This window comes from Haliotis asinina, chromosome 5, assembly GCF_037392515.1.
Source record: "Haliotis asinina isolate JCU_RB_2024 chromosome 5, JCU_Hal_asi_v2, whole genome shotgun sequence".
Taxonomy (NCBI): Eukaryota; Metazoa; Mollusca; class Gastropoda; order Lepetellida; family Haliotidae; genus Haliotis; species Haliotis asinina.
In genome coordinates, this window is record NC_090284.1 from 23,267,483 (window position 1) to 23,339,571 (window position 72,089).

The 72,089-nt window shown below is 39.3% G+C and overlaps 1 pseudogene; it reads right to left on the bottom strand.

Annotated features, from left to right (window-relative positions):
- Positions 1–23,722: 23,722 nt before the first annotated feature.
- LOC137283218 (uncharacterized) lies at positions 23,723–28,315 on the bottom strand (annotated as a pseudogene).
- Between the last annotated feature and the right edge of the window lie 43,774 nt (positions 28,316–72,089).

A 72,089-nucleotide genomic window follows, 5' to 3' on the forward strand; every position in this document is an offset into this window, starting at 1 on the left:
AATAATTGTTTCAAAGGAAGAGCTAAAACAATAACCTGCATTTAATAAAGTCGGAATCAGTCATAATTGTTTTTCAATTCTCAGTGCAATTCGCAAGTCAGTCTTGTTAATTCTCCATTGTAACAGAGGTTTGGTAATATCGATGACCTAATATAACGAAACTGCCAATTTGCTTTCATTGATTCACCAGTCGGAGAAAGAAATAAGAGAGGCCATAGAAACCAAGCACCTATCATATATGTATATACTGAAGGTCCACAACACTGTGTTACAAGAGGGTGATGTCAACTCTTCAAATTTTGTCGAGCCTATTTCAGGGACGTTTTTAAAGTCGGTGTTTCCTGAGTTTAGGTACAGTCGAGGGCGCTGTTCTGTTTTTTGTTGTTGTCAAAGTATAACATTTAAGGCTTCAGGAAATCTTCTAAAGGATTTACGATTTACATGTGGAGGACCTCTCCGACTCTGATGCATCCACAGACCGAAAGACACAAATGTCAGGGAAGGAATATTAATACACACCAGTCGACAGGTTTAGAGTTGTACCACGTCGATTCGTAATTATATGATGTATAAGTCTAGACGGGATTGATATTGATTTACGCCACAAAGAGTTCTTTACCAATCCACTCATACTGTGGACTCTTAACGATGTTTAGTTGGTTGGGTTTTTGTTTAACGCCACACCTAGCAATATTCCGGCGATGTGACAGAGGTCTGTGAATAATCGAGTCCATATAATCCAGTGATAGTGAGTGAGTGAGTGAGTTTAGTTTTACGCCCCACTCAGCAATATTACAGCTATATGGCGGCGGTCTGTAAATAATCGAGTCTGGACCAGACAATACAGTGATCAACAACATGAGCATCGATCTGCGCAATTGGGAACCGATGACACGCGTCAACCAAGTCAGCGAGCCTGACCACCCGATACCGTTAGTCGCCTCTTACGACAAGCTGAGTCGCCTTTTATGTAATCCAGTGATAATCAACACGATCGACACAATGTGATACGATGACATGTGTCCACTACGTCTGCAGGACTGACCACTCAATCCCGCTGAGAGACTGACCACCCAGTCCCGCCTTTTACGACCAACATTGGTTGCTGAATAGTAATTCTAATCAGGATCATCTCGTGTCTCACACAGATGGGCATTCGTACGTTCATAATAGTAGATATTTATAATGCGCACACATCCACGCTCGAAGACTTGTTACTTTCGAACTGTCGTATAACGGCAATACGTTAACGATATATTTAAGTCAGTTTTGTGTGAAGTCTTGAAATGTAGTTAAAACAGACAGTATATTGTCTGGGGGTTTCATGACGTAGTGCTGTAACAACGTCAGTGAACGTCGCTACGATCTTCTTACAACAAATGTACCTTTACTATTATAAATGGCAATGTTTGTGATCCTTTTATCGATGTGGTTTTTCATCCCATCTGACCATAGTACGTAAATGTCGAGAAAGGATTTGTAAGCGCTGTGCAAGTACAGTTTGACAATCAATTGCCTTGTTGCAGCTTTGTTTACATGAACCGAACGTCAAAAATAGGTATTGTTAGCTGCATATATATACCATACGTTAACAATTACACACTTGTGAAAGGTTTCAGTGACTTCTTCTATGCAAACGAGATTCAGTTCTTTCCCGTTGCTCGAACGTGTCGTGACGCTGACGTCATGTTGTGTGCTTATAGTTGACCTGTCAAAATGCGCTGAAAATGTGAAACGTAATGTTTCACACTATGCTGAAGCATCAGTGAGAGCAAATAATGCTACTGATTCATATTGATGTCCACGATGCAGTATCACAACGTGGGAGACCAGGAATGGTCTTCACACATTTTATCCATGTAGGGAAACAGACCCAGGTCTTAGGGTGACAAGAGAACACTCTAAACCGCCGCCCCTGAAACAAGCGATATCGCAATCTTTCAACCCATACACATTGACAGGAAGTGGAATATCACTTCATTAGGTATCTCTTCAACTTTTCTGTAACTTCAGTGATTACGCGTGTCTGAAGGCGACCAAGAGCCACTTTCATGCAATCTGTTCAGTACCATGCAAAATACTACTTGACTTGATAATTTCAAATTTCCAAAGCGTACGATGTAATTGTTTGTAGAAGATAGTGGCTCACACAATGGATTCATCTTCGTTTCATCTAATACGTTGGCATTTGAGTGATTTGTTGATTCCTTTGATCATGTCATGTTAAAGGATGTTCACATCTACTCATAACGTGGCCTAGAAGCAAGCAATTTAATGAATTACAACTTCAAAGCTGAAGCTTTGAAATGCTTTTTGTAAGAGATGTGTTACTGCTTCAACATACCTTTTGCCTTTGAAAGGAGGATTCGTAACACATTGGTTTTGATACCCAGTGAACAATTATACTTCTTGTAAACCAGAATGATTAATATTTTATCAAACCGGAACAGAGAACTTCTTTCACGAGTGAGTGAGTGAGTGAGTGAGTGAGTTAAAATTTATCGTCACATCGGCAATATTGCAGCCATATCGTGGCGAGAACAAGTGATAATGGCATTGTAGAATGAATGAATATAAGAAACTAAACCCCTCTTGACAAAGAACAGTAAAACCACTAGTATATCTTCCACGAGGGAATCAAGTTTAATGTGAAAATGTAAGTATTTCTTTGTATTTCGTGCTTTCTTTTGATTATTATTGTTTGACAGTTTCCCCAGCTCTAACGTTAATCTTATCACTTACTTTGATTAAAGGAATAGCAAGGATCGTCTGTGCGTGTGCGTGTGCGTGTGCGTGTGCGTGTGCGTGTGCGTGTGTGGTGTATGTGCGCGTACAGAGTTTTTGCTCCGAGGCGGAAAGAACTGGAAGGGTCATAGAGCACTGACACTTAGGTGGGTTCATTCCAACGTTTGGACTGATGAGGACTGATGAAGACAGGTAAGCGACCGGTACATCCTCATGGGACCATAACAACGTGAATGCGAATCAAGGGGACTGTTTTAAATCAGAATGAAATCCAGGATAACGTACAGGTTTAATCTCATAAACTAGGCACAATGTACATAACAGCAGTATATCTATGTCAAACAGAGATGATACAAACAGTTCGAAAAGGGTCAGCGTTCCCTCGCTCCACGAGACGCACCCGTAGGAATCTATGCTTGCTTGTCGAAAGAAGATCTGATCAAGGTGACTGATCACCTCGTTTGTCTTGCTTTAGTGCATGGGTCAACGGACGACGCGAATATTTTTCAGCTGGCATTGTATCAAGGAAACGAGTCACTGTACTGGACACTTTGATTACATCGTAATCATTCCTACATCACATAGATTGATGCGGATGGGGCTAGTCGCTTCCCCATGATAAGTCTTCACCAGATGGTCTGTATGTACTTCGCTCATTGACCATCGTTGGTTGAATGATTACATTTTTTTCGTACTCTCATGGAGTATAACACCCAAAAGGTCGTAAAGCACAGAAGGTAATGTAAACTGTAGACATGGATGAGTTTCAGCAGTATCAGTTTAGCGCAACTTCCTGTTTGAGTATCCCCCCAAACTTTAAATGAATCGACAAAGGCCTTTCGACAACAAACAATATAAACAACCTTAAAAACAATCCACTTTTATAGTGGAAAATAAATTTTCAGTGCCGAAATAATCGATTTGTTCAGCTTTGCGGTATGCTAGGTATTTTATGAACAGTTAAATTGTCATAATTTCTGATAGTTTGTCCTGTTTGCTGGTGATAAATGATCAGGATTCGGATCGTCCATCCTGGCTGAGATTTTATATTGACACCTGAAGTTATCATTAGCCAATGATGTTAGCATCTTCTGTTTGCTTATAAGCCAGCAGTGTTTGCATAAAAGTAATAACAAAGCCAATACAAGCATCGTCATCCACCCAGCTCTCTTACAATATTACGGAAACTAGTTACTTGGCAATGCATCAGTCATTGATGGCAGTTAAATTGGGACAAGCAAACCACGAACAAACTGCATAATGTTCAGTCGATCATAATTCATAACAATATAATGTGTTAGCTGTCGCAAATTCGTTTTTAGGTCGATGCCATTTAGATTAACATAGATTTCATTCTTCTCTTCAAAGGGGGATGCTCCTACATCAATGTTAGTTTACCTTGAAGCCCCACTGACTGTTTGAGGTTTAGGTTCACTGCCATGAGTATATCAACATTATCAAGGAAATCCATCTTTATGATAAAAGATCGATCTTTTTGTTGCAAGTTACATTTTTTTCTTTTCTAGCACGTTCTGATGTTGATTCATACAGGGCAATCTCCAATATAACTTATAACTCCCATGATTATACACAATTTACGGGTATGTTGAGTGATCATGCTGAATTGTGTGATACGATATTAAATTTCAATTTTGGTTACCTAAACATTTAACCTGTTTTCAAGTATAATCGTTATAAATTATTCCATGTATTGGCTGCTCTGTTTCATTGACAAGATATGCTACTGGACCCTAGTTAAAGTTAGAGTGGCTTATATATGTAAGCTTGGGTAAACAATGGTGAAAATTGAGAATAAGGGATATTTTGTAAATGAAGGATCAAACGATTGCATCCTTAAGCATAGTTTTCACATGATATGAAAATGATAGGATAACATAGATTGTGATTTTCTGTCTTGTGTTCTTACGGCAAAAACAAGAGCTTACTGAATCAAATTGGATTAAAGACTGATCAGAAGGCTTAGCGGAAGAACACATCAGGTCCGTTTTCACACATATTTCTCATCAGTTGAAGGATATCATGAGAATAGAGAGCTTGGAGATAAACCAGATATCTTTATGTCAGCATAAATCATAAATGTTTGTGAGGGATGTTGGGGATCTTGTCACTGGATTACTGTTGGTATTCTGGGTGACCAGTGTCTTGTTATGATCAGTAACGGGGGTTTACACCAGTGTTGACTTCTGTAGAGGATCCAACAGATGTCAGATTATACAAAAGTACGTTACAGATGCACTGACGTTCTGACTAAGATAGGCAGTCCGCGTGTAGGCCAATGTCTTTGTAAAGTACAAAGAAGGTTTGACCTTCCTTCCTTACCGAAACTCTGTATCATGACCCCATGGACGTCCATCAGTTTCCGTAACTTCAATACTTGTATTATCGTTCGTACTGGTGTTGTATGTGCTGCTGGGACATGCCAGTCCAGGCTTTGCAGTTTCGGATATAGAGTATGATGCTTGTGTGAGTGAGTTAAAATTTATCGTCACATCGGCAATATTTCAGCCATATCGTGGCGAGAACGATTAATTGCAAAAACACATATTTATTAATGGCACATTGTAAAAACATGTCCACGAACGACAGTAAAACTAAACTAACTAAACTGGTACTTAGAGCTAAAACAGTTTAACTATAGAGGACAATACAATATGAAAATGGGAATGGGGTATAGGTTGCCAACAACTGAAGGTAGATCACCTCACTAGGGGACTTACATTACTTTTGTTACCTGTATGGGCCCTAGCTGGATTTACACCATCTCCTCAGCTAATGGCTTTTATGCACAGAACCAGCAATACATTAACATGACCCCCTCAGGAAGACAATAATTATACGTCACTTCAACCCCCTTTGAGGGTACAGCCACTAACAATTCTAGTTGTTAATCTAAACTACCGACCATTAAAATACGGCTATCTACAGAACATATTATTCATAACTCAGCAATGAAATCAATTTCTTTTACCAAACCAATAATTAAATGAGGATACACTGTATTAAAAAGATCATTAAGCGTTTTAACAGTGAAATATTTATCCCTTATGATGGAGAATTCAACACAGTCAAGCCGGAAATGCCTGACTGTTACTCTCTCGTCACAAGGGATACAAAACGGAGGATCTTTACCTTTCAACAAGTACTTGTGAGTATATCTCGTATGGCCAATACGACATCGCCTCATGACGACCTCTTCAAATCTGGACCGACAACCTAAGTACGTGTAACCAATATAGGGTTTTATAGCATGTAATTTATTAATACCTATTTGAGTTTCCCACTTCTTCTGCATCAGATCACGGATATAGGATCTAATGACGCCTATATAATCAGAGCATGGTATAACAAGTGGTGTCACAGATTTGTTGAGTGCTGCCTTGACAGCAAGATCGGCCATTGTGTTACCAGAGATTCCAACGTGACTGGGTAACCAACAAAAGACGATGTCGTATTGGCCTGTAGCAAGATCATTATACAATTCAATAATATTCATTACAAGTCGATGTTTGCAACAAATATTTTTAATTGTCTGTAGGCAAGAAAGAGAGTCCGAAGAGATGATATACTGTTCATGTTTAGGGTGTCTTTGAATATATTTAAGAGTCGTTAATATGGCGTTAGCTTCAGCTGTGAAAATAGAGCTGTTATCTGGCAATCTCGAAGATATTGTTCTGGATCCAGTGACAGTGGCACAAGCCATTACGCCACCGTCCTTGGATCCATCTGTAAATAAGGATAAATTGCTATATTTATGTTTTAACTGATTATATTCTTGTTTATACTGTAAGTCATTAGATTGTTTAAATGTAGTCAATGTTAGGTGAACTTGTGGCCTAACCAATTGCCAAGGGGGAGAAGAAAGAAGAAGGAAAGGAGCTATATTTTCCAGCTAAATGCTGGCAGCAGAAATAAATGGTTTAATTCTGTGTCCGAGAGGTGGAACAAGAGAAGATTTCTTGTATAAATCCACATGAAGGTTATTGAACACACAGTTATAGGCAGGGTTAGATTCATTAGCGTATAATTTGGTATTGTAAAGACAATGTTATACGACATTCTGTAAGAGATGGTTCATCGACCTCAATATAGAGACTGGCAACAGGTGAGGTTCTGAAGGACCCAAGACAAAGTATTAGTCCTTGGTGGTGGACAGAATCAAGAAGTTTAAGGTTGCTTTTGCAGGATCCACCATATACGATTGAGCTGTAATCGAGTTTCGAGCGGACCAGTGATCGATATAGGTGAAAGAGGATAGTTTGATCCCCTCCCCAGTTGGAAACAACGTTTAACAAATCTAGTGCCTTCAGGCATTTAGCTTTAAGATATTTAATATGCGGTAAGAAGGTTAAATGAGAATCGAAAATTATACCCAAGAATTTGGCCTCCTTTACAACTTTGATGGGAGTGCCATTTAAAGATAGTTCAGGGCTATACGGCTTATATTTTCTACAAAAATGTATAAAATTTGTTCTAGATTTAGAAAATTTAAACCGTTTTTAAGACACAATTTATTTATTTTATTTAAACACAACTGTAATTGTCGTTCAATAGTACGCATATTTTTACCACGACGTGAAATATTTAAAATCATCCACAAAAAGTGATCCATCGATTGAATCATTTAAAACCTTGGATACACTCTTGATCTTAATACCAAATAAAGTGACGGCCAGAGTACTGCCCTGAGGGACACCCTGATCCTGATTGTAATGATCAGACAGGGTTGAACCCACTCTGACTTGGAATTGCCTGCCTTTTAAAAACTCTGATATAAAAAGAGGCAAACGGCGTCTCAACCCAAAATCACGTAAATCCTTCAAAATGCCATGACACTTCAAAGTGTCATAAGCTTTCTCGAGATCAAAGAAAATCGATACTGCATGTTGCTTATTTACTATAGCATTTTTAACGAAGGATTCTAGACGTACCAAATGATCAATGGTACGATTTTTCCTGAAACCACACTGACTATTTGTGATCAAGTTATTGGTTTCAAGATACCAAGTTAATCTGTTGTTCACCATACGTTCCATGGTTTTACAGACACAGCTGGTGAGAGATATCGGCCTGTAATTCGACGGATCTGTATGATCCGGGCCAGGTTTTGGTATTAGGACTACAATGGCATTACTCCTAGAAGGAGGAAATTCCCCAGACGTCCATGTTTGGTCAAATATATCTAAAAGTGCCATAAGAAATGGTTTAGGCAAGTGTTTCAGTAGCTGATAATGCATGTTGACATCACCCGCTGCAGTGTCATGAGCTTGCTCAAGAGCTGTATATAGCTCATGTAATGAAAACACGTTATTTGAATCTAAATTGTTTTTCCCTGCTGATTCTGATACCTCTGAAACTCAGGAACAAAATTTGTTGATGATGAGATTTCGCCAATTTTATTTGCAATTTTAGATGTGTCTGTTATTAAATTATCACCATCATTAGGATGGTCAACGGCCGATTTTGAACCTAGGCCTTTTATTCTCTGAATCATGTTCCACACCTTAGACACAGGCGTGCGTGAATTTATTTTGGAAATATAGTTTCTCCAAGATAGCAGCTTGTTTTGCTTGAAGGTACGACGTGCCTTCGCATTTAATATTTTAAGTTTATTTAAATTGTGGACAGTTGGGTGATGACGGAAATATTTCTCTGCCATTTCTCTTGCTTTATTAGCATTTTTGCAGTCTGCATTAAACCATGACTTCCGTACATGTGGAGCTTTAGAGGACCTTGGTATGCACTCATCAGCAATTTCAGTTAAAACGTCGGAAAACACGTGAGTAGGATCAACCATATCCAAGAAACATTCTGGTCTTAGTTTAGATGTGCCTTGAGTTTGATATAAGGTCCAATCTGCTTTGGAAAAATTCCATCTTGTGTAAGATGGAGAGTCAGTTGGAAATATTTTCTGATAGTATCGTTGGAAAGTGATCACCTCCACAAAGGTCATTGTGGACTGACCATTCAAACTCATTGAGTGCAGTAGTCTGCAAGATCCAGAGAAAAGTATGTACCGGTTGCAGGATGCAGATACGTGCATCATTGTATATACACAAATCATTATTGGAAATAAAATCTTCCAGTGTTTCACCCTTAGTGTTAGTATTTGTACCACCCCAGAGTGGATTATGGCCGTTAAGATCACCCATTATAAAGCAGGGTTTCGGAAATTGATCATAGAGAGCTTGAAGATTAGACAGGTGAAGTGTGAAAGAAGGCAGAATATACAGCGAACATATTGTAAATGCAATATGAAGAGTGAGTCTCACTGCAACGGCTTGAAGATTAGTTTTAAGTGTTAGCGGGCTATGAATCACATTTTGCTTAAGAATGACAGGCATCGAAGTGACGTAGATTAAAATTATTTGTCTGTTTCCTGCAGACAAAATACTGATGGTGCCAAGTCTTGAACTAAAAGATGCAACTCATTAAAATTTGTGATCATTGTTTTTATATATTTAATTGTATAAATGGTATCTTTTTATTCACGCAGTTGAAGGTAACTCAGTGAGCTTTCACCATGTTTTCAGTTTACATTTTTCCTGTTCAATGACATTCTGGTCTGAGGAGAACAGCTCCGTGGCAGTGTGATATCATTACTGAAAATAGGATTTAGTAACTGTTCTTTGAAGGAGTCATATGTTGATATAAGTAAGTACGCCTTTTATGGCATTTTTCTCTTCCACTTGAGTTAAATAGAATAAAGTGAATGTATTTCACGCCGCACTCAGCAATATTCCAGCGGCGGGCTGTAAATAGTCTTGTCTGGACCGAGATCCGGGCTAGATTTGGTCTTCAGCAACCAATACTTGTCGAAGGACGGGACTGGATGGCCAGACTCACTGAAACATGTCATCGCATCCAAATTAAGTAGATCGATGTTCATGCTGTTGATCACTGGATTGTCTGTTCCAGGCTCGATTATTTGCAAACCGCAGCCATATTGCTGGGATACCAGATACGAGTGTGGCTTTACGTTTTATCCCCACAAAGAATAGAGGTACCATTATTATTTTTGGTTATTTAAAAAGTCACGCAAATGCAGTTACATGCCCAATAAACATTATCAAAACTAATAATGAAAGATAATGTAAAGGAAATTCAAATGTTAGTAGTACTTCTGACTGCATCACGAAAATTACCGATCATGGTCACGGAATTGGCCGACCGTATCGGGTGAACTAAAGTAATGGGTAAAAGAAAGTGAACACTTTCTATTTTGAATTTTTGGCAAAGTCAGGCCGAAACGGTTCGCCTACACACTGAATAATCATGCGCCCAAACGCAGCATGTTGGCCGTGTACAAGCATGTGAATTTGCGAAAACTAGCAAAACATGCATTCTGGAGATTTTGCAAAAAGCTTGTCGAGAACTGGTATTAAAAAGGCAGCCAATTGGTTGGTGGCCATAGGTATTATCTGACAGGAAAACATTGAAATTGTGGTCATCACATCGGGGCATCACTCCAACAGAAACGGCGGCAACTTCTCTAGAATGTGTCATCAGTCGACGTTCCGACCTATGACGTCCACGTGCTGAAGGTATCAGAGCTCGATGTCCCCTGCATGGAAACCAGGAACATCGTGGTCAGCCAGGAACATCGTCGTGTGGGTAACAGTCTAAGTAAACTTAGTCCTAGTGTATTTCGTTACACTCACCACTGAGTCTAACAAACCCTAGTAGAAGGTCGCTTCAGGTCGCTATGACCGTCCAATCAATAGCAAGACGATTAAATGGATTTAACCAATCAGACAAACTCTACTACTTAGGGATCGGAGGGACTTACAAAATATTCAGGTCACTGACACCGACCTCTCCACAAACAAAAATCCGCATATAACACAGTTTTTAAAATATTTCCGCAACATGACATTCTTGAATATTGCCAGAAACACTATTTTCAGCGACTGTTTACTCACCGTTGTCATGGTTGTAACGTGCGCTGTACGCATCACCGTACGCTAAATAGGATTCGGAATCGTTCGGGTACGAAGCTTTTCGAGATGAAAAGTTCAAAAGGTATGTGCGAATGTCCACTTTCGCGATTTGGTAAGCTGTGTTCTGATTGGTTACCTGACGCGACCTTCCATAAGGTTTTGTTAGACTCAGTAGTGGAGTGTAACGAAAAGTACTGAGGCTAGGTTTCCTTAGACTGAATGGGTAATGACTATACGAAAATTGGCAGCGAGTGCTTTTTAAAGTCATTTTTTCAAAATGTGTTCCATAATGACTGTATGTTTTACTTTGATTTTATCGATCATTATAAGGGTATTCACTTTCTTTTGCTCACTTGTTTAATTCGTTAAAAGTGTACCGCAATATATAGCATTGTGAAGTTCGAATTCGGTTTACTAGTATTACTGCCCAAACTTATAGGATAGGATATTTACGTCATATCCAAGCAACTAGTGTATGGCTCAAAGTATTTTCACCTCCATCTCGAACTAGGCTGTAACGACTATAAGTCTAACTCACCATCCCAAGATCTAAACTGAGTTTTTGTAAACAAAGCAATTGCCTTGTTAAGATCATTTCTCGGAAGTCATATTATTAATTTCCACGATCAATACCATGAAAACATGTCAATAACACTGAAGTTGTTTTTGTTTTTGTTAATATTGATGATGCCTCTTCTGCGAAGATTGAACTTAAAACGCAGTCAAGAATCAACTATTCTCATGCAACGGACGTTGCTGCCCGTGGCAGCCCTATAATCACAGGTTTAGGAGCAATATTAGGTTTTTGATTTGTTTCAGCTCTGATCACGAAAGACCTTGAGATGTGTCATCGCTATTATATTACCTAACAGGATACATATTCCTATTTTCTTGACCCGTCTAATCATATATCAGACATTGATTTAAATCTGTTTGTGTGCTTCTCTGTTAGAAACACGCTTGTTTTCGACTTTCTGCACCCAATAATTTATCGAGACAGCTTTCAAGGTTACAATTTTTATGTTTGCTGCACACACTCCTTTTCCTTTTGCCAGTCAGTGTTGGAATGTATTTTTGTGCGACACCACAAAACTACTGTACAACAAATATGTGAAACAGTAGAAAAATATGATACTTTCACAAGAAATATTGATATGTGGCCATTGATCCAAAGGGAGATAACTAACTAGATAAGTATAGGTTATACGACGAGTATGTGCAGTTTAATCCACGAACTGGTTAGTTACACTACGAGCAAGGTTGCATAATTGTAATTTCCGAAATAAAGGTAATTTTTGCATGTCCGTGTCTCTTTAAGAAGCAGACGAACAGAAGAAAGCAGTCCCCGTAGTATAACCAATATTTTGGTTGGTTATACTACACCCGAGAACAAAGCAGTCATAGTGCAATGAAGATTGGACACTAAGGAATCTAATAGTTATATAATCTATAACATTATTTGCCTTACTTGCAGCACAGCCGTTACTAAAATTATTTTGGTAGTATTGGGAAGTCTCACAGCAAGCAGTACTATTGCCATGCGACGGTGACCTGTCGCCTGTGCACTAAATCACAAAAAAACTATTTCCGAGAAAATCGACCTTGAACTGTCGGAGAACCATATCTTCTAAACTATTCAATCGAATTCTTTGGAATTTTGCACATATATATGAGAGTATTGCAAACTAGTATGTGCTCAATGTGTTAACACAAATCAGAAATTCTCGAATAATGATTGGAGATAGAACACTTTAAGAAAGAAATCGTGATTTTCCTCCAAACCAAAGTGTTCTAAGTGTCGAAAACAGAGTGCACTTGGATGAGCTGTCTATAAACAATCCACTGGTGAATAGGACTTGCATACGAAGACGTGTCAACCAAGTCGGCGAACCATCCGATCCCTTTAGTTGCCTCCTACGACACGGGTTGTTTGTGATTCAATACTACGTGTCATCGTGCTGTTGGTTGAGAGGGTGAACAGGCATTCGGTGGTGTTTGGTGCTTAACGTCCCAGAGTCCCTGCTTCATGAGTGTAATTAAACAAGTCTGGACCAGACAATTTACTGACTGACAATACGAGCGTCAATCTACGCAAACGGGATATCGATGATATGGTCAACCAGTTCAGCGAGCCTGATCCTGTAAATTTCCTCTTATGACAGACATTTTTAATCCGGATCCGATGAACTCAGCAAAGCTAATTAGAACTAACTTCGGGCAAGGGTCAAGTAACTCCTTGACCGATCAATTTTTGTAATAGCCATACAGCCACACCATTTAGTAATCACGCTTTGAAGATGAGTAGCCAAGTGGTTAAAGCGTTCGTTCGTCATGCAAGACCCGGGTTCGATTCCCCACATGCAGTACAATGTATGAAGCCTACTTCTGGCGCCCCGTAGTGATATTGCTAAAAGTGTACAACTAAACTCATTCACTGGTAATAATGCTAATGTTACCTCTCACCAACAAATTAATGACCGGGGTCATATTCTCTTTCAGTTCATGTTACAAAACATTTACACTGAGCCACTTCATACAGATCCTACTCACGAAAGTGATGATCTAGTGATCAAGCTCGGTCACTTGGATGCTATGTGTGTGTCTTTGTTGCTACGTGTGGCTCTTCATTGCTCATGATATCAAACTCAAGATTGCGAAGTTCTCCGTTAGTTCCATGTCGGTTATGACATCGTTAACTGTATGTAAAACAGTTTTCAATTGTTTCTAGGTACCACACTGCATTATACATAATTGAATGAGTTTAGTTTTACTCCGCATTCAGCAATATTCCAGATATATGACGACGGTCTGTAACTAATCGAGTCTGGACCAGACAACCCAGTGATCAACAACATCGATCTGCGCAATTGGGAACAGATGACATGTGTCAACCAAGTCTTCGAGCCTGACCACCCAATCCCGTTAGTTGCAGAGGAGCATTGGTTGCTAAAGGCCTGTTCTACCCAGGGGACGACACGGGTCAATACATAATTAAGCCGAACTGCAGTTGTAACTATAGTATTATACACCTGTGACAATGAAGGACATTCGTAACGTAATACGACTTAAAGGTATTACAAAAGAAGAATGCACTTCAGCAATGGAAGATACGTCTAAGTATGCCTGTTTGATAACTAAATTTAAAGTGTTAGATCGTATTCATTTGTCACCATATTACTTTGATGACTAGGTTTAGCTATACAGTGAAAGTGATTTCTTGGATACATGGGGATTCCACTTAATTGTGTCTCATTTGGGTGGATGTAGGCCTGGCTGGTTAAGGTAAGACCTAATTCTACCTTAAATTTGGAACTTGGTGTTTGGTCTGTCAGAAATATCAGGACACAGATAAAGATCTCTCACAGAAACACCATCGCGGAAGATGGTATTGAGAAACATGTACTTCATTCTCAGCTGAGTCATAAATGGTCAGTCGTGTTGAAACGAGTAAATTCTCTGTGCGGAGTTGCGAGCCTTAGTCACGCCTGGATCGTATGATTGGGGGTTTGCATCCGATCGCCAACAAAGTAGTGAACATAACACCTGCATCTTTTACGGGTTCTGCAAATCCCCATTGACATACAACAAAGACGTACATAACATGGCATGCTGTAAATCCATTTGTGTCAAAATCTCCCCTTTTAATTGCAAAAATTATCGTAAATGTCTCAAACTAAAGCCAATGTAAATAGGGAAAGCACACCAATTCTGCGGAATTTTGTTATACTTTTTGCCAACAAACAAACCATCATTATTTTCATTCGATACTGCAAGATTTGTGACAAGGGTGTGATTAATCCGTCTCCTTACATCAGTGAAGCCGCTGGGATTCCACCATACTACATCCCAAGTTTACATCTTGCATGGTCCATGGCATATGGCCCCGACGACTTATGTATTCAGATGCCTCACCAGCCTGGACATGTCCGTCCCACCCGACAGTGCCTGTCATCGGCCTGTAAGATTACACGAGGATTAAACATTGCGTATAGAATACATACATTATATACAGATAGTATACATATACACTGTCACAGATATCACAGCAGCTGAGAATGACCTAATTCAAATTTCCCTCCCTTTCACACTTGTCAGAACGCCCTCAGTCGAATAGCGTTGCAGCTTCCGACGTTAGAAGAAAGACGTCTCTAAAACGGAAGAAATTATTTTCCTCCGACATAAAGCTAACACGTCATGATATCACTACAAACATGCTTGTTCTTCATGATATGTTTAAATGGACAGATTTTTATGCGACGTTTATCATTTCAGTAACAGTGATCGAAAATGATGAATGGTAAGAGATGATAATAGGGCTCCACTCATTACAATGTTTGCTGGCTGAAATGTTGTGATATTGGATGAATTTAACATTTCGAACAATTTTAGAACATTCAATGTAAACACAACAAACACCAACGTTTTGTATTATACACCTACTCCTTACAGAGATGAAGGAGTAAGCTTATTACTCAGGGCGTGTTCCTCATAGTTGACATCCATAACATTAATTTCTTATGTGTATCATTTCTAAATTACTTTCAAAGACTTCATGAGAAACAGGTTCCACAAAGAACACAAACACATGGCATGCATCACAGAACCTCGTATTTTTATGAGGATTAAATATTAAAAAAAATACTGTGTTTAGATGACCATGATGTATTGTCCTGTGAAGCATGTCGGATCGGTTCATCTCAAATTTATATATAGAATTCATATATCTTTTAAAAATCTTTAATCCTTGCAAAGACACGAAAACCTGTGGCCCACATTTCAAGAAGATTTAATCAGACAAATATCCTTTGAGAAGCATATTATAAAATACATTATGTTTGACAGTGTGTTTTGATGGTTTATTGGAGGCATTGGAACACTAATCCGCGAGCAAAAACATGTCGACCTTTTAATACCATCACCAAACTGAACAGTTATGAATGACGTTGACATAACTGGGTTGAATAGGTCCATCACAACATGACAAAGTTCGTAGGAGGAGATGTTTGACATTCCAGTTAACGTCAGGAGTATTTCAGGCATATCGCGGCGTTTCAGCCTAATTGAGACAAGAAAAGCTCACTTTGAAACCCATACGCGCGGGCGTGCAGCTAATATGCCCAGAAATCGAAATCATTCGAGCCATCGGTTATAGTGTCTGCAAAGCAAACGGCACCGTCCTTGTTGACGGAGCCAAAGGCCATCACTCAAATCAGATCCTCAGAAGCCGATTTCCCCTTTGGCAACACAGGGGTGGTCCAGTGAATACTTCCAGTAATAAGACCATGGAGAGGTTATAAAGCTCCACGTACTATATGGTTCCTTCAAATTGGAGACATTTGCCACGTTAGCTGCCTGTGTTCTATCGTTAAAGTTACGTACAATTATAATCGATTAGCATTTGGATAACCTTCTATTGGTTATTAAATCCCTTGGATGTTGACTGCGACAAAGGGCGAATCTTTCTTGATCACATCGGTAATATGACATATCTTGCTTGGTTAATAGTCATTAATTAAGTGAGTCCTGGTATTTCTGATGAATCGAAAGAAGAATCGATCTGAGTAATAGGCCAATCCGTGCAATTACCAATCCAGATTTGATGTTTGTTGAAAACGAATATTGCTTTCCCTGTGCAGATTACCATCTATGATTAAAGTCTAAAATGTAAGAAAGTGTTTGATAATGGTACGGAAAAGTCATATCCAGTGTCCTACCTAAGCTTTACATGATTTTTGTCATACACAAAATAGAATATCCAAAATGTAGGGAGCTGTCAAAACCGGCATCTGTGCAATCCGGCAAGTTGTATACACTGGCGTAAAATCTCAGGTCCGTTCGTAGCTTATACATTTATCATCTACAATCCGGCAAATTGCCTAAACCGGATTCACAATGAGTGCCGGTTTATAATGGTTAGGTGTAATAATTTTATGTTGTATTAATACAGTGAGAAGCATGGTGTGGTCGCGGTGTTTTTTTTAAATTTGAAATTTCAGCATCGACGAAAATGGCAAGAACAAGGCAAAATATAAGCTTCAATCTAGGATTCCGACTACATTTTACACAGCTATCAATGGTTCACTCTCAGATCGTGATGATACTTGTCCTGGCCAAAGTCAAATGCATCCAGCACAACAACAGGCAAGGTCACAAAGACACGCAAGGCAAGTCAATTGTTCAACAGCAATAGCATCGGAAATATATTTGTCACTGTTGCGTCACATTTGTCCTGGTCCTCCCTGAGCCAGCCTTGATTTTTTAAAGTCTCCACTGAAGCCTTGAATGTTTGAAATACCTTCGATGTAAGGCGCCCTTGGAAATCGTCAAAGCTCGAGTTTACCTCGAGAGTTACGAAATATAGACACCAACGGAAAGCGTTGCTTGACGAATAGCTGAAAGCTGTTAAAAAGGCTCTATTCAAAGTGAGAATAAATCATTCATTTGAGAAAATGTTTAATTCTTATTTGAATTGATTAGATGGCATAACATTTAAGGATTCGTCTCCACATTAGCATATCTCTATCAATATTGCATTCAGAATAACGAATTCGAAATGTAGAAATAATGCTGACATCTGTTTCAGTATAAATGAATGGGTCATGGTTTCAAATTCTTTTGGACATTCAAAATATTCGACTGAAAATGTTTCGATTGTATAACATCTATGAAATGTTCATTTTAAAATGTAAATTGTCTTTGAGGAGATTTTCATGGAAAGCATGTGAAAATCTTGAGTAATGTCTTCCCAACTGGTTCTTTGATAGAGTGGAGAAGGCCAGAAGCTGAAAATTACTGGAACATTTTCCTGGATATTGACCCCATACCACGAGGAGTGCCTCATACTCTCAGATGGACACGCGAAGGTGACGCCACTAGTGTAATTACAATAACACCATTTCTCAAGTCGTCAACGCCGTGAACGACAAAACAATCACCATTACTCCAGACCGGTATTCATTCTGTTTGCTTAATTACATTTCTTTTTCTGTTTTCCCTGGATATGTCGAGGAGTCAAACTCATTGGATCACTGTAACTGGTTTCTCTGTCGTGGTAAATCACAAGTGGCAATTTACGAAGCACGGTTCCCAAAGTCTCAATGTACTGTTAATCAGTACTTTCGAGGCAATTAACACATTAATGTATCCAATGTACTCTTAGAACGAACCCATATACAAAATCAACGGTAATGAATAAAGGAATTGGTGACGTTAATTTGTGATGTTGGTTCAGCGCTTGTTGTTTCTTCAAGTAAAATACCCGCATTACTTCCATGGTGCACTTGATCAAGACATTGTCCAAGGAAATGCTTCATGCTTTCCAGTTAGATTGATGTTCATGCGGTTGATCCCTGGCTACCAGGATTGTCTGGTCCAAACTCGTTTATTGTCATACCACCGTTGTCATATACCTGGGAAATTGCTGATTAAACAACAACCAAACCAAATAAAATCACATGTCTTTGATAAATACGGTATATTATTGTTTTGTGAATTCAGAGAGAGAGAGAGAGTTGAACAAGATACAACACAGACCCTGGGTGAAAGTACCATTAGCACGCTAACGGTAGAGTCGCTGCTCTCTTATGCACCATGATTAATTTCGGTTGATTGAATAACGTGAAGTATCAGTATTATACTATTTAATAACAAACACAAGAGAAATGAAAGTGAGAGCAGTTTCACATTTCTCTGTCCTTCATCAGTTCCCTACTATCGAGTGGCTGTATCCTCAAAGGGGGTTGAAGCACTGTAAAATTATTGTCCTCCTGAGAGGGTACGTAAGTCCCAAGTCTATCAGGTTTTTAATCGTAGTATTCATGTTATTTTAATTTTGGCTAGCATTCTGTACACTCTCCAGCGGCTGAAGGGATGGTGTAAATCCAACTATGGTCCATGCAGGTAGCAAAGGCACTGTAAGTCCCCATGGTCCCTAGTATGGTGATCTACCTTCGGTTGTTGGAGATCTATAGCCTGTTTTTATATTGTATTGTCTAAATAGTGTTATTAGTTTTAACTCTTCATGCTAGCTTTAATTCAAATTGTGATATTCTAGGTGTTTCACTGTCCTTTGTTGACAGATTGTTTATAATATGCATGTATTTCATTTAAGTGTTAAATGTTATCGTCACGGTATGGCTGAGATATTGCCGATGTGACGTTAAATGTTCACTCACTCACCCCTACCAAGAAAGATGGCCTCACACATTGCAGCATCAAGGTATTTTTAATACAAAGAATAAAGAATAAGAATATGAGAATAAAACACAAATAGGTCTTCTCTGAATATGAACCCATAACATATTGTGTCGCGTTAGAGCCGACGGAAGTTGGGGTCGATTGGCCAGGTTCTCACTCCTGACGTGGATCGGTACGAATGGGGTAGCTTAGTGGTTAAAGCGTTCGCTTGTCACACCGGAGGTGTCCCCACATGGGTGCAATGTGTGAAGCCCGTTTCTGGTGTTCACCGCCGTGATATTGCTAACAGTGGTGCAGTTTAAGAAGCTTCATGCTATTTCACAGAAGAAATGTGAGTGAATGTGGTTTTACGCCGCTTACATCACTATTCCAACGATATCAATGTAGGGAAAACAAATTTGGCCTCGTAGATCCGATCCCGGATCTTTGGAAGGAGGCACTAGGCTACCCCAACGTATCGTGATAATATGATATTTACCACGTACACGGATAAGCAGTCATGATATAGGCCACCCGTATTGTTCAATAAATAACGTGCTGTTGGTCACTGGATATTGTCTGGTCCAGACTCGACTATTTACAGACCGACGATATGTTGCGGGAATATTGCTGTAAACGGCGTCAAACAACTAAAATCACATATATGATAATGATGGCATGAGGTACAGGATCAGCCATGAGTGACTAACAGTATGATTTTACGCCTCATGTATCACTATTCCAGCAATATCACGGCTGGGGGACACCAGAAATGGACTTCGTACATTGTATCCATGTGGGGAATCGAACCCGGGCCTTCGGCGAGACTAGCCAACGCTTTAACCGCTAGGCTAGGCATCCCCACAGCCCCTTTCGTAACGATCTACGTCATGAGTGAGAACTACGAATCATTACAAAAAGATCGGTAATTCTGCAAAGCTTCAGAATCATCATGTCCACTGCTGATGACATCCCATGACTGTCACAGTTAATGAACGCTGACAGTAAACAGCTTGGATACGACAACAGTGTCGGATTGTGCCCATATCTGAGTGCGGCGTTAGAACAAACCAACCAAATGATTAACGACTAAAAGGCACGTCATCTTAGCTGGACGGTGTTGTTCATAATAATCATACTTTGTCAAAAAGCCTTGCCAATTATTCATTGACAGTCCTTATGCTCGATGAAACACAAACGGAAAAAAAGAAGCAAAAAGTCCAACCATCAACTCAGTAGCGGTTTATAATACTGTATTCAAGGGGACAGAAACCAGCACGTTCGAGGGGCGTGCAATAATGATTTCCCCTGATCCACTTCTGGTTTTAACATGTGACTGAAACTTCATCTGAGTAATGCTACATATGTCCTTGGGTCATCTGGTAATTTTCAGCATTGAACTATGAAAGGTATTTCTGTGACAAGCATTATATGGAAGTAAAGTGAGACAAGGGAGCCAGTGAAAAGTCGCACACCAAAACAGACATCTGATGAAATGAAAGCAACTCATGGTAGGTTGCCCCCATCTTTTGACGTAGTTTACACTGGTAGTTCAAATGTGTTGAATCTTTAGAATCTGCTCTCATTCCTGGTCGACCTCATTCAGCCATTGATGAAGACACTGTTCGTCAGGCGGAGACTGCCAGTTTGGATGATCGCTGTATCGCTGTATGACTGTATGACTGTTTGACTGTATGACTGTTTGACTGTATGACTGTATGACTGTTTGCCAGCTAGCCTATGATGATGGTTGCGTAAAGCGATGGGGAATGTGTAATTTTGCTGGCTGCTATGTAGCGAAGGACTAATACTGGGCCAAGCTTAGTTCCACTACGTCCGCGGCAAGTGGGTCAGGGGGAATCTTTGATGGACTCCCCCAGTATGATGCCATGCAACGCTGAACCCATGTATATATCATGTGGACGCCAGTGCTGCTCATTCAACCAAGGGTGATCAGAAAGTACATATTGTTAACATCAATCATGAGAATGTCACTGTATTGAACACATGACTGGTCCATATACATCAAGGTAGGCAACAAGGCTCCATCAAGCTAAATCAAAATGTTGGCATTAAGTCGAATCTGGGTTTTCGGACAGGATCAACGCCTTGACCTTTCTGCTGTCTTGTCACCCCTAATTGAAAGTCGAAATTGGGTTCTGTACATGTTTCTGCTGAAAAAAATACTAGCTATGCTTAAACATTTTAGCTATGTTTTAAAAACGTTCCACCATATGGAGAGAGCTGCAGGGAATGCTTTCACATAATTCGTGTGCCCTCATTTTAGTAATCGAATTCAAATCCTAGGCGAAAACGCTTTAACCGCTATGTACTGCTGTAACAAATCCCCAGTCATTACAGCTATAATTGGAGATGCTGGAATATTTGTGAATTTTTGCGGAAAAGGCTTTACAGGAACTTGTGGTTCGAAAACAGTTGTGCTCTTCTAATGGTGGTGTTCATGTATTGATGTACCGAGGCAGCACACATGGTGTCGGTGTCTCATTGTTAAATTGGTTTATCGCGTCTTTTTGGGGTAATTTACAGTGGATATAGAAGTTAAATTTATCGTTCAAATAGACCCGTCGGCATCTCTCGAACGCTGGCATAATATGATGCGTAAAATTCATGATACTTTATGGCTACCGTTGTGAATGTCGCCGTCGTATGTAATTTTGTCTGTATTTTTATGATCGTATGATAAAACACCAAAAACATATCTTATACATGGCATAGTATAGTATTTAGATGCCAGAATCTCATTTAAGTCACTTCTTTCGGGGACTCAATATATACTGAGAAAAGGAAATAAAGGAACAATGAAATTTCAAGTGTTCCTTTAATCAAAAGTTTTTAACACCTGCTTTGAATAGAGCACTAGATGGAGATCTGAGAACGTATAGTAAAGGAACACTGCCATGAAGTGGTGTCGCTGTATTTGTTTACCTCAGTATAGATTCAGAAACTATATCAACTCTACTAGAAAGCATACAAGACCTAAATTTGTAATGATATTCGATGGTAAGCCAGTTGACAGGACACTAACCCGAAACTTCGCCCAAGCTGAATGACAAGAACGATAAGACAATAACAATAATCCCCGCCTCCGAATTACGCAACGTTACCCAGAAAGTAAACCTTAATGACAGCGACATTTTACCAAACGAACATGCTCCTCCAGTAACAATATGTGCTGTATTCATAGTGGTTAATTAGCACGACATCTCGATGGTATGCGTAGAGTGGGTATTTTATCTGCGACAAAAGCTGGCGGATTATACAGATGGGACCTTATCCACAAAGCGTTCGCAGCGCTTCGACAATCGTACGTAGTGACATAATAAAGACTTACAATAGGTCGTAACGTTACGAACACTTTGTGGATCAGAGTGTACAAAACAACCTTAGCCTATGACTACCTTAAGCCTATGTTATGGTATGGGAGTTAAGGTCACCTTATCGCTAAGATCGCGTTGAACAAGGGCACCCAGGTCAACGATGAAGTATCACCGTGTTTCTCCCAGCCTGTGTTAGCGGGACTCTGCACTGGTGCCATTTGCCTCCACGTTGTTTTGTACTGTCATGTTGGTAAATAAGGACTCCTGCGTGAGACTAAACTACCACACCGTCCCATTCCCCGTGTATGTATCGGTTTATTGGTTCGAGGCTTGTTGAGATGGGATACACTCCGAAACGTCGTGTTATTCACAAATGAAGAACTTGACATCCATTGACATCTCGCTTTTCCTATGCATTTTACTTTTAAATGCCCTTCAAAGATTTGAGAATTTGTTTGCTTTTCTTGATAATGCTATTAACAAATGCAGGTATTAAAATTTCATACACCCAAAGGCACTAACTATCTTTACTATCACGTGAATGTTTTTCATGTTTTTTCCTATGATTGATAGTTTGGATTTGAATCGGAGAACGAGTGTATTAAGATGGCTGAAGAAGAGCAATCTATCAGTTGTCAGGTGGCATGTTAGATGAAAATTGCTAGCAATGATCATTTTAAAGGGACAGACAACCAGAGCTTCCATTTTCATGCCAATGTAGTGTTATAATAAGCGCAGACGTCGGTACAAAACACCTAATTTCATCGTCTTGGAACATGTACAAGATGATAGATGGAGAACTATAGATATGGTTCAGTCTGGTACCTCGTCGAGTGACATTGCTTGTAGATTCAATGCCCATATAAACACCACTAGGCCCTAACTTGTGGCGACATTTTGGCACTGACTTGTAGCAAGTTATAGACCTTCTCCGCAGTCGCCGCCTACCATTACTATCCTGTCAAGAGCGATGGATTCCAACATCGCATAGGTTCCAGGATTTAGAGGTGTGTATCTGTGAGAACAGGTCGACGACACCTGCGGCATCTTGCAAGACGCCCACATAGGCCGACGGCAAATTCTGACGCCATACGTCGATACCTCTTGTAAATCTGACTACACGTGTCATGGGGAACACGTGAGTTGAGGAGTGTTCCCTTCACTGATGAGTCAAGTTTTCATCACGTTTTACCCAGATTTCCAAAAGCATTATAAAACTATTACACTGAAGTTGTTTGATGAAGGTCATACAATACATGACCAGAGTAAAGCTTTCAAAACCTTGTAAAGTATACATGTGGAGGACATTTCCAAAAGGAGTTTACAGTGAGTTTAGTTATATTATCAGCTATATAGCGGAACATGAAGATCGATCATGCCATTCCTTATTTTGACATCACTTTCCCATTTTCCAGGTGAACTAGCCTTTGCACGTGTTTATGAAGAGAGGGGCAGGATAGGAATTTCTCTTACCGAACGCCTGGTATCATCAACAGTTGATACTGATTAATAACCACGTGCTCTCTCATCATATCTCACAGCCTCAGTCACTGGATTGTCTGGTCCAGACTCGATTGTTAACAGACTAGACATGACTGACATCACTAGCATCGCTTCTCCCAGCTGGTACACAATGATCTGAAGACAGAAATTTCCCCTGAACTGAAACTCTTTTTCGTTCAAGGTCCCCGGTATGTCAGACAATAGTCTCTAACTCTTCTCCAAACCGGTGAATCCATTATCAATATGAGTGAGTGAGTGAGTTTAGTTTTACGCCACACTCAGCAATATTACAGCTATATGGCGGCGGTCTGTAAATAATCGAGTCTGGACCAGACAATCCAGTGATCAACAACATGAGCATCGATCTGCGCAATTGGGAACCAATGATATGTGTCAACCAAGTCAGCGAGCCTGACCACCCGATCCCGTTAGTCGCCTCTTACGACAAGCTGAGTCGCCTTTTATGGCAAGCATGGGTTGCTGAAGGCCTATTCTCCCCCGGGACATTCACGGATCACTTTTCCTAATGTTTTATATGATGTATCACATCATGTTGAAAAGGTATGTTGAAATTATGTACACTAAAGTATACAACTGCTCATTGTAACTCATAGCTGACGGTTAAAATGGTTTAATAAGGGATTGAAAACACTTCTGTCACTGAACAAACTGTGTGTTTACTCTGCATCAGCATTATGGCCCTATCTGCTATGACGTAGGACGCGAGAGCAAGTAAAATATAAAACCCGACCTAACTGAACCCGGGAACCTAGAAACCAACCAACTAATCTACCAGTCAGTCAGTTACAAAAAAACCCCATAACAACTTACAATCTGTAGTTCCCGATGAGTTCATCGCGGTGGCTAGTGCCATGATAACCTGATCCAGAGCCGTATCACCAACGTCAGGAATTGACCTGAACTCTGAATCAAATATACAACTATTCAGTTTAAACGAGACAGATCAAGCATTTTCTGACGATCTGGATATTGGCTTAAACGAAATCGTTTTTGGTTGGCTGCTCATGTAACACATTACTGCCGAGGAAGAAGCTGAGAAATCACCGATGATACCACTTCTACTTCCTTACAGCGATCATATATTAACATCATGAATCTCAATTTTCGAAAGAGAATGGAATCTCATAAATGCAAGCGTTCATGTTTCTGTCTTGACAAAAAGCGGAGTTGCGTTTCTTTTGCTGTCTGGTATATTATAATTAGTTTTTGCACCAAAGATAATTCAACAGAAGTGGGCAACCTAATTTGATATTGTCAACTTTTGATATTAACAAATTGTCTGAAATTAAGTAACATGTTGTTACATTTTGGCTGGGACTCAATATCTGGAGAGTAAGTCAGTAAAAAAATGAATTTAGCAACAGACCTATGCCAACGTACAATATTTGAAGAGGTCATAACACGACAATGCCGATTTGGCCACAGTTGATGCACAAATTAACAATTATTGAAAGATAATCATCATTCATTCTGTATTCCAAATGAAAAATAATCACAATCAAACAAGTCAATAATTCTTTTCTTGATTTTATTCATTTACCTCATGCCATGGGAGTCCTGGATGGGAAGCCATTTGAAAGTCACCGCCAAACGGAAACCTGTACCATAACTACGAGGGTTGTTTTCCATCGTTCTTTGGCACTGGTATCTCGGGAAGTCACACTCCAGACGAAGCCTTACGGGATATCCAAAGCACACAGAGTCGTTGAGAATGCCTTTGAAATTTTGGCCAACCGCTGGCAATGTGTTCTATCAACACGGCACCAAGGACCAGGCGTCGTGAGAAGTATGGTTGACGCGGCTGTCGGCTTTCACAACATCATGATTCAATTTAATTCTTTATTGTATGAAAGGCCACATGCCGATATACAAAAGAGATACATCTTAACAATGACATATATGATCAACTTTCTAACTAATCAGTTCTTTTACTAATAAAAAAGCATTGTAAATAAATTGGGCCACACTGTGTTGTTTTGCCGGGTCTTTACAGGAAAGTAAGGAAGCCAATGGTTGAGCATTGATTTGAGAGAGACAGTTGTGGCAGATACTTGTTTCTTAGATTTTCATACACAGGACAAATAAACATAAAATGGAATTAGTCTTCCATAATGTAACAGAATGGACATAATCTTTGGGTTTTGTACACAGACACATATCTTTTATGGTTAATTCATAAATCATTAAGGCCTTATCTTAAAACGTATAAAAACATTGCGAACATCTCTGTAGCGAAGGCGAGCAAGATAACGCTCTGGCTCAAGCAAACGACTTAAACTGACGATATGAATCATATCTAGATTTTTCTTTAAGAGCTGAATGCCAGTCCTGCTTAACATATCAATAGCCCGTATACGAAACAGTCTAAAAAACAAAGTCAAAACATGTTCACGGAAAACAATTCCGTCGGTGTTCCGCGGGGTCGAATGAACTTTGACAACTTCGGCCAGGACCAATAAGGTTCTTTCACCAATGATTTAAGTATGTCTGCAAAATAATTAAATTGAAATATTGAAATATTGAAATTTAATCTCCAATTAGATGTGAACCTACAAAATCTTTGCTCTTTGGGGGTATTTTACCGCATCCTAGTTTCTGCAGGAAGGTTATAGTTGCATGTTGCAAAGTTCAGGATCGATTTAGAATCGATCATCGATCGATCATCTGAGAAGAGTAGGCATAGTGCAAGTGTGAGAGATTGCTTCATTACTTTATAAGTTCTTTTAGAATAATTTTGCATGCCGTTCGTCCGTGACCGTGAAAATCAGTCTTTAGTAATATATTGATAAATATAAACCTCAGGTGCCTTATTAGTGTCGTTTCAGAGGTTATTCTTTTGTCGTGTAAACATCCTTTCAGGGTCATTTACAATATCCCAGGGACATTCTATACAATATCCCTGGGATGTTTAGAATACTATTTGGCCCTGAAAGATTTTCACGAGACAATGTTTACGTTCAGATTCTTAAAAAGTCAAGCAGAGATAGTGATTTTATTTCTTGAAACTACATTTCACGAGATGTTGAAATTGAACACGACTGTCTGTTTAGATTCCCTGGAGATTCTTTGTCTGGAGATACCGTACATGTAGCTGTGATTCCCTTCTGGCGTTTTGGCGCTAACGTAAGGATGTCGGACAAGGCAGACTTTTGATCAGCAGAGGTCCGTTTGTATGAACGAACAGCTTCACTCTTGTGACCTAGAAAGAAAGAGGCAAAAGCATAGATAAAGTGTTCGTAAGATCACATATCTGAAAGCACCTGAAGTAGCTTTGTCTTAATAAAAGGTTGTGAAATAATGGCGACTGATCTTAGAAATTAGGTTAATTCAAACGTAATTAATCTTGAGTGCTATTTACATTGGCTACAATGTGTGTTACGTGAATGAGATAACTGTTACAATGTAAACATTAAAATATTGTCTAGCAATGTCGAATGTATTCTTACCAGTCATTTCACAAATCAATTGCTCGTCGACGTTGGCCTGATAAAGCCTTGCGGCAGCTGAAGCTCTCAATGAATGATTTGTTTTGTTACCCTGTAAACCACCTTGACAAAGCCGTTTGACTGTAGTTTCGAGGGTGTTGTGGCTAACCGGGGTTTTCAGAAACCAACTTCCATCCTTGGGCCTGGCGCGATGAGTGAAGTAGAAGTAAACGGTCGTTTTGCCATCCACACTGTATTAAAAACATTTTTAAAACCAAGGAATGATTTCTGAAATACTTTATCCACTTAACTGAAAGAAAATCTTAATATTTTCATCTTATAGATGTTAAATTTGTTATTTTTTTTATATTCTTTATTGTTTTTAAATTTTGATTCATTGATAGAAAATATACTCACCACAATGATCTGTACTTCTGGAAAATACTGACGTAACATTGGTCCTTGTTGTCTATGTTTTCATATGCCTGTACTTTCTTCGGATCTTGTTTCCTCTGCTTCAACCCGCCAAGGTTTGTTTTTGACACATCTTCGGTGTACAGAAGGAACTTTCGGCCGTTGCCATCCGTACGAGGTCGCGTTATTTGTGGTTTGGCAAACATCCTCAAGGTCCTATGTTCCTTACCCCCTCGAAGAGCGAAGTGCAATCCTACAAAAGGACCAAAATAACTACATTATCATTTATATCTGAGCATTTCTTCTTCAGTCAAAGAATAGAAACGCTTACGATAACTATAATCAATATGTACACGAAGAGAGTATTTAGTAAGACTAACCTGTAAGATACAGCACTGGATCTAGAAATTTTCTTGGGGTGTCGTCTCCCAGCGCTCCACACTGCCCAAGCTGCTCTTCCTCAGTGAGGGATATCGTTTCTGTTGGCTTCCGGCTTCCGGCTCCCGGCTCCTAGACACTCAGCAGAACGTTTGCGCAGAACTGCGTCCAGACATCGACGACTGTCTTCAAACTCCTTCTCTTCAAACATGTTCACTGTGCATCCCTTTGCTCTGATGGCGCTTTGTAACGAGGTGTATATACCATACAATGTATGAGATGGATACAACCCTCCGTCTTGTTTCCGGTCTTCGAACAAGAAAACTTTCAGGACGACATTAAGGTCCTCAGCACCCATTTCGAATAAACTTTCTGACAAACACACCTTCGGCAAATCCAAATTGTATTTCATGGCTCCCTGACGTCTTTCCTCCTGCCATCTAGTAAACACAGCAACAGCCCAATCATTCGTGTATTTTGTAGACTTATGAACACAAATTTCAAGTTCTTTATCAATGGCGTTATTATCAAGGGGTTCGATGAATGTTAACTCAAATTCCCGATCACTGTCACTGCTTTCGCTATCCAGACACGTGTAGTCGCTACAGTTACAACGTGCAGATCGTGCTGTTTACAGCTGGCGAGTGAGTGGCTGTGTTTGGGCGATAGTTTTAGTGTAAACGGTTACTCGCTTATCGTCCATCTCTGTTCGTCATAATAAACTTCGATTTTGATATATTTATCGCCTTTTCCTTTGGTTTATATGAGAAATATAACTCTCTCCCTCGGTTTTGGTTGGACATGTAAGCATTCGGTGTCGGGAGAACCCGCGGGCCGAAGGCTCATGCTTACATGTCCAACCAAAACCGAGGGAGAGTGTTATATCCTTTACATAAAAGCTACTAATTTGTTATTTAGAAGTGAGTATGTCAATTTACACTAATACATAATTAGGCCCATAGTCTCCAGGATTATATAATCATATAATTATATACGGCTTGGCGATAATTGAATAATCATTACGTCGAGAATTGGTTTGGCTTTGTCTTGGTTGGACTGTAAATGTAGCATAATGGAACTGGCAATAACTGTTGATACGGAATAGATGAAAGGACACCGTACAACATGAAACAAGGGTTTGCTGTACACGGTATGAGCTACGCGAACACACATAACACTTAGTCTGGAGAATGCTATACGAAGGATGAAATTTGAGGAATATTAGACATCAATATGATAGACAAAAAACTAGCCATGATTACATATTGTGAGTATTAATCCAGAGAAATGGACACCACGGCAACATTCCTGATGATAAGATCTAAAATGGTTCTCTAGACATGTTTTCGACAGTGTGAAACACTTAACGATAACACAGAAAGTAGCTGACATGATCTGTTATGAGATAACGCCGTTGAAGGAATGGCCTGGGACCTAAAATAACTGAAAGGAACTGATATAAATAATGACAATAATGATATACATATTTGTGACAACTGGATAATTTTTTGGATGACGTTCTCAATGAATGGGGCTTGTGTTTAAAATTAAGTTGGTTGGTTGTTGTTTAACGCACTATTTCACTTATTTGGCTCGCGGTCTATAAATAATCGAGTCTGGACCAGACAATCCATACGATACGATGACATATGGCAACCAAGTCAGGAAGCCTGACCACCTATCTTATATATTCTCCCTTCAGGTCGTTGACTGCCTTCAAGTATACATGAAATATATAGGAAAAGGGATTGCGTGTAATCTTCGAGATTTGCTGTTCTTTTGATGCTGTTGTTGTGTATAGATGTTTTTTTATGTTCCATGAAAAATGTCCAATGAAAAATTCCACTATAAGGACAATAAAGCAATAAAGTATTATCTTATCTTATGTCGCTTAATACGACAAGAATGGGTTAATGGAGACCTATTATAACAATGATCTTCACAGGTCGTTTAGAATTGAGCATGGACTGGAGACGTGCTGAGACCATCGTAAATGAGTGCTATTTGACCACATGCATTGAAGGTTTGCTCACTTGGCTGACACATGTCAACGTATCTCAAATGAGTAGGTCGATGCTCATGCTCTTGATCACTGGATTGTCTCGATTATTTAGAGTCCGCTGCCATATAGCTGGAATATTGCCGAGTGTGGCCTTAAACAGGGAGCCAACCAAATCTATTCTTGGTTATTATCTACTGATTTTGTCTTGACTGCATCCCTAGAACTGGTGGAGAGGTATTTCAAGAATAGCATCTGCGTTCCACGCATGAATCAAATGACTGTAACTGGCCAGGTGAATCCAGGTCATACCCAGTCATTGTAACGTATTTAATGGATATTTATAGCAGATAACAGCTGTTCATATTGAGATATATCAATACAGGTCATACCCACACATTGTGGCGTTTTAAATGGAAAGCTGTTCATACTGAGGTAGCATGACAAATACTGAGATAGGATGATCACTTGTCAAATCGATAGGCAATGCCATAGGTACGGTTGTGATTATATGTTTTAACATAATCTAGGTGTAAATGAAGGAAAAATGAATCTCTACAATCTACATACATGTATTGTCTCAGACAGATAATATCTAAACGATTTGGAGTAACTTACCATTCTACAGGCAACTTGATCTGAACTTTTTATCTCGATATTGTAGTGTAATGACCTCTAGTGTATTTGACCCAGTTTGTAGAGACTATTGTGAATGTACGTTGTTGAGCAACCTACCAAGACAAATACATTGTCCAGTCATGGTAGAGCCATGGGAGTGTAGTGTATTTTACACGTATCCAGACCCAACAAACTGAATTTTATCCAGTGAAATTCTACAATCATCATACTGATATTTGTCTATCACTGGATTATTGGATGTTAATCCTAACGGCACATCCTATTCATGTAGCCACCATCGGGTCATTTACCAAGGGATTCGTGCGTTCTTTTATGTGCACAGGGTTATGTACTGTATACGAGGCGTTGAAAGACACTGAAAGAGAATTTCACCCGAAAATTTGTACTCCTGGTCACGGGTGGGCTCGATCCTGGGCAATAGTTAAAACAATCATGAATGTATAGATTTGTGTCATTCATGAAGTCTTCATCTTCAGTATCAGTTATCCAAGAATCGTCAGTTGAAGACTGTTGGTTGACTGTCGAGGAATAGCGTTATGAGGGGCCCGGACCTCTGACCGTTACACATCAGTCATGTTGTGTTGTACGACAGGTACTGTATGTGACACGTGGGGGCTGTTGTCCTGTCCCTCATACAGCACTCATGATCATATTCATCATGCTCAGTTGGTGCTGTCTCTCTTCAAAATGCTGCCTTTCATCTGATTCGACCTAGGCTTTCTCGACACCAAGTTGTTATCGTTCAAGTTCTTTTTTCTGGCGTTCAAGGCGAAAACTCTTATCATCAGCTCTCTCGTTTGCTGCACCAAATCCATCCATCACAGATTTCAGAGCTGCTTCCATCCTCGTCTTCCGGGCTCTTTTTCCTCTCGCTCTTCATCTTCCCCAGCAATGGATTCCTTTCTTCTATTCTTTCTGCTTCACGTGTCAGAAGCATCCTTTCCATCCCTTTCAGTTTCATCAGCAAGACGTGTAATGTTAACACAACTGTCACCAACAGCCTCTGTGGTTGCGTGTGCTGTATCATCAGGTTCACAAGGATCCACTCCTTCATCCTCGAGCCTCTTGGTCAACGTATCTATAGCCTTCAAAGGCGTCCACGCTGGTATGGTATCAAGAATGGCGAAAGTTCTCACAGAAAACTGACTAAGTTTCCTTCCCTTTTCTCTTTTTTCTTAAGGTTTGATTTACACTTTCAGTATGTCCTCTGTCATCTCTGAGGTATGGATTTTCCCTTTCCATTGGTCAAATATCCTGTTGAATCCTTCTGCAGGCCATTTATATATTGTAAACCGAAACGTTGCTTTGAAAGTGTTCCTCCATACCGTTCTCTTCCCATGTTGCCAATGGGCATTTCGTTTCCTTGTCATTCCAAGCGGAACCGCGTCTTTAGGCAACAAGAAGTTCTTTCCGGTTCGCCATTATCGTTTGTCCGTTCTTAATGGAAGCTAGACATCAACTGATAGATATCTCATCAATAAAGCACGTAAAATGTAGGCAGGAAACTACCAAATTAATCATTATGAAATCGAGCGGGAAGAAATACTCTGAGTAAATTTGTCCTCCGTTTATACAAGTGTGCAAATATCACCGTATGAACAGGGCTGTAAAATACTACTTATGCTGCTGTTTGTCCTACTACATTTACTACAACTATGCCATAATAACATATAATATTCGTGCGAAAGTATGACTTATATATACTAGCGGAAAATGTACTTGTGCCATAATGTTGTGTATAATTATAGTAAGAACATAAAACTTGGTAAACAGTAAAATCAATGTTTCATTAGTGAATGTCCTTAGCGTGAGTGAGACTTGAGGAATATTGTTCCGAATGTTCACCAAAGACTGCCCCCTTCTTAAAGAGTCAATGGCTGGTTTGGTTGTTGACGTCGGCGTCATCCCGTTCATGTTCTGTGGGCGAAAGGTCTGCCCAAACTGATGGCCATGGCAGAACATCAATGTTCTGTTGCCTTAAATGGTCTGTGACATCACGTGTATTGCCATGCTGAAAGGTAAGGGGTCCACGATTTTGGATGAAGGGCACATCGTGATGTTCAATAATTTCGTTTCGGTAACGTAAACTCCCCCCCCCCAAAAAAAAACAAACCCAAAACAAAACAAAACAAAACAAAAAAAACGAACAAACCCCCCAAAAAAAACCAAAACAAAGACCAAAACAAACAAACAATAAACAAAACAAAACAAAACAAAAAACAAAACAAAACAAAACAAAACAAAACAAAACAAAAAAAAACATTACATGCCTACCACCAGATAAACGACGTTTGCTTAATGCACACGTCGGCGTGATGTTCCCCATCACGTTTGTACACCGTAGCTCACCCATCTGAACTGTCAAGGTAAAATCGATACTCATCTGTAAACAGGACACAGTTCCAGTCTCTTTATGTGAACAGATGTTGCTTGCACTATGCTAGACGTGCGTGACGGTGACGTTGAAGCGAAACGGGACGTATGACAGGTCGTTGACGTCAAATACTGTGCTGTCTTTGACAGTTTCCTACAGTCCTCTCTCTGATAAGTCTCAACCCAGGAATCGTTCGAACTATCAAGGTTGCAGGTTGAAACTGATTTCTTAGATGGTCGAGGCGGTTATGACTGTCCTGCCGACACACGTGGACGACCGGCTCGACTTAAGTCGCGGGTGTTGCCATTTTGCTGACAACGTCTCCAAAGAGACGATATGGCGTTCCGACGAACGTTAAAATGTCTAGCAACTTCAGTCTGGACATTCCAGTCTGCAGCATATCGACGGCACGTAGACGTTCATTTTCTGATAGACGGGGCATAATGTGTTGTAGTGTAAACACAACCAGTAGTGTGTTTTTCCTATCACCAGGCATCTATACAAACGATATGTACTTTTGTGGGCTAAAAACACGTTTGACGAAATCATAATTGAGTTTAACATGAAACGAATGTACAGCAGAAATAGAGACAATGACTAAAGTGCGTTTGGTACCATTCTTCCGCGATAAGTTTTCAAAAATGTTTTGAAATGGATATTTCATGATATTTTATATAAATCAGAGTTACTTTTTCCCGTTACTATATATTCTAGTATATAATAGAGGCATGACCCCTTGTAAATTACATTTACCATTATCTGAGTGCAAAGTAATCACCAAACAAAGCGAATCATACGACATTGTCTCATACATATGCAGTGTGTCGAGCTCACTGAATTCTCTACTCACCTACCATATGGATCTCCTGCTTTGTTACACAGCTCATTAAGAGGGAAATAAAACACATATGCAGCGAGTAATGGATTCGAAGTGGTTCTGACTGTGTCCTACAGAGGGAAAAGGGTTTATGTTTTAGTATGTTTGGGTCATCTTGATAACCCTAACCCTTTGATAGCTCGTCAAGATGATGGTAAGAGTGAGTGATTGAGTTTACTTTAAGGTCACTATTAGCAATATTCCAGCAATAGCATAGGGACACCATAAATAAGCTCCACAAATTGTATGTTATTAAATTATGCTATTCACCGCTCCTGATAGATAGCAACCTGCTCAAGGTACTCCTGTTTACACCCGAATGTTCTGATCGATATTCAACTCCATGGCGATACTTTCATCTGTCTGAACGAGGAAGTTGCATGTCGGTTTAAACAACGGGGCTTCTCAATTATATTGTACCAGTAGGAATGACGTTTGGAGCCTATATACGGTTGTGTATCAAATCGTATCATAATTTCACGTAAGCACCACAGATTAAATGTCGCTTCTGTTGAATTTTCTCTTGGTAAAGTCCTACCAATCCAGGTTTGTGTACGGACTGTGTACTATACGATTGATCCACTAAATCTTGTTAGTTATCAACAAAGGCCCGGAATAGACTCTTTTAACGAAATCGTACCCGTTGGTAAATGGTGCTTCATGCATCTTTTTATTTCGAAAGTTGTGGTTTGCAGATATTAATTTTATATCAGCCCATTTATTGTTTGAAAAGAGTGTACCGGTCTGATAGATGGTCGACACCACTCTAATGATGGATCACTGACATTGACACTGTCGTCAAGTAGATACCGGTTATCTTGTAATTAACACACCCAAGTTAGTGATTATTGTTAAACGACGATTCCAGTAATATCAAGGCAAGGGACACCGGAAATGGACATCAACGTGAAGAGCATTGGGCTAGTCAAATTAGCAAAAATTTGAATCATAAAGAAATGAAACTTGTTGATTTCTACAAATCTTCCTACATTAACATGCTAAACGTCCCCTAAATTCCCGCTTGAACTAAATCCATAGTGCACGTACAAATATGGCTACCCCATGCAACCTTCTGTGAATGTAGAATACCAATTGTGAGAGATAAACTAGTCACAACTTCTCTATTTGTGTACGTCAGTACATAAACGTTTGACAACCCAGTGAATACAATATCAACATTGTTGACTATTATTTCAGGAAGAAAAGAAAATCACATTTCGGAGTTCTGGAAATAGGAAATAGAATTTTTGTTCTAAAAATAGATTTTTTATATGTGTTTACCTATGGGTGACACAAAGACCTATGGGTATAATAATAAGGCTTGGATATGTCCAAAATACCTTGAAGTTTTTTGTTCAATGTCTTTTTCACCACAAACCACCAAATATAATTTTTTAACTTTAAAAAATAATATTTTTACAATTTGACAGAAACTGAAATGTGCATTTGTTTTGCATTTTTCGAATTCAATGACAACTAAATACATCGCTCAACTGCAATAATTTGAGTTTTATTCCCCAAAATCAAGCAAGTGAAAATAATAATTTCATAAAATAAGACACATTTAAGTAGCCCTTCCCGTGCTATAAAAAGAAGATTTGAAGAAAATATCATACCTCATCCTGGAAGTACCCAAACATAGCTGCAGAATGTCAAGACTATATAAAACTATACTGGACAAAAATAGTCAGGGGTATATGTACATTTGGAGATTACGAACCAGGATCTATGTAGTCATTGATACGCTCAATCAAATATCAATCATAAAAATAATAAAATCCCCAACTCATATTGTCCAGTATATTTACAGGGCATCTTCAAACACGTATGATTAAAGATCCAACAGTTTTCATTTCCTTGTCAGTATGGAGGAAGATGAAGGCAGTGGCTTGTTTTCAACTTCACTCTCATCAGCATCGCTGGAAGACAATTCATGAGTTGTTTCATCAGATGGCAGGTTATGACCTTCTCCACTCTCCTCTGCAAGGTATACTGGGTTTGAAATACTGAAATTACCTTGACAATATCCACATAGACGCGAAAATTTCAATCCTATCTTTGGGCACCCACACATACGCATACACCCTGTTTTACAATTGTATTTGATCATGTTGATCGAAGTCTCTGGAAACTGAACGTTTGCCGATGTAGGTGGAAAGGCAGATAACTGCATCAGTGTGTGAATGTAACACTTGGCAACGGCTCTTATGAAACCTGTGCTCATTAAGGGATGTAAAAGACTTAGGTGTTCCATACAGTGCCTGAAAGAACTCCTCCCCTACTAACGCAACCATTTCCTTCGTGGGTAACTGATTATTGAACACTATGAAAGTGGTTGCAAGTCCTGTCGTTCTGTGAACAACATGACAGATATTTTTCTTTCCCTGTTTGCACAACAGTGAATCAGCACAATCAATGCCTTTTGGACAATGAGAGGGTCAGCATTTCACTCATGAAATTGTAGTGTCAGAGCCTTTATCAACTCTGACTTGTTTTTACCATTGAACAAGCTCAAGAATTTATCTTGTACAATTGCCAATGGTGTTTCAGAATTGGAGACAATATCAGTGCTCAGATATCTGGATGTTCTTCGACTCTGTTCAGCACCTTTTGTGTACACAAACTCTCCATACCCATTGAAGACAATAATGCAGTTGTTTCCAAATACGTCAAATAAGCAAACCCGTGAAGGTCCCGGGGTAGAATAGGCCTTCAGCAACCCATTCTTGCCACTAAAGGCGACTCAGCTTGTCGTAAGAGGCGACTAACGGGATCGGGTGGTCAGGCTAGCTGACTTGGTTGACACATGTCATCGGTTCCCAATTGCACAGATCGATGCTCATGTTGTTGATCACTGGACTGTCTGGTCCAGACTCGATTATTTACAGACCGCCGCCATATAGCTGGAATATTGCTGAGTGTGGCGTAAAACTAAAACTCGCTCACTCACGTCAAATTCGCATCATAAACATCATTGTGTGTTCGACTTTGCGGCCATATCACTTTTCTCAGCAAGCATCCACCATCAACGATGTACAAATATTAGAATCTGGATGAATTTCTTCATCATGTGGAAGGCTTTGTTTACCTGACAAAGAATAATTGACATGACACATTTTCCTGTTTTTCTCTTTGCGTATTCATCGGATAGAGGACATGGAGAAGGTTCATATTTCAAACAGGACAAAAAGTCATAATCTGTTTTCATTGGACACAGGATGCGATGAAACAGCTGCACTGATAGGTATAACCCCATTCAGTATTTTGATTGAGTTGTTAATGACTGATTAGGGGAGTACTCTTTTTTTGTCTTGGAATATGCAGATGTACAAAGCTTTTGCCAACTATATTCTGCATAGCAGAATCTCCAATTGCAGCTGCAGAATCGCAAGTAATGTCTTCTTTGCCAATAATTCCCCTACTAAAGGAGACCAGTTCTTGTCAAATGGAGACTGAGACACACCGGTGTGCCTCTCAGTTGTAGATGTCCGTAGTTCTACGTGCTGGTCAACACTACAAAATCTGGTCCCACAGAATCTCTCGAAGTACTGACACATTTCAGTACAACCACTGCGTCAACACACTGTTTGCCAGTCCTTGTCAATGATTGAGACCCCCGGATGTCTTTATGGAGAACTTCAATCGTTATGTCTGTACTTTGTACTTTGTACTTACTTTGACAGTAAAACCACCAACCCTGGAAAAAGCTTCAAATCTCCCAGTTGTGAGATCTGTTGAATGTGCAAATGGGCACTTGTGGCACAAACAATATGCCGTGGAGCACGAGAATATGGTATCATCTTGCAGGCAGCATCAAGGTGATCAGAAGATCCCCATATCAACGAATCTTGCTCGAAATATTGACACCAGAACTTGTCAGATCTTCCGTCAGACCTGTCAACATACTTTTCAGTTGGGTCAGAGGCATAGATGAGTGACCCCAGCTCTTTCAGTTCACTGTCATTAATTATGTAAGACACAAGGAAATGGAAACCAGAAGTCTGACAACAACTGATGCTAGAGTACTTTTGTACTGGTGGGAAGCTACAATATCAGCTTTCTATAGAGGTTGTCAAGTGTCCAAAAACATTTTCTGTCCACGTTTCCTGCATTTGCATCAGAATATACCAGTGCAGGATATATTGCGTCTGCATCCGATGCCTGTAAGTCGACAAATGGCAATGGGATCACTTTGGATAGTTGTACTTCATAACTGACACTATTTCATGTATCCTCTCCAGCGTGTGTCCTCCAATTTCAACCGTACTCCATCCACCCAAAGCGTATCCACAAGAATATGTACAGAGTATTTCTAATGCAACATAACGGTTTCCTTCCACGAGTGTTATAAATGATAAGACCATTACCACAGTGAGATGGCGATTTGGACTTCAGGGTTTGTTAACTACTTTCAGTCTCACATCATCATGAAAGTCTCCCACGTTGCTTATGAGATCCTCTGTTGAATACTGAAATTCATCATTTTGTTCCAGAAACTCAGACAAATGATCAAATGCTCTGAGTTTTTAATCGGCAAGCCTCCCCTCGGATAGAACGTGGTCTGTTACCGAATTTCTTACACCACTTGCAGCCACTACGTCTATGACACTCGGTGTCCGTTCAGTAACAGCTCGACCCCACTCATCACCACGATGTTCAGCCTTGTCAAGAATGGAATCTTCAAAAAATATCCCTCTTGCCGTTTTGTTTTTTAGTCTCTGAAACTATATCACATTTTCGTGCTCAGAACAAGCAATTCATTTTGAAACAGAAAGTTGACAGTAATGATCTTAGAAGAACGTCTTTCGAGTTGAGGGATTCACAGCTGCTAAGATAGACAAGTGTAATCTTTGCGGCAATTTACATGAACTGAAACAGAAGATATTCCAGATACTTTTCAGCAGTTCCATCATTCCTCCTTATACTCTTTGCAGTACGGTAGTTAGACCTCCGTTGATGGTAACAGTATCACTAGGATATAAACTTGGCTGTATATGACACAAGACTCCCCATTGTTCAAATGTGGATATGCTTTAGTATGTCATTGCTAAATGACCATCTCAAAACTACCAAAACGTGGAAACAAGGATAGAAATGTTGTGAGAAGCAAATGCAATGTTTGTTAGTGCATCAAACTAGAAACTGTATATAACTGTTACTCAATTTGCTTCAGTGAATGGTAATACCAGAGGCTTCCTGAAATCACCTGAAAGAGAAAAGCGTCTGTCAAGATGTGTATTCCTTAACAACTAAGTACATCACACAGAATGGAAGCTGTTGAACTCACTTTTCAGCTGCTCGTGTTAAACTATTCACTGACAAAAAGTCACTTGATCAATGCTATTCATCTTTTGACCCCTTAAGTGGGATAATAGTTCATGAGCAAGTATGGAAGAAAATTTTCAACCTCAGGGTTGGTTATGTATCAGTGCTTGCATAATTGTTGCGATTTTCAGTGGAATTAGAAATATAAGTAGGTAAATTATTACGTTAATACTTTCAGCTAATGTTCAATTTGCCATGAAAGTATTACAATGTTTACTTATCAGTACCTTTTGATGAATATTATTGCAATAAGACTTATGCATGCTGGTTATTACAAAGCGAAGGGATAGGTGTTAGGGGAACACAGTTTTCTTGCTGGTATGCAAATGAATGAAATTTTGTGTTTTGCCAGTTAAATGTCACATGCAACGTAAAACCCAACTTTGCAGATTCTTTGCAGTGCACTTACGGAAACAAATGCCAATTCAACCTATGAAGTTGAAAAACACGCAATGAAAACTCAATGTTTGGTTTATTGACACTTATATGTCTGCCTGTCTGTCTGCTAATGACAATATGCAATGCACAGCTTCAATTAGTGCAATTTGAAATGAACACCTATCGGGCTTATAAGCCATAAACAAAGAGGCAGCTAAGCTTATCGACAAATGAACCAGTGGCTAATGAAAAGGCTGCGTTACACTTGAGTGCACACTCACCGCCTCTGACTGGGTTCGGTATCGCGTCTACTTCTTTTCGAGGGAGGCAAAGCCAAGTGCAAGATATTACACGTTTATATAGTGTTGTTGCATGTGACCTTTAATGTAAGTGTTGAAATGAAATATGCCTTCCACCTATTTGGCACCATTGGGTAAATAAATCATAGGCCAATTTATTCATGTCTGTACACGACAAATTAAACTTCATACGAAAACTCTCAGACCAAAAAATTCAGTCACAATGTCCTAGAAATCTATTTTAGAACAAGACGGGATGTGCACGTGAGGCAAATAATTATTTTCTACTTTTAAAGTATTTTATATATGTGCTCCAAAATCTGTTATATCTGTCAAACTGATGACATTATATTCACAAATTTAACGAGCATTTCTGTTTTCTTTAAACGGGATTTCCATAGAAGAAAATATATTGTAGGGCATGCATGCTTGCACGTGCAGTGAGGATTTACCTCAAATTTTTGATTTTATGTATGTTATGCAAGAAGGTCCATAGAATGTGTGCCAAGTTTCGTTTCTTCATCACTTTTCCGACCTTGGCCCAAAAATTGCTTATCTGACTGGCCTAAAAATCTTCATGTACACTATTGTACAAAACAATTATATTACTAATATTGCAGGTCAGCCAGCAAATTCCAATGGTACTGGGTGGATCGAGTTAATATTATGGCAGATATGTACAAGATGCAGTTACAAAATTCACATTGTACATTCTACGACAGCTATATCATGAATTAAGCTGTAATAATATGAAGTAAGGGCACTTCGACTATGAACAATATCACTAACAGGAATATGTGTTGATGATTAGGTTGTCAGTTCTGGTGAAACTGGTAAAGTGAGTGAATAATGGACAGAGTAATTACCACTCGTGCTGTGAGTTCCTAGACGTGCCTAAGTTTATTTCAAAGGTTGAAGATAATGAAAATGATATAAGGGCAGTATACTGTCACTTAAGCGAGGCCTTTGATGACGTTCTTCTCATAAATGATTACTCTTTAGTTTATCTTCACGTGAGTGAGATTAGTGTTACGCCGCTCTCCGCAATATTCCAGCTATATGGCGGTGGTTTGTAAAAAATCGATTCTGGAAGAGACAAGCCAGTGATCAGCAGCATGAGCATCTAACTGCACAATTGGGAACCGGTGCCATGTGTCAACCACAGCGAGCGAGCCTAACGACCCAATCCCGTTAGTCGCCTCATACGAACAAGCATTGTCGACTTTTATGGCAAGCATGGTTGCCGAAGGCTTATTCTACCCCGCGCCTTCACATGCCTATCTTCAAGTGGATTTCGAAATACATCCTTGCACCGGTTTGCCAGTTATCAAGTAGAGCACAAAACATTGTTTCAAAAAGCTGAAATCAAACATGACAGATATTCCACTGGGATCTGTCCTCTGATCATAAATTGCTGCACACAGTCGTCGTAGCACGGTACTTCGGCTGATGACACGTCCTAGAGCCGTTGCCGTCGTTTCCGTTGCCGTTGCCGTTGCCGTTGTCATGATGACCCGGTTGCGCAGATTAAGTGTACGCAGATGGCGGTCGGTCTTCCCGTTGGGTCGTAACGATCGTGGCCTGTCTTGGGTGTTGCCAGTCAGCCTGTAACGCCCGAGCAGCCTATTGATGATACCATGTATACAGTTCAGGTCCCTTGCAATATGGCTGTTGCTGGTGCTCATCTGCTGTCTCAAAAACTTAACATCGATAGTCATATCATAGTTTGATTCAGCGCACCCTGCGTAGGCTGCCATTCCTAACTAAGTCCCATTTCCCAGTTCTTCCGGGAACATTACTTCTGTCAATTTTGTTGGTTCTGCTTATCAAACAGTTGTGATGTATTCCATTCAGTCTTTGTTCTTGCATAAGCCAAACACGGAACGTCTACAGGCAATTGGCATGCTTGAAATATGCAGAACTGCTGTTGGCGATACGTGTTTCACGGTCTGTAGTCAGTATACCTTGGAACATGTATCAGAAAAAAACAAAATGTCGATGACTGACACCGTTCATAGCTTCCTGGGTTAAAGTTAAGAGACCAGAGTCGCTTGATCAGAAACTACACGAACACAAAACGAGCGATCGGGTAGCCGAGTGGATAAAGGGTTCGCTCATCACGACGAAGGACCGTGATCGTTTATTGGTACATGGCCACAATGTTTGAAGCCCATCTGTGGTGTTTCCAACTGGAATATTGCTAATAGCATATCAAAATACAATTCACTCACATCGCTGGTCAGGCATCACGGACCAGATGATTCCCTTTTCTCAATGTCGAAATGAACGACAAGCTATGCAACCAGTATCAACCATAGGATATGGTGTAGGTTATCGCTATCCATTCCACCTGATATAGTTTGAGGATAGGTCATTGGAGAATGTTGTAAGTTATGACATTTCAGTCTTCATCCTTTTTATCAATCGTATATAAACTCCCTTTCAGTTCTGGACTTTTTTTCAAGAGTCCCTTACTTTTCATGATAACATGAAACAAACATGACGCACTTTTTCCAGATAATATGATACAAAGTACGACACAGAAAGTTCCAGATAATATGACGGGAATTCCAACCCACAACATTCAAGAAACTCTGATACAAAGTACGATCCACAATATTCCTGAAACTATGACATAAAGTACAAAATACAATGTTCCAGAAACTATTACACGAAGTACAACTCACGATGTTGTAGAACTATGATATAAAGTACAAAATATAGCCTTCGAGAACATGTGATACAAAGTAAGGTCTAGTACTTTCCAGAAACAATGACACAAACAATGGTCTGGAATGTTCCAGAAACAAAGTATGACCTTCCAGAAACTACGAGGGACGGTTTAACCACTAGGCTACCCCGCCGCTAATTACAATGTACGCATGACACACCATGTTTGATATGAGACAGTACGTATATAATGCACATTCAGAGCATGACATACAAACAATGGTATAAAAATGTATACACTATGATATACATACACGAACGTTCCAAATCAGTTATTATGTACAAATAACAACATGTACTTAATAATATGTAGACGAAGTGATTGACAGTGTCACTGAGAGAAAAAAGACACTTATTCAAATCTAACGTATGTATATATTGTATTGTATATATTTGAGATATAACCCAAACTTCGAAACTGGTTATGGATAGCAATATATATTTTATAGATAGACAACTTCTTTATTGCAAGATAAGCGACGTTTCGGTGTAGATTACATCACTTGCTTCATAACGGTGTTAGCATCTGCACCGAAACATCGCATCCATTGCAGTAAAGAAGTTCTGTTAATAAAATAAATCGTTCCTGATCATTATACCAGCTTCTAAGTGCCTCTAAAAGAAGAAACATGAAATGTTGATGATGCCAAAGAATAAAAAGGGTAATCAGGTGGCGTTTTCCCTCTGCCGATATTGTCATGCACTGTTTTGGTTTGTGTTAGACTTCACACAGCAATAATGGTATGAAGACACATTCTTGTATTGGTCTCAATATACTTTTGCACATTCTCCGTCTTTAACACAATCAGGTGAATTGCACAGAGCAATGAATCCAGAGGCATATACACAATGATGAGTCTAACCCATTTACAGCATACATGTCTAGACCTGTTTTTTTTCCATAAAAACAAGAGGAGAAATAGACGATGACAGTGCTCAAGTCACAGTCTGGGAACTGCCTGTATTGGTACAACTGCCAAATACTCTTCCTCTGAAACACTGAATAACAGGAAGCAGGATATGACGTCCGGGAGATTCGTCCAACTTCCTCCACTGACATATCACCTTCCACTGGTTCCGTTTAGCATTGTGTTTCTTATGGAATCTGACACCATAGCGGAAAATCCCTTTGGTGAATAAAGGTGGTGTTCCTGCTCCATGTCACGGATAGATGGTCAGATGGACAGATGGTCCGTACAAATTACATTCATCTATCGAACTCATTTTACCAGTAGTTCTATTTCCGGGGGAGTTTCATGGTCACGTCTGGGAGGTCATCTACCTTTCTTCAGGTGTGTATAAGGAGATATATAGTTTTATGTCAGCTTTTATGTCAGCCATTGTAACTAACGACTGGTGATGTATGATGACTCAAACGACGAACACAGGGAGTGAGTGAATAAGTGAGTGATTGAGTTTAGTTTTACGCCGCACTCAGCAATATGCCTGCTGTATGTAAGAAATCCAGTATGTACCAGACACTCCAGTGATCAAGAGTGTAAACATCGATCTACGCAACTGGGATATGATGATATATGTAAACCAAGTGATTCCAAACACACGATCGCCTCTTATGACATTTATGGATTACTGAAGATCAATTCTAACCCGTATCTTCACGGGCCCCATGACCATTATGGCACAAGTTTATACATTGAAATGTGTCTGACTTGGCAAGCCGTAAACTCAAATGTTCTCTGATTCAAGGAAACAATGTGTTTCTTCTACAATGTATAAATCATATATGCATGAACTGAAATCTACTTCACACATAAGCACGCAAGCATGCACGGGCGACATTATGCAAAACAAATATATCAATATTTAAATAAGAATGCCCGCTGACGGATATCGACAGTCGTGCACTCCCCATCTTTTGAAAAACCTCAGATTTTAGGTGCTTGCATGTGTGACATGACCGTGCACAGGTACACACGCGTTTTGAACGCACGCACACGCACACGCACACGCACACGCACACGCACACTCTTACTCACACCATAACGATTTTTCTACTGTCTGAAACATATTTCTTTTGCTGATAACATAGATTCGGCTTTGTTATATCAGGATGCATTAAGCAATATTTCAACTGCATATCATGCAAATGTTACTTTCAATACAACACAACACCCTCTGCAGGACCTAATTACTTACACAGAATTCATACAATGAGCGGGGTAATGATTTGAACTGATCATGATGACACAGACATCCTCCTTTCTCTGATGTTGGTGGAGATTTGGGCAAGGGCTGAGCAAGGTGAGGGGGTTACGGATTACAGGGTAATATTACTGTAATATATTCGTGGAGAAAAAGATAAACATTAATATAAAGTACATAGATGCTGATATCAGAATGATCGTAACAGAACACCACGATTACTGTAATATATTCGTGGAGAAAAAGATAAACATTAATATAAAGTACATAGATGCTGATATCAGAATGATCGTAACAGAACATCATGATTACTGTAATATATTCATGGAGAAAAAGATAAACATTAATTCAAAGTACATAGAGGCGACGAGTCCAATTTCAAATTCACCTCCTTGTATGGGAAAACGTTAAGTACGCTACCTTAACTAACGATATGTATGTCCAAATATGGTCATACTGATCCAAGGCGGAACCGAGGAGTTTCAAGTGATCGAAATAATTGTACCTCGCCGTGACATTGCTTTAACATTACTTATCAAATTACAACATGTCACTTTACAAAAGCCATTTACCATATTTAACTGTTGTAGACAATCCTCTGTTTCCATTACACCCACTTCCAAGGCCAAGGGCGGGATCACTCCTACTCTCTGGTGTGTTCTCAGAGGATGACGCTACAGCAATCGATAAAGGCATCCGCCGTTATCACGAACGCTATTGGCCGAATCAGAAATGAACGCAGTGCCAACATTGAACTTGAACTTGAAACGATCTACTCACTGAAAGAGTCTATCTACTACAGACACTGAAAGAGGACCTGCTTGACGGGATGCTATTTGCTCTCGGTGCGGACCTTGGCTAGGCACATTTAGAACAAACTAGTCACAAAAATGGAAAGAAATAAATCAATTATACATTTCTACTACGAATCCGAAAGATTATGACTTTTATTCTAAAGGCAAAGGAGTAAACAGATCGCTGACAAGGACAGCCTGATGTTGTCCTACATAGTGAACAATGCTAGCGTGGTTCAACTTGAGGAAGGGAACGTACTGAACAAGTCCGACCATACGACCACTCTTCCAGTCATCTCGTACTCAGTCCATTTGTGTATTGGGACGGTACTGGCTCTCTTCGGCAGCGGAGCTGTAGTCGGAAATGGACTCGTTATCTGGGCATATTTAAGGTCGGTTGAGTACTTTTTTTATTATTTGTATTAGATATCGTCTTGGTTTCATTTGTGTCAAATATATTTTAGTGCATATATGGTCAATAGACACGCGCTGTGTCTGTCAGTCAGTATATTATATTTTGGGTTCATTCATTTCTTTCTCTGGTCCAGATTCGAATCTGGACCAGAGAATCCAGCGTCTTGTATTTGTCTTTCAGCTACGCTGGACAACACATGAACAATATCTCGCATGATATGGGCAATACTAACAGTGAATCAATCAATAGATGAAGGCACCAGGAATTATCCATGAACATATGGTCATAGATAGAGACATTGCGTTAAAGCTGTTGTATACTCTGTAAACAACTTGTTACTTAGTTCTGTCTTGGAATGCAATCGCTTTAAATCTTTAAATCAGGCGTTTCCTTTTCGAAACATGAGTCAGGTAAGTACATCACACTACCCTTGAATGAATGTGTTTGTTTTAATTGTCATGAACGTTTTAAGGATGAATGTCTTGTTTTTGCCAAAACCTGCAATCCTTAGTTGAGAAAGCGTAAAAATATTTCATATCACAACGCTTAATATTTATCTTTTATCATGTATTTATACAATTAGCAGACCTGTTTTGAAAAAGGGTTATAACATTTGAACTTTGAACGTAAATGTAATAGCCTTTTAGCAATCTTACATCACCATAAATGAGTGAATATGGGTGGCTCTACTGAACTGTATGTTACTGCAGGATGTTTTCATAGTTTTTTGTTTTGTTTTTGTTTGTGTGTGTGTGTGTGTGTGTGTGTGTGTGTGTGTTTGTTTGGTGGTGTTTTTGTTTTTGGGTTTTTAAAATTTTTTTACGGCAGTATGTTGATATATTCAGGTCAACGCATCTGATCATCGTATTCATTGAATCATGGTAGGACACCAGGAGGGGTTAATTAGGAATCGATTAGCAGAGCTTTCCCGCTGGAGGGATTGCTGTTCAATTACACCTGATTCATGCTGAGTGATGAAATGCGGATGATTAATTATACACCTACCACACTTCGGCCGAGTTTCAAATTGATCCCTAGCACCTTATCATATCGCGTGGGTGTCTGCATTGTGCCGGACGGACGGTTTTGTGGTTACTTTTATTGGATGCACTTGTTCCCCTTGACGGTCACAGGATCTATAGTATTATTTATTATATTATAGGATATTTATTTAGCGCATACATGTCCACGCGACTAGCATGTGCGTTGGTATTTTCCCTCGATCATTGGATGTGAATCTAAACGGCACATTGATTATCAATTTCACCTCCTCGGTGAGCATGAACTACACTCATTGTCAGCCTACAAGGGATGACGTAGAAGTATTTGGATGTACATATTATCCGTATGTTTTCTAATGGCGGGTTACCTGGGCACCAAACGTGCCTGCTTGAATAGGTCAACACGTTTATGTACATGCACAATGACTGATTTTACGAAAGGTGTGGCGCCTTTGATGTACTGGTAATCCTAAAACCTTTACCACCATGAATTTGTGAGACGTAGATGATATATTAAACCATACCATCTATAGACAGTTCTATGTGTTTATATAATGTTTAGATAATGTTCATATAATGGATATCTACGGCGCCAAAGCTATCCATCGTTGCATCAGAAATTTAGCCGGAAAACCCAAGATACCTTTGAGGCGCTAGAAGGTTATATAGTGACACGACTTATCCTACTCACCGGGTACCCATTTTCTGCTGGGTGAACAGTGGCAATTTTGAACAAACTCACTTACGTAAAGTGAGACCACGTGTATCTTATGTGCCCTGTTCTTGGGAAGCATTGACGTTCTACAAACCCTCAGGAATCAAACAGCCAAACACGGGGGTGTGAAGTAAAATTATATGTAACTACACACGGTTTGAGAATACTCAAAGATTTCAATATAATTACGAATCGAGTTATGTGCAATGACAAAGCCAAAAGTGGAGATGCCGTGTGTTAAAAGTACAAAGATATCAGCAAAATAGAAACTGACTTGGATATGATTAATGTGCAAAGGTAACAATGTGGGGATGCAGCCAAGATATTAACCGTATAGTAATGTAAGACAAAGCCGACTTTTATACAACAATAGCACATACACTGAGAAGGTAAATACCCTGGTCTCGGTTAATGACTGGCTTCTTTTCCTGGATCTCGAAGCTACCTTCAATTGTCCTGTTTTTCCAGTGGTTGATGTTGGAATGTAGACTTGTATGTTTGATACAAGGAAACAGTATGGTCGGGATTTTTTATAAGGTGTCCCCAAAGGGCAGATTTCATGTCAATATTTTCTACAGAGGGCTTACGTTCTTTTATCCTGGTTACTTTGGTGACTACTATGTATTTGTCTGCTCAGTTGTAATTTCAAAAACTATAATGCCAATCCTTTTGTAATGTAAACACCTGTTTTGATAATATTTCCCAAACAAATGTAGCTACGGGTTTATTTAAGGACTTTATGTCGAGGACACATGGAAGAGGTTACAAGTGTTTGTAATTATTACAGCTACTGACAACCATAGTAGAAACATAAGGTAGTCTGACAGTCTTTATTTGCGTGCATACTCTTTAATGCCGACTCTTTAAATTCGAATTCCCAGCAATATGAGAAGTTACGGCCCAGAGAGTCCAGAGACTGACATCATGAGCACCGATCTACGCAACAGGGATACGAGCATCTCTATCCGATTCCGTTATAATCGTTTTTCCTGAGTAAACAGGGTTTTCAGCAAGAAGTTTGATGTAAGAGTTGACTGTTGGGATCGGGTGGTCAGGGGGTCAGGTGATCTGACTTTGTTGATCTATGCTCAATATATCAGTCACTGGAGTCTCTAGCCTGGAATAACCTAATCTTAGACGCGTTGCTTTAATGGAAAGTTGATGACTGCGGTGTTAACAATTTTTAAACAAACAAGCAAATATTCCATCCAACTGAAAACACTAGAGTCCATTTCGACATAGACTAACGCTCAGTTCCTGAATATATAATTAATATATATGATTGTGCCCACCTGTGACCGGGTGTAAAAACCTTGGAGTCAACTTTGTGTGCAGACTCTTTCAGTGTTGTCACAACCCGAGTACATAACCGAGTGCACGTAAAAGAACCGACGCATCCGTTGGTATATGACCAGGTGGTGGCCACATGAATAGGTGCAAACACCTAGATACGGGTACAACATGCAATAAACTTGGACAAAGTACTGTGATCATGTGTCTCAGTCCACCCAGATGTGAACTGGGCACCTCGTTAGGAAGAGAGAGTCACGATAAACCCATTGTGCCTAGAGGCAGCAAGGGTTGTATACTCCCCAGAGAGCTGAGATTGATAATACGATGTGTCCCTGATGAGTGTTGACATCCAATGATCGAGGGAACAAACACCAGCGCCTTGTGCAAGCACTAGTTGCATGGATATGTCCGCTATATAAATGTCCTATTGTAATGCTAAGCATTATCAGATGATATGTGAGGACATTTTCAGTAAATGTAACTGCTTATACGGACTTGTACCTAACAGTTTAAACGAAGAACTTCCCTTTGGGGGCAGGATCCGCCTTTCTGTTTGTAACACGCGGTATAATGAATGCGTAACCATGGTTGCTAAGCACATTGATATACTCGGAATAATAGAGTGGGAGAGATATTTTTATGATTATGGTGAGTGAGTTTAGTTTTATGCCGCACTCAGCAATCTTTCAGCTATATGGTCTTTAAATAATCGAGTCTGGACCAGACAATCCAGAGATCAACAGCATAAGCATCGATTTTAAATGGGATATGATGACCTGTGTCAGCCAGGTCAGCGAGCATGATCACTCGACCCTATTAGTCGCCTCTTCCGACAGGCATGGGCTACTGAAGACCAATTGTAACAAGGATCTTCACGGTTCTGTGATTATGGAAATGGCATTTCCGTTCATAGTTACAATTACGAAACAACGAATCGTGAGTACGCATACAGACCGACACTTATTTTAACCAGAAAAACACTTTACTGTGAAGTTGTGGTTAAAGCGTGCGCGAAACCAGGGTTATCACAAGGGTGCAATGTTTGAAACCCATTTCTGGTGTATCCCTCCGCGATATTGCTGGAATATTGCTAAAAGCGGATTAAAATATCTCTTACTCGTTCACCCCCTCTGTTATTGAAAGTATAGACTAACTACTAGTTCCGAAATGTACATAGTTTACAGAAAATGCTCATGGTAAAACAATATGATGAAAACGAGCCCTGAGACTTTCCTCATTTAGATTTTTTAGGCTTGCGTGTATATTCTTGGATATATTTGCTTCAGGATCTGTATGGCAGTCTACTGGAGTGAGTTAGTGAGTTGAGTTTTACGCCCCATTCAGCAATATTTCAGCCATATGGCGGCGGTCTGTAAATGATCGATTCTGGACCAGACAATCCAGTGCATGAGCACCGATTTGCACAACTGGGAACCGATGACATGTGACTAATGTTGCTTAACCTAATCTTGTGCCCTGGTCTCTGTGCACTAGTCAGAGTTTTAACATATTCCAAGACACATAGTTCTAGCACCTTTTTCTACTTTATCTGCAGTTTTGAGGGGTTATAAATGTTCTGAGGGGCGGTGGGGTAGCCTAGTGGTTAAAGCGTTTGCTTGTCACGCCGAACACCCGGGACCGATTCCCTATATATTTGTACAATTCTGGTGTCACCAGCCGTGACATTGCTGGAATATTGCTAAAAGTGGCGTAAAACTCACTCACTCACTCACTCACTCACTCACTCAAGATGACCAGCTTAGCTTCATCCGGATGCACGTGTATTTCTATTATGACAACAATGATACCGACGTGCTTTGCCAGCATTGCAGATAGCTGAAATGTAAATTAGACATTGATCAGTGTACATGCTTCTAATCCGCGAACTACTTTTTTATCGATCGGAATGTTCACAAAAGATTCAATGGCCCAAAACGCGTGCATCTCTGTCACCCTGTAATACATAACAATCTTACTTGGTAAATGATGTGCCAGAGCATATTACTATGCCTCGCAATGTTGATATGTAATGCAATATTTACCACAACATATATTGATAATGATGACACGTAATGTTGATTTGTAATAAAGTATTTGCACAACATATATTGATAATGATGACACGTAATGTTGATATGTAACGAAGTATTTGCCACAACATTTATTGATAATGATGACACATAATGTTGATATGTAATAAAGTAGTTGCCACAACATATATTGATAATGATGACACGTAATGTTGATTTGTAATAAAGTATTTGCACAACATATATTGATAATGATGACACGTAATGTTGATATGTAATAAAGTAGTTGCCCCAACATATAATGATAATGATGACACGTATTATTGATCTGTAGTAAAGGATTTGTCATATCATATAATGGTGATGATGGTGGCGTTGAAGGTTTACATTTCACGGCCATGAAAAGAGTTATATTCATTTTCATAGAGCTGTATTACATTTATCAAAGTGTTGATTTTCACTTTTTACACAAATTCTTTTGACATTTGGATAGTTTTCAGAAAGACGCTTTTTGGTCCCCACTGCCAATACAAATATTATTCTGGACAAATTTCTGAACAAAGTACTCACTTAAAAAAAGCTTCCCTAAAATTGAAAGGGATGCTCCCTATATCATATATATTTTTGAAACTTTACATTCAAGACAGTCTTCTTGCACGATCATTGCACTAATGTTAACTACTATTTAATCTTATTATATGTGGGAAAACTGAAAATAACAATTCTTTTATTACTTATCCTCCATATTTTACGCTTTGGTAAACGAAGGATCGGTCACAAGGATAATATTACATGGTGTTTCCTCCTTTATCCAAATGTCACTGATTATTGAATCGTCGTTAAATGAGACACATTAGCTGTTAACTTACCGTGTTCAAGTGTTGAAAACCCAAATGGTACAATGTTCTTAAAATGATGATGATTATAATGTTCCTTGTGAAGTATTTGGCAAGAAAAGTTCATAAATCTTTTCACCGATGAGTCACTCGTTACGGTACCATATGATCCCATCATTTTGTATGTTGAAGCCCTGTTAGAGCGTTATGTTGCATTGTAATCTCAAAGATTTCAAGAAGCGTCACAAACATTGATGTGTTAGGACTATCATAGATGCACATATAAAGTTGTCACAATAAAAACTGGCAAATATCATTAAATAGGTTTTGCAAAATCAAAACCTCCTGCAATTATCTCTCAACAATGCTGACCAAAACCTTTTGTAAAGGTCGTGGAGAAGGAGTATATATTTAAAAAGACTACTCTAACGTATTTAATAGTTCATTTTATGATCCAAGTCATACTTAAATTTTGAATATTGGGGTAGCCCTTATCTATTGGTTGAGAATATAGATGCTAAAATAACTAACCCAGTTATTATACAGAAAAATGTATTCGAACTCTTCAACACCATCCTGGAGGACATGTGGATGAAGTCCATAAAATATTTATCTTATGTCAATAATCTTTGTAGGGAAGATATGAGAAGTGGTCAACATTGTTGACAGAGCCTTGAAGGGGTGTTCTGTGTCCGCTGCCACAAGGAACGCAGCAACGGAACTCACCTATCTTTAGACAACGTGATTACAAATCATGAAAATTGGATGCGCCCTTCGTACGAAATGTTCCGTTAACTTTGTTTTTTGTAGGAACTGTTTACGACAAGCTGTATTTTGGTACTGAATTTTCAAATAATTGATGGAACCGATGTCTGAGAAAACGTCATGCATTTGTCTTGGTAAATTATAGTGTTATATTTGAAGTGAACGTTTGGTAATTAGCAAGGGCAGTTATGTGATTTCAAACACTGACCATAGATGATTGGACTGATTATTATCATCTCTCTTCAAAATTACTATTATCATTTTGTCTGTACATTTGTTGATAGGTTCAGTGGATAGTCACGCTGGTGGTTATCACTTGCTTGATATTGGTGTTAATACGCACACAGAAACGTCGCCTTCGTTGCAATAGAGAAGCTGACTATCCATTATATTTTCCATCATCTTCACAACTTCTAAAATGCCTCTGAAAGATGTAGTACTGAAAGTGTTGACCAAAAGGTCAAAGCATCAGTGTGTCTTCGCACATATCTTTGCTGTAATTAATATTCTACGACACAAACACACGCAACACTCATTTTTATTACGATGCAGTAAATATGTATATTGACCGATTACATCACATATATTCTGCATAACTGGAACTACCATCAGTGAAGGTTGGGGTATCTGTACGTTTGACCATTGGCTTCTATCCGGAAAACTGTGCTCCCTCACACTTATTGTGAGGATGGTGGCATGGGTTCACAACACAATAGACCTGCAGAAAGGTGGAGCATATTAAACTTTATTGCCCCTTGTCATGAATACAGTCTTACTAATCAAGTTATGATACATTAGACACATAGAGAATACATATACATTAAAGATGATAATACCAACGTGCTTGGGTGATTTAGAAATGGAGTGAGTGTGTGTGCTTTTACGCCGCTGTTTGCAATATTTCAGCAATATGATGGCAGGGGACACCAGAAATGGGCCTAAAACGTTGTTCCGATGCGGGGAATAGAACCCGGTTCTTCGGCTTCACTGGCGAACGCTTTGTCCACCAGACCACCTAAATGTCGCTGAGGGAAACGTTAAACTAATTGGGCCATTCATTAAATGGTTACTAAACAATTATACTGACAGTCATTAAGACCGTCATTTCCAGCGTCAATGATTTGAACATTTGGAGAAAGATGACAAAACTGGATAGGAACATCAATTCTGTGTCAGGTGGGTTAATAGACTTGTACGTGTTGTAGATACAGAATGAAGGGACACCATTATCAAATCAACATATCTTTACACATTCCTAACGTGCGATAATATGTCTGCGGCTGCCTCAGCATTGACATTTGAGTTACAGAGTTACAGTAATTGAGACATGACAGTTCATCCATCTGGCAGGATAATTTGTGTTATTTCCCTTTCACATCACAGCCAGCAATAACCCAACAATGTCACAGGGTGATGTAAATAATATGCCTGTCTGAACAAGAGATCTCCCACTCGTCCCGGACTGCCATAGTGTTCGTGTGTCCTTCCCAGATAACCATATGTATTCTTGCACTTACTGGTGACACTATAAGATTCTGTTGGCATTGTTCCTGTAATTCACTATCATCTATCATACACCCGACTTTACAGCCGCCGACGACGATGGTGACAGCGACGGTGGCGGTGATAACAGCGATGATGATGACGACGACGACGACGACGACGACGACGATGTGCCAGAGCGATTGTAAGGGTTTCGATAGATACTGATACTGAGGATGATGGTGATGATGATGATGATGTTCTTGTTGTTGTTGTTGTTGATGATGATGATGATGATGATGATGATGATGTTGATGATGATGATGGTGGTGGTGGTGTGCCAAAGAGACATTAAGGTGGTCACGAACACAGAGACAGTCACAGGATGACGATTAGTGATTGTCCGGCGTTTCGTTCAGTATTGGAAACGCCCCGTGTGGACTTCGTAGTGGTTGTTATGGTAACCTGTTGCGACAAGGTTGTATAGCAGAGCTCAGTGACACCAGGACTGTCGCTCGCTGTAACAGAGATTGTACGGGGGATTCCTTTGGTCTTTGTCATCAAAGGATAAAATGCAAGAAGCAGAAGAATCAGTCTGAAAACAGTAGCATGCCACATTTGATTTCTTTAGTCAAAACATCCGGACCAGATCCGAGTCCCACCACTGGACTTAATAGTAACCACATATGTCCCTCTCTTTTCATTGATCTTTGTGACAGTAGGGTAACAAAGTGGGTAAAGCATTGACTGGTCGCATCCAACGATTGGGTTTAATTTTCCACGCGGGTACTATATGGAACGTCCATTTGGGGGATACCGCACCACGGTTTTTTTGTCCACGTTGATGATAATAGATGGGGTTTTTTTGTTTCTTTTCACGTAAGACAACGCGCAATATATTAAGATCTTCATTTCTTCATTGTCACTCTTGATGCTTTCGACGAGAAACATTGTTGAATACGAAACCTGTCCGTATGATTTTAGGGCAGCTATAGCAATTTTCCAGCAGTATCACGACGGGGAACACCAGAAAAGGGTTTCACACATACTCGTGTGGGGAATCAAACCTGCATCTCCATCCTGATGCGCAAATGCGTTAGCCACCAGGCTACCCACCCACCAGTTTAATACATTTCCTTAAAAAATGCTTATCTTTACTAATAACCACATATATTAGCTCCTTTCAATGATCACATATATTTAACAATTGTCTTTAAGTCTTTCATAAATTTACAAATATGTGACCCAGTTACCTAGGGCACCCTAAATGAGGTGCAGATATTAATCACTCAGACATATAAGGAACGAGGATCGTGAGTTCGAAACTTGGTTCGCCCCGATTTTGTGTTTACATGTGTCTGTACTGCACAGCTTGCACCAACAGAATCACTTAGGTAGCAAACCTACGGGTTAAAACTGATCTTCAGTGACCCATTCTTGTCGTAAGAGGCGATAAAAGGGATTGGGTAGTCAGACCCACTGGCTTGCTTGACACATGTCATTGTGTGCGATGTTCATGATCTTGATCACTAGATTATCTGGTCCAGACTCGATTCTTTACAACCCGCCGTCATACAACTGGAATAATGCTGAAAGTGGCGTTAAAGAACATACCCGCTAATCATCCAACGTAACCAAACTCTCCCATATCACTTTCTGAAGTACTAGGAATCAGTGTTGCAAATAAACATAGATTTCATTGGGTACATATGTACGAGCGATCAAATAATTTTAAACGTTTAAAGCGCCACGTAATAAACTGAGTATATCAGAAACATGAAACATTTCTACAGGGTTAATTTAACGTGCTTTCGAGACAGAAGCTTCCATGTCACTAAACGATTTACAATGGTCCGTGAAGTCGTGCTGCGTTGAAACGACGGTGTCCGTTTCAGACTGGATCTGTAGAGTTACATCCCCTGCTTTACCCGAATTCATCCTTTGCTACTGTATCCATTAAGTAGTTTCTCAGCACCATCAGTCCAAATAGGAGTCAACAAATAATAAAACATCTTTGACCTGTGCTAGGTTTGGCTTCAGAGGAATATCACATTGACACCCCAAACCTCACTGATTTATGCCTTGAGGAGATACAGCTGAACGCCATCATATTCACCAAGGACAGAGAAGAACTCCATGAAGGCACAAAAAAGGTAATTAGACTCGAGTTTCAGTTAAAGAGACAGGTGTTAATCCAGGGACAACACTGCAGAAAAATATCAACAATCTTCGCAACCGTAGGCGGCAATTAGATTGAACCGGTAACCCGTACGCTAAAAAAACCCCCAAAAAACAAAACAAAACAAGCAAAAAAAACCCCCAAAAAACCCAACAAAATCCCAACAGGTTACAAAGACCTATGTCAAACTCATTTTAATATTGTAATATTGCCTCTTGTATGTAATAAAAGCTATCATGAGTTCTTCTCTCATGAATTTCGCTGGGGTTCCGGCATGTTAAAAAATTTGGTGATTACAGACGTTCATCCCCAAGAGGAAACGTATGATTGTATGACATGGCCACAACTATTTCCTGACTGTAGGCAGGAAGACGATACAGGAAATATAAAACCTCCAACAGCTCAGAATGAGTGCAAGTGCAATTGAAAGACGGATTTTACATGACACCGAATTAGTGCATAATCGGATCAGGATCGGTTGACCAAGAGAGATTTGAATTGGAGGGCGTTCGGTGTAGCCAAATGGTTAAAACGTCCCATCGTCACTTGAAGACCCGGTGCCATGTGTGAAATCAATTTTCCGCCATGATATTGTTGAAATATTGATAAAAGCGGCACAATACAATAATAACTTTGATTTGGACATATAAGCCTGAACCTTTAAGAGCATGCCTAGCCATGTATTCAACAGCACCAATTGTTCATGATATAACAGTTGTTATTTATTTTTAAATTTTGCTTTGCAAAATACACTTCCAACGGATTCCTTTGGCCTCTCCTTACTGGATCAATCCAAGAGAATGCAACATCAAAATGCAACGTCAAAATGGAAGCAAACTAAACGGACTGAAATTTGTTCATGGAACTGAATTAAATAAAATCCGTTTTTATTCCACTGAACATCTTTTCAAATTCTCCTCAGAATATCACAGGACGTGAAACAGCATGAGAGCGAAGAGGTTGGGAACCATCATGTATTTGGATTCCTACATGGCGTGGAACTTAAATACTTTGTCGCAATTCCTAATACTAACTAATCTTCATGACCAGAAGTGACAAGGCAGTGTGTTTGCAACTTGAAATGAAATATCATTAAAAGAATATCACAGCAATCGAGATGTAAATCCTTGACATTACATTTATCATTCGCTTACAAACAACACAAGCAACAAACGTTTCTAAGCAAATAAATGAAATTGCTCTGCTTTACTAAAAACATGGAATTTTTATCAAATCTCTTCATTCAATTTGAACCATATCTAGTTACCTCTAGACTTCACTGCCCAGAGTAAATTTGGAACCCCACTGTGTAGTTACAAATGTTAAAGGTAGCATGTTACCATGAAGATTATAATATATGATGAAATGCATTGCCAAAGACACTATTTACTCTACAGTTACTTGTGTAAACGTGTTTATCCCGTTATATAAAAAGATTTATTCAGGATCATGCCCTTTTTGCCTTTGATTATGAACTCAAATCACATTATGTCCAATCAAACCAACTGTGACTGCGATATATAACACAAATCTGTGATAAGCCAATAAGGATCCGCTCACAGAATGAGTCAGTTGGACTTTAAGCTTTGGACACGTGTTCTCAAACCACTGCTACAGGCTTCCTGATTTACGATCGGACTGGAACGCAGTTGTGTCTCGTGGGATGGATTATCAATATAAAGGCCATTGACAGAAAATCAACTTTGAGATATCATCTCACACAATGGCCATAGATTTTCCATATTATTGACTTCACGTTGTTCGCGTCTTCGTGGTTGCGTTACCGTCTCACTCACTAACGGTTATGAACAAAACATTGTGCGTGTCAGTTACAGAATCGCAATGGTAACTGTCTGGCGACCAGTAACACATGTTAAGAGAATACTAATAACTGTCTTTGAGCAGTATGGAATTTCATTGGGGCCACTTGATCCCGAAAGAAAATACACAACCACAGGGGCAGGTCATTCTCATACATGTTTGAAACATCAAGTTGCAATGCATGTGGAAGTATACATGTACGTAAATAAAATCATAGTTGGAGTCCCCTTCAATTTCCAGTGCCACAGATATAATGGCTCAGAGGGAAAAACGGCGTGATATTGCTGGGTTATTGGCAAAAACAGCGGAAAACCATACTAAATGACCCCTCCTCTGTCTCAACGCCCACTCACACGGAAGAACTGTTATTTTAACATTTTGCTTGTCTTTTCAAAATACCTCTTTAAACATTATCCAATACCATGTTCAGTACGGATTTACGGTCACTGGCACGCTTTCAACACGTTTTATTCGAGGTTTTCTATTTCTACAGAAAGTGCTAATGGCTCATGCTAGGAGGTACACTTAATGGCTGGCACTTTGTGTATATGGAATGGGACAGTATAGAAGAGAAGCCAAGAAGAGGTAAATCAACCACTAATGAAACAACAATGAAGCTGCAATTAACCTGACGCGACACTGGTCAATTTACGAACATCCGATGACATCAATGAGCTTAAGTGATCTATTCATTCAGTTTCCATCAATATTTTACCTTTTATGCTTACCTGATTGTCGAGCTTCGTTATTCTTAGACGCTAACGTTGTGTATTTACAAAAAAATATTAAAACAACTGGATATTTAAAACTTCGAAAGCCTTACAATTTTGTTGATATTGTGTGTATGGTTTTGCATGAGTAAATTCATCTAAACAAACAAGAAAACATTCACATGAAGTCGTAAAGCCAGTACAGTTTGAATAACGGCAAATGAAATTAATAAGTGTTATTATTAAAAACAAGAGAAGAAGCGATATGTTCATTCGGCATTCAACGATTTGGGCCAGGTGAGGTGAAGATACCGACGAGGTCAGCTCTCTGAGTAAAACGGTAATTGACAAAAGTCCATTTAAACACCTCCACGTATAAACAGATGAGGGAGCATTAGGTGGTATGGGAAAACGAAGGTTTCTTCAAACAAGGTAATTATGAAGATCCGGGTTCTACCTGATCTTCAGTAACCCATACTTGTCGAAGGAGGCGACTAACGGGATCGGGTGGTGAGGCTCGTCGACTTGGTTGACACATGTCATCGGTTCCCAATAACGGAGATCGGTGCTCATGCTGTTGATCACTTGATGGTCTGGTGCAGACTCGTTTATTAACAGACCGCCACATATAGCTGGAATACTGAGGCGTGCGGCGTAAACCTAAACTCATGTACTCATTCAAACAAGGCCATGTGTTTAGTTGGTTAGAGGTTGAATTCAAATTGTGAATCTGCCCGAGTTGATGATTTGATTTTTTACACCGCTTATTGCAACATTCCAGCAAGAACACTGGACATTACCCATGCTGAGAATCGTACCATGGTCTACGGTGTAACTTTAACTACTAGGCTACCCTACCGCCCCCTGCATCTATCTGAAGGCGTTTATGGGTCATCGCTTTGAGATCAACTATGATGAAAAAGATGCCGATGGTTATGTCTGAAACGTGCCCTTTGCCAAGAGAATTGGACCTAGACCTTCAAATCCAAGGTATCCCTCCAGTACCCCCTCACGAACAACCTTAGGGAAAATGGAAGAATGACGTCTGTAATACTGACAGTTCACATTCTTGGTTTCAATGTGAGTACAACAGGCAAAGGGTTTGCATTCATAAGGTCACCATCCTCCTAGCTGGAGATCCCTGGAGTGACGTGACGCCTGCAAACGTAACTTGCCATAGTGAGCTCACATTATCACTCATCGTGACATACTGTTGCAAGTTATTAGTTGGCAAAGAGATCACCCAATACAAATACATTAGTTTTCTCATTATATGCACGCCTTAATTCCCCCTGAAAAAGATTCATAGTGAGAAGTAAACGGTTAAAGTGCTTCTTTCCAGAAAATATGTTATATATTGCAGATCTTAATTTGTAATTTGTGCATTATCTATTTGAGTTGTGAGTCCTGCATTTTGTAGCCATTGTACTTCACGATGGTAAACAGAAATGCCCCAGACACAACAGATTTACAGGAGTATTGATGAAAACTAACAAAACAATGTACATGTACATGTGATGCCATAACTGTAATTCATGAAGAATCGTGGTAGATCAAATGTCGTTTTATTTATATGTTAGAAATACAGACGCTTAATCGTTGTTGTTAGCCCAGTGTTTAGATCTTGCAACGTTTCAACGGTTGATAGTCGCTGCCTTTTATTCATCACTGGTGTACTGTTCAATGAAACAGCGTTCTTACAAATTAAGACTGTACGTAGGATAGGGTAACAATCACGGGATGGTTTGGTCCAAACTTCATTATTCATACCTTGAAGTTTGCTATGATGTGTCAAACAAACATAGAGTTAGGTCAGGGTAAGTGAATGGGAAACTTCTGACTACTGAACTGGATGTTATATGTGAACCTTATATTACCCAGACTCACACTGAAGGACTGCGTGGACACTGAGTCAAATAATTATATCTACAAAACGCGAGTCAACTGTACAAACTGTGTCTCATCCATAACCCGTCATTTCGAATTGTATTACTAATTGTGGCAATAACGAAATACTTTGGGTTAATAGAAAAAAGAAACCTACTTACATCCGATCAAATACGTCCAAACCCCAAAACGTCTCATGCTGATATATTTTAGCGGGAAGCTAACAACATTGAAAATTGTATCAACGTTAAATTAAAAGAAATGTATCTAATGTCTTGACATGAAGTTTTTGTATCAATCACACCGCAAAGGTTTCAGAAATGTTGGGTTCTATGACTTGTCAACCTAATCATAATCTCTTCAGGATAATTTACATTAGTACGAAGCAGAACCTATTGATTTTGTAAAGATAAAGCAGCCTCCTCCGAAGAATAAGACATAATTGTTTTCGTTGATGGCAAGGGGATAGCCTGGGGTTTTTAGATCCAAGAAACAATTTCTCAAAGGAATCTAGTTCCAATACGATCATACATCATCTGTTGTCATGGCTGTACTGCATGACTTTGCATGTATTAGACGTCCTTCATATCCACCATATTTGACACCGTCAGGTTTCCACCTTTCCCGTACTTGATGAAAAGACATCGTCTAGCGTGTATTGCAATCAAGTCTTCTTGGCCATATGCATCGAGGTACTCCAGCAATAGTTTGCAAAGGAGTGTCAGGCTCGAAAGCGATTCTGCTAAAACTAATTAGAAAGCAACTCGATCAAACCAGTCTATCATTTCAGCTCAAAATAATCCTTTTGCCATCACTTGTGCATTAAAAAAAACTACTGAATACTTAATGAAAGAAGAATATTTCAACGAATAATGCTCAGTCAGTTTTTGCTGTATATGACGACAAGCAGGACGGCAGTAGGAAGTCCACAAATAACTGTTGTCTGATAATATAAGTCGCCTACTATAATTAGACTTACCTTTCAGCACGGGGCGTTAAGCTTGCTTTTAATAGCCTCGGCTATTACAGTCGCTCGAGATGGTCACGTTTTTAGACACGTGCCACGTCTGTCAATGTTCTGACTTGGAATCGAGAATTCATGTATTTTTTTATAAAAAACAACGTTAGATGAGTTGTTCATTTTTGACATTATATAAAACATGACAAGGACAATAGTATATCGTATCGTCTCTTTGTTTGGTTTGCTGTTTAACGCCGTACTCCGGCAATATTCCGACAGTCTGTAGATTTTCGAGTATGGACCAGACACTCCAGTGATCAACAGCATGAGTATCGATCCACGCAATTGGGATGTGATGACATGTGTCAACCATGTCGTCTCTTGCGACAAGCCCGGGTGACTAAAGACCAATTCTAGCACAAGATCTCTTTACGGGTAATCTCTGTTTGAGATATGAGTGTGCTACTTTTCTCTTGCTAGTGGGCTATTTCACTGTTGCATTTATGCGATTTTATTGATTTCTACGGCAGTGATTAACCCCAATAACCACAGAAATGGTCTAATGTAGAAACGATTTGCAGATCAAACGAAACGGCGTGTGCATTAAAAATAATACAATAACAGTTTTAAAACCCGTTATCACAAAATCGATCCATATTCAACTGTAGAAAGCATTTAACATTCAGATTCAAGACCAGGTTACACTGCTGATGGTTGCCGACGGCTCGTTCATGTCGTGACTTGTATGAATTACACTAATCATAAGTAATTATTGGCTAAAGCGCCTCAAGCCATAAGCGTGGCGTGTCACTACACTGCTACATTGACAATGGTTTAAATAAACCCCAAAATAATCTTATGATCATATGACTCTCCATATTGATGCAGACGTTTTGCATGCCATGTCTCGCATCTGTAAACCGTCACTGAGGCTTGAAGATTGTGATAAAAAGAGTTGCAAAAACCAATATTCTCCATTCTGTTATTCTCAGCTGTGTTCTATAGAATATATTTAGGCTTCTTATTACCTAAGATAAATAAATGGGAACTTGTCAGTTTGCACTGCTAGTTGTCAGTAATCGAGTCGGTAGGTTTCATCAATGCTATGCCTTTAGCGTTCTTTGGTGTTTGTTTTGGCGGATGGTCTGCACTAGTCGTTCGGCTTATTTTATGTCATGTATAGGCTATCCAGGATTTCTGCTTCCTTTATAAAGATGCTATTGTATTGCCATTGATTTCTGAACTTAAGGAAACCTTATAGCTAGCGCAGATTAATATGGCATAGGGTCGACTCCCCAAATGCAATATCCATGCCTGTTTTGTATGGTCCAAAACAAATGAATACAGATTACCAGCATGTGCTGTTTTTTCTGCCGTTGTGTCTGTTTACCTAAAAGGTCGGTTTTAGAGACGTAGAAATTACACAATGTATAGTGCACCGTATCTTTTGGATACTCATAAAGTTCAGAGAACGAATAAATGTAAACATCCTTAAGTAACCCATTGCGTTGTTCCATATTTCCGCTTTGTATTCAGGTATGTGTAGCTGCCGTCGTAATCCAATATCAAAGGACCTTCAAGAATACATGAAACGTTTTATGGATAACAAAGACGTTTTCAGTCGTTGTACGAGGTAGCAGAAGCTATGTATTGCCCCTTCGTCGTAGAGCTGAAACTGAAACGAGGTGTGTATAAAATATAGAATTTCATTAATTTGAAGTGGACCTGAGGTACAATGCAGGATGCAGCAAAGAATAATGAAGTGATTTTTGAAATAACACATACTTATCCTGGAAAATAAAAATGGATGCTGTAAGCTTACTATTACAGTACACATTTCATTTAAGAATTATGCAGTTGTACGGAAAAGTATATTTGTCATGAAATATATGTATTTGAGAGGGATGACTGCAGTAATAGATTATTATTCTATATAATTCCACCATGACTTGTGGAGCACAGTAACAGTGATATAACAGTGCATATATCGTCAGGTGGTGCAATATAACAGCACTGGTTCAAATATGATTCTATATCGAAGTATTAGTATTTGTATTAACACTGCAGTGCTTGCTTTAAGATAGAAATGCGTAGCACTTTCATTTCGATGAAACCTCTGTAGACACCCATACTATAGTCTGTTTACGGTGAAAACGTACCGATGAATTTCAGAATAAACATTAAAGTAAATCGAATTTAAAGAGATTCAAATTTCAAATCCTTAATCTTTTACCTTGCCAACTGAACATTTAAATCTCAGAATTGTGTTCAACTTAGGATAAAGGATGTTTAAAAAAACGATTATAGATCCAAGTGGCTATTAATGGGTTGTATTAGATCGATAATCATGGCAACAATTACTGGATGGTCTGGTTCAAAATTGATAATTCATGTCCTGAATTGTGATGACTGATGTGTCAACCAAACTAAGAGTTAGGTCAGGTGTGAGTGAATTGAAAAATTGGGACACCTGAACTCAGTGTGAAATGTGAACCTTTTTTACTTTACAGGCTCAGAGTGAAGTACTTGCAAACTGTCTTATCCATTACACCTCATTCCAAATTGCATTACTGGTTGTGGCAATAAGGAAAGTTTAAACCTGTTCCCTTAAACATGAAATGAACCCTACTTTTATCTGATCAAATACGTCCAAACCCCAACACGTCTCATGTTGAAATATCTTAGCTGAATCATCCACTGGCAAAATTGTATCAACGTTAAATAAAAGAATTATATCTAATGTCGTGACATCACTTCTTTGTATCAATCACACCTCAAAGGTTTCAGAATTGTTGGGTTCCATGACTTGTCAACCCAATCATAAACTCTTCAGGATAAACAGCTTTTCTGAGAATGTACGCCAGTACGAAGCAGAACCTATTGATTTTGTAAAGATGAAACATTTACAGCCTCCTCTTCCGAATAAGACATAATCGTTTTCGTTAATGGAAAGGGGATAGCCTCGGGGATTTGGATCCAAGAAACATTTCTGCAAAGGCATCTTGTTCTAGTCGGACGATGCCCACGTGTATATTCTGTTCCATCTTTCCCGTACTTGATGAAAAGACATCTTGGCCATGTGGGTCCAGACACTCAATAGTTTGCAAAGGAGCGTCAGGCTCGAAAGCGATTCTGCTAAAAATAATTAGGAAGCAACTCGATCAAGCTAGTCTATCATTCCAGCTCAAAATAATTCTTGTACCATCACTTGTGCATAAAGAAATTACAGACTATTTAGAAAGAAGAATATTTCATTGTTCATTCACCTTTTGCCGTATTTGACGACAAACAGGAGGACACAAAGAAGTCCACAAATAACTGTTGTGTGACAATATTAACTGCCTACTATAATCAGCCGTACCTTTCAGCATGGGGCGTTAAGCTTGCTTTTAAAAGCCCCAGCTATTGCATTTCCTTGAGATGGTCACGTTTTTAGACACGTACCACGTCTCTCCTTGCTTTGATACATTTAGACGGAAAAAGGTAAAAGGTGTGGTAAAAACATAGTGATTTACGGACTGTTTCTTTTCAACAGTATCTGATTGGAATCGAGAAATCATGCAAACAGCGTTATATGAGTTGTTCACTTTTGACATTATATGAAACATGACAAGGACAATAGTACATCGTATCGTCTTTTTGTTTGGTTTGCTGTTTAACGTCGTACTCCGGCAATATTCAGACAGTCTGTAGATTTTCGAGTATGGACCGCACAATCCAGTGATCAACAGCATGAGTGTCGACCTATGCAGTTAGGATGCTATGACGTGCCAACCAAGTCGTCTCTTGCGACAAGCCCGGGTGACTGAAGAACAATTCTTACCCAGATCTTCAACGGTAATCTCTGTTTGAGATATGAGTGTGTTACTTTTCTTTTGCTAGTGAGCTATTTCACTGTTGAATTTATGAGTTATTGATTTCTACGGAAGTGGTTAATCTCAACAAACACAGAAATGGACTAATGTAGAAACGATTTTGCGACTGATTTGAAGATCAAACGAAACGGCGTGTGCATTAAAAACAAAAATACAATAACAGTCATAAGCCATAAGCGTGGCGTGTCACTACACTGCTACATTGACAATGGTTTAAATAAACCCCAAAATAATCTTATGATCATATGACTCTCCATATTGATGCAGACGTTTTGCATGCCATGTCTCGCATCTGTAAACCGTCACTGAGGCTTGAAGATTGTGATAAAAAGAGTTGCAAAAACCAATATTCTCCTTTCTGTTATTCTCAACAGTGTTCTACAGAATATATTTAGGCTTCTGATTACCAAGGTTTAATGGAAGTTCGTTTATTTTTCTTTCAATAGCGTCTTTGCAGAGCTATCATGGTTTTCTCCTTCATCAGGTGAATAAACAATAAAGAACTTGAAAAATTTCAAATGGACTGACCTACTATGCAGGATGCAACAAGAAATAATGAGTTACTAATCAAAGATAACAATTACCAATCTTGGAATATAAAATGTAGAGACTGTAGGCTTACTATCATAGTACACAATTTATTAATGAACAATGGAGTTGTTCTGATGCAGTGAAAATTAATCATGTAAGCATTTGCGTGCATTTTCGACCAAGACTTGTGGATCACAGAAACATGCATTCGCGGTGATAGAGCGGTACATATGTTATTAGAACTATGTAACAGTACTGATGCACATTCCATTCTACATGAAATATTTGCATTTGTGTCAACACTATAGTCAAACCTTTAAGACGTACGTAGAACTTTCATTTCGATCAAGATTCTGCAGTGACTTACACTTGAGGTTAGGTACTTTCAACGAATATAAGTAATATCAGCAGTGATAAAGTAGTGAGTGAGCGGAGATCGTAGTGAGTGAGTGAATTTAGTTTTACGCCACTTTTTCGCAGTATTCCATTAATAACAGAGCGGAGAACACCATAAATTGGCTTTACACATTGTACCCATATGGGAATCAACCCGTGTCTTCGGCGTGATGAGTGAACGCTTTAACCACTGGACATCACCGCTCCAGATCATAGTAAGTTTTGTCCTCCTGTGAGGGTACGTAAGTCCACAAACATTCAAACTAAATTATAACTTTTTATATAAATTTTTAATCGTAGAATAAAAGCAAATGTACTGTAAGTCCCCATGGTCCCTAGTGTGGTGATCAATCTTCAGTTGTTGGTGATCTGTAGCCCCTATTTTATATTGTATTGTCTTTTTTAATTACACTGTTTTAGTTTCTCACGCTGGTTTAAGTTCACATCTTATATTTTATATTGTATTGTCCAGATAGTGATATTAGTATTAACTTTCCACACTACGTTTAATTGTAACTGTGATATTCTAGTTGTTTTAATGTCTCTTGATGACAGGTTTTTAGAATGTATGCATGTTTCACTTTAGTATCAAACATGTTCTCGTCACGTTATGGTTGAAATATTGAAATATGTGACGTTAACATTTAACTCACTCAATCATAGTAAGCTCTTTGTTCCATTTATTGACAGTGCTATTCGTAGTTTTCTTCTGATCACATACGTAGACAACAAAAACATATAAATAACAATTGTGCACCTCGAAGTGATTGTTTTGTTTGGCATATATATTGCATCTCGACGATTAGGATGCCAGGTAATGGCTCACTCTGGGGCAGTCTTAATATCACTGCTGGGGACTAATTTGCTCTGTCTCTTGTTTGTAACCAACACCGTCATTCTGTAGTAAGAGCAATCTTGCCCAATGCAAACCTTTCTGTGCACTTCACTTTGTGTTGCTTAATTATAAAGATATGCTGCAACAGTGAGATGTATGGCAATCCATATTCATTCACCATAGTGACCTAGCTCTTTGTGGGGCCTCGATGACGCACGTGGAACGTTAAACCCGATGTAAAAACAAGGTAACTACGCAAATGGAAATAGTTCTAGACGTTTTTCATCGAAATTAAACCATGCTGTCCCATATGTTTAGTAATATGTGTGGAATAGTGAAAACTGAAACCGATGAAAAAGATATGCGATATCATGAATCTGAAGAGAGGAAAAGATTAGACGAATAGTCACATAACAGCTGCCTGCGGTGGAGGTACTGTGATAGCCGTATGCAGCTCTTGGTTAGAGAGTGGGAACATGGAACAAAATTCTTGAAACGACAGCCGAGATTTCTCGCCTACACACTGATATTGATTCATTAAAATAAGTAGCCATGGGGTAGATTTAAGGAAAGCCGTAAAAGAAATCTTTGAGGTTATTGTATGATTTCAACTATACCATGAACACGTGTCTGTATGTCAGTGTCAAAGCTTTCTGCGTTTTATCTCATCGGTGTCGCCCGTCAAAAACACATGCAAAGACAAATCAATTATTCAGCTGGACAAAATAGTGAGAACTGAATATCCGATAACAAGCAATACTAGCATCATTACAATGGAAAACGTATTTGAGATAACTGACATCGAATATTTAGGAGATCGAGTTATACTATATTGGTAAGGTACACCTGCTTCAGTCCGTTGACCAAGCTGACTCGAAACAGTTTGGTTTTGAAAGGAAAGTAAAATGTTCTTTGATGTTCGATCTGATCCGTAGAGATGGCGGATTTTTTGTTTGTGTGGAAGATAACACTATGAGTGGATAGTAATCAGTCCGTCGGTTAACGCCGGATAACGCCCACTGTCGTGATGCATTCATGCAGCACGAGAATAGACACCATAAGCCTTGATTCGACTTTGGAAAGGTCATCTATAGCTTGCGAGCTTGCGATTACTGTGTTGGCGAATATCAGAAAGAAAACTCGTTGTTTCAGATTGTGTTTTGAAACACTGCATTAAGATAAATGATATGTGATACAAAATAAAAAAAAAATGGTTCAACTTCTAAAATATATGGTTCCTGAAAGTCACCCGTGTGGTGATACTTTTCCTTCATATATTGTCAGTTGGAAGTGTGTAGAATCATTCTATGTTTAGAGAGGGAAACATACAGTTACAAATATGTAACGCTAACTTCAGCCCACAAAGCATTCTCAATAAAATGACAAAGATCATTATCATTACCGTTGATACATACTGCCGTGTAAAGTGAGTACCAGCCTGGAAACGATGGTCCTGTCAGCTATAAATCAGATTCCGATCAAATTGAAAATAGTTGATTTGTAGAGTAGGAGTTGCTGGTGGAATAAGCCAATCGTTATGGCCTATATCAGGTGGTCAGGTTACCGGGTGGGATTTCTGTATCAAATATTAACTACGAAATTCAGCAAAACTGCCTCATCTCGACAGCTGCAGTAAGTAAATGGTGTTTCAAATGCCAAAGCTTCTGATGACAACGAGAAAGGAAAGGTCATTTTAATTAAGTAAACATAATGACCACAACGCAGTCATCGGCAGTATAGGGATGCACACTAAAAGGACACGACTTAGGGTACCGTAAAAACGCCCGACTGAAAACGATGGTGTTAATAAGATACTTTCCATTTTGTAAGGTACATAGCAAATTGAAGTATAGCATAGCATCATTTGTAATTAACTAGGGGGAAGTAATCAAAGTTAGTATATATCTGTTTTCTCTAACACCCGTAGATTCAGCTTGTCGCTAAGGGCAACGCAACGTGAGAGTAGGGCGATGGTTTGGTAAAAGGTTCGAATACCAAGACGGAATTGTTAACCTTTTGTGGCACAGCTGCCGTTGTTTCCCTATAGCCCCACGGATATTAAGGGCGATGATGTATTCAGAAGGGACATGCCATCATGTCGTGAAGGTCATGGTTAAGTCCTTGTGGCAAAAACATGACCGTGGCAGACACGACTGCAAGGCAGAAGTTTGACCAAACAGCATGCAGGACCTTGCTGCACAAGGACGCCTTTAGATATTCATTGGTACACGGGTCCTAAACAATATTGATCAAAGATGAATCTAAGTATTAGTAATATGGTTATAATCAACATGAATATATTGTATTGAACGCTTCAGTGGATATACGTGTCGTTTACCAATTGAACCGTAACTGTCATATTGACAATGTAGAGGATAAAAGAAGGGAATATATGCACAGAATACTTCATATCCACAATATGTAACGATACATGTCGATGCCAGAACTTGGATATGTTTATTTGCGTTCATTTTTATAAACTGTCCTGCCTTTGAGTGGGTATGGTATACCATTACCGTTAACAATATTCGGGTTATTTCACAAGTATCGGCATGTTATAACTGGAGGGATGCCCGAATCCATTCATGTCATTGATGTTTATCACTTTGCTGAGTCCCACGAGTACTGGCATGGTCCTGACAGATCAGAAACGTTGAAGTCTAGTCGAAATTCGGACGATCTATCATGGGTATTATTATAATAGGTATTCACCTCTGGTCATCACACAATCCATACATGGCATGTTAGTCTCACGAGGCGCTACTTCCGTTACTAAGCTGGTTCCTGGCACCCTTTGCGAGACGTCGTTAAGCTTACTTCCGGTACCAGATTTCCGATGACAGTCGTATAGTCAAGAATCAGTTCTGGTTCCAAATTTCGCAATCAAATATGACTTTACCAGACCCGACCACGAGTACAGCCATGCTTGACAGTCACGGCTGTTGACAGTCGTACTAGATGGCTCATTTGGGGGTGGTTAAAAACTTGCTAATCCTGCAAAGATGATCGTTTCCTGACTGTAACCTGCCATCCATGAGACTATTTGAAAAGGTATGAAACGTTGTTTGTCACCGGAAGTACCAAGGTCTCACGAGGTGCCGTAAACTACCTTCGGGCCCTGTTGTAGTTAAAACTATGATGGTTTCATAACACTGAACATATGGTATTGTAGCTCCATAAGCCTGAAACTGATGTTTATCAAAGGGAATCTCCCCTAGTATATGAAAAAATACATTTTACAGTGTCTCTTTACACTATCACAGCCTTTCGTAATGGAAGTACAGCACAAACCATTATATTTTCAACACATATTTCTATGAAAACTCCTGACGGTTTTGTTCTATCGAGTAACCTACCCATTGTGTAACACTATTAAGACATTATGATTTACGTAGTTAATTTTATTAATAATCCCAGCATGACCTTTTTATAAACGTATTACATCAAGCCATAAATGATCACGAAAGATACCTTTTATATCTGCTTGCCGAGAGACCTGAAATTATACGATAATGCAAGGTTATCAGTTACACAGACCTTTTTTGGTAATCAACGTTCTATTAAACCTATCTGTTCTTTTTTCCTACACAAGTCAACAGCTAAACAACACTCAGGAGGAAAATGACATCATAATTCCAGATGCGCAGCTGTCATACGGGTAATTTTCAACCTTTCCCCAAAGAGACGTCATGCGTCCTATTTCCCCGAGGTAGAGAGGGAAGGAGAAGCATAGCGACACTTGTCAGAAAGTCTGTGTCAGTTCCCGGTGGACATATAGTCGACACAATTTTGATTGGACCTGCGTGTAACCATTAATACTTCCTCGTTCCTTTGCAGTAACTGCACATGTTCAAGGGTGGTAACTGAATTGTTTCCATTGAGATAGAGCTCCAACGATTCGGTTCGTTTCATCGAAACTCGAATCTGACACCTTGGTTTCGATTTTCACCATTATCACCATTTCGATTCAATATTTAAATAAATGTGTAAATTACTTCCACACAGCTAAAATTTAAGTTTGACTCCATCTAGAGCAGCTTCTAGCTATGAAGTAAGGCGAAGCGTGATCGTTGATGCCGGGCTAATTATCCTACGAGAATTGTTATCAGCACACTTCGCCAAGTTCTGAGAGTTAAATGAAACCTGTGATTTAACTGTGACTTAACTCTGTGTGTATCGTTGCAGTCCTTTCATGAGAGCGACAAGTGTTCTTTTCTTGCAATATTACTTCGGATGATATGATTGTCGTGTGATTCTCCAGAGGGATTCGGGTTGGCTATCCAGTATCCAATCATTTCTGTAAGATCAGGAATACAGACGCCTCTGATGTTGCTGAAATTGTGTCCAAAGTTGGCTTCCAGTTTTACCAAGACAGCTACATGAAATACACACTGCCGTTACGTATATGGTATATAGGTACAACATTGTGTAAACCGAAATTCGAACGTTATAAGTTTGATTTACTGTAAGAGTTGAAAATACCTCCTCATGATCTCTTGTAAGAGTGAAAACCATTAAATAAATATTTCTGTCAATCCAAACAATTGCGGATGAATAAAATATTTTCAGGAGTATGACTGCTCAAAATAGGAACATGTTTATGCCACTGAGACCATCCACATATTCCACTTATGTCTGGACAGTGACTGAAGACGTTTTGAAACGATTGATATCTCAGAAAGCATTGTGAGGTTTCTGCTTATAGCGTTGAAGATAGTTCAAAATAGCACAGTTAGACGGTCTCACTCGGCTTTTCTGAATAGCAACAATCGATGTTGTCACGTGCTGGGCACGTGCCCACTCAGTGTTGTGAGTGAGGAGT